Here is a 72,089-nt window from a genome sequence, read left to right as displayed (position 1 = left end):
GCTGTGAGCTGCCTCTCAGGAGGAGGATGGCACGGTCATTTCATACCTGAACTAACTGGCAGGTAGAAAGAGACCAGAGAGGATCTTCCCAGACTCTCTTCGGGACAGACTGTAAAGGCTCCCGGCACCTTTTCTGCCAACATCATGTACTTGTCCTTGAACCCAAGTTTTTTTTGAGACAGTCGCTGCATATACTTACATCTGTATTATAAAACACATGTATTGTTTTAGTTATTAAATACTATCATCACAAACCTGCTGCAGAAATAAATAAAACTACTTTGGAATAGTAATATGGGGGGAAGGAGGGCAAATGATTTGAAAAGCAGTGAATGTCTCGAGCCCTAATTATTTAAAATGTGGTCCTCAGACCAACTACACCGGCACCCCGTGGCGCTTGTTAGAAACGAGGAGCCTCAGAATCTGCATCTTTAACGGTCCCCGCCTGGTACATCCACACGGTGGAAGCCATGGCCATGAGCAGTATCACTGGCATCACTTCTTCCATTGTGTGGCTTTAGGAACATCTATTTTATCCTCTTTCCCCCATGAATTTCTCCCATACGTGTAAGTTTTCGTTCTTTCTGTTAGAGCGCGGTTGCATTTCTCCCTGCCGCTTTTAAAGCACAGGAAGCCAAGATGAGCAGAGAATGCAAGCCTTTTGTCAGTGCTCCTCTATGGCTCCAGGGGCCCTGGCTCAGCTGCTGATATTTGGTTCGGTTCTGCACCAGCAATCTTAGCATTTGGGAAGTGAAATTCATTTTTATCTCTCTGGCTTATGAAAGCCTGGGGCAGAGGAGGTGAAGACAGGGGAACTCACAGGAAATGGGGATTGGAAGTATCAGGTGCAGCAGTGAGGTCAGACTGTTTTCTTTGTACGTTCTGGCATTTTATTTGGACCTTGGCAATCTATTCCTTTAAGTGGAGATGGGAGAATATCTTTAATAAGGCCATGAACAAAGGTGTGTAGTTTTAAAGGGCTCAGCATTTGACTCACAAGTCTTTATATTGAGTCACGCCCTGAACAGGGGTTAGGTTCTGCTGTTTGGTATAATTACTCTCGGAAACGTTCAGTGAAATCCTCTACAGCATGATCTTCAGACTCCTGCAATATTCATTGTTTCATTTAATAAGGGAATTAAGCTCACATAAATGTATCATTTTCACTCAGTCAAGCAATAAAATGAGTGACTGCTTAGATCCTGGATCTACCTGTTTAACAAACCTGCTCTGCTCCTCATTTTAGCATAAAAAATAAAGCCCTACCTTGGTTACTGAGCAGATTCTAAAACAAAACCTACTCGAGGAATAACTGCTTGGGAAACCCTTGGGCATTGAAGGATGCGGGTGACTTTGAAACAAACTACTATTCTTGCAAAGTTGCAGAATTATGCTATTATACTGTTTGCCTTTGGGAAAATTAATTATGAGCCTAAGTCATGGGTTAGAAATAGAATGAAACTGATTAGTGTCATAGGATAAAAATAAAAAGGGAGGCCCGTGACAGCTTCCTGCGTTCCTCCCACTCCCCAGAAAGGCTCTTAAAGGAACATTTAAAACACAAGCCTTTGTTCCCTCCATCTGTGGTGCTCAGGTCAGGTGGACCCTGTGGTGTGGCTGCAATATTTCAAACAGTCACTCACAAATGTGTCATTTGACCTGCTGTTCTTCCAAAGAGGTATGAAAAGTGTGTTTCTTGCTGAGATAACTTGAAATCAAATAAACATAATCTCTTTAATTCTTTCTAAATAGTTCTATATTTTAAGTCTAAACACAATAGAACACAAAGCTTATGGCTTTTTTTTTTTTAAAGAAAAGTTGTTTTATGTGTGTTGTTGAATTTTTTTTTCTTCCAGTTTGTGTTAGATTTTAAGAGTATAATTTCCACGTTGAACCAAGTGCATACGTTTCCTTTACTTTAGAAACACACACACACACACACACACACACGAGTCTGTGCAATGTTGCTACTTGGTTAAACAGATATGTGTGTTTTTATAAGAGCCCTTGCTATCTGTAACCAAAGACAAGTTTCTTGTGTACATTAAGCATCACTTGATAGAGCAGAGAAAATTCTTCACCAAGGCTTATAACACATTGCACAATATTTCCTTATGCAAAATTGGTTTTGGTCCATTGTTTTTATTTATCTGCAATAACGGTACTCACTCGAGTTTGTAATAACCCCGTCACGGCTGAAGGAAGTTTGTTTTAGGTATTATATCTATTATCGGCTTCCTCTGCCTTCTTCAAACCTCATCTCCAAGGAGAAAGTCTGGATGTAGCTCGGATTTAAGAAGAAAACAGAACACAAAAGCTTTCCTAAAATCTCACGGGGTTGGTTGTTATTTTAGATTGTTTTAAGATGTTTAATAATTTTTGTTTGTTTGCCCTTGGCGTTGAGCATTGAACAAAACAAACTGCCTTATTCTTAGAGAATTATCGGCTTGGGGTCGCCATATAACATTCTATTAATTTATCTCGCTCTTTTGAGGAAGCCTCCCTAACCTTTCGCCCGAACAAGTGTGCGCTTTGCCTCACCACCACTAGAGTGTGCTCTAGTGCCATGAGAGTCGGAGTTTCTGTAAATGGTTGGCGAAGGAGAGGGATGAAATACCTAGAAAAATTATCTCCCGTGACCCAGGGCCTTTTGCTTTCGGGCCTTGAAGCAGCTTCAGGAGGAATGTAACTTTCTTCTCTGGGTATGAGTCACTGTTGCTCCAGCAAAGTCTGAGAGCAAAGGTCCTTGTGGCTGGAACACTTGTCTTCCCAGATCTCTAAAGCCCTCTGTCTGCTCAGGGCTGGGAGACCATAACCATAACCTCTGAGGCTCAGGAGATATCCCAAGACCACGTTCACAGAAGTGTGGAGCTGCCTGGAGGCAATGTGGGGGCCCAGCTCAGGTCCTGCTCTAGGGATCCCCCTGCAGCAGATGGTCAAGACAGGAAGAGGTAGCTCAGGAGATTTCAGGACCGCCCCCCTCCCCCCAATAATCTCCACCTAGCCCCTTTCAAAGCCACCTCAGATGAAAGTAGAAACTAAACAAAAGCAGTGCCTTTGGTATGTAAGTACAGCTTTATGCCAGGTGATGTGTCCCTCTCCAGCTTCCAAGCAGAGCTCCATCAGTAGGGACACCTGGAGCCAAGGCTCATCTGCAGTGCCCCTGCGAGACTCTGCGCCTCCTGGGGCAAAGGAGCCCCATCTGTCCTCCTCCTGGTTCAGGGATTCTGGTCCGGACAGGAGCCCTGAGAATGCCAGACTCTGAGGCAGCACCTGAGAGGCTCTGATAACCCCACAAAGGTGGTGTGTGATAGCCAAGCCCCCAAGCTGAGCCCGGCTCTCTTCTTGCTCTAACAGTCTTTCAGCCTCGGTGCTTGTGTGATTTGCAGATGCTCTTTGAAGAGCAGAACCAAAACACAACAACCCAAACCCCGATATCGGCTCCTCACTCGGGCAGAGTGTGATCCTATAAGGAGCACAGGTCGCCAATTCCTCAGCTTGTCAGGTATGTCACCAAGGAGGGTTACTCAGACTTTCTGGGCTCAGTTTCCTTTATTATACAAGAGAGGTGATGTGAGAATCAGGTTTCCTGTGGCATCCTGCTACCCGGAAAGGGAGAATCGGGGCTCTCAGGGAGGGGATTCTTAGGCCAGTGTACTCATTCACTCACCAATTGGTCCACCTGAGGGGGTAACTCAGTCCCATTGGTCACAGCTGCCTTCAAAAAGGAACTCGTGTGTTGTTCATCTTGGGTTTATATTATTTACCAAGCAAGCTGTCATTTCAGAGCAACAGAGGTTTGACAGACTTGAAAAGAAAAAAAAAAAAGTCTTAGACACAAATAAAGGTTTTCCTACCACAATATTGACTTTCACCACTAAACATGTTCTATAATACTAAAGGCCCAGTGCATGAAATTTGTGCACTGGTAGGGTCCCTAGAGGCTGCCGGCCTCAGGCTAGGGCCAGGGCCTCCCTCCCTTTCCCCCGCCGGCCCCACCCCCTGGTCAAACTCCTGGATGAACTTGTAGTGGAGGGAACAATTTGCATACTTACACTTTTATTGTATAGGATGTGAGTTTTTCAAATTCATTGCAGTTATTTAACTGTCATTTAGAAGTATACTGTGGTAGAAGGTAGAGAGATGGAGATATAAAAATGAAAAGATATATATGGTTCCTACTTCTGAGCCACTTACATCCCTCCTGGGAATAGAATCCATACTTAGGCATTGTCAACGGAGATTGTTCCACAGAATTTTTTGTTTTTGTTAATCTTCACCTGAGGATATTTTTTCCATTGATTTTTTTTTTTTTTTTTTTGAGAGAGAGAGAGTGGAAGGAAGGAATGGAGGAATAGAGAAAAAGAGAAAGAGAGAAAAAGAGAGAGAGAGAACATAGAGGTGAGAGATACATACAGTGGTGCCTCACACAACGAACTTAATTCGTTCCAGGAGCAAGTTTGTTATGCGAAAAGTTCGTTATGTGAAACGTGTTTTCCCATAACAATACATGTTAAAAAAAATAATTCGTTCTGTAGTATAAAATATGCTAAGATGACATAAAAAAAGATAATTTTTTTGTTATTATTTTTATTTAGATACATCATGATATAAAAAAATATTGAGTTTAACTTAAAAGGACGACTGCCACGATATGTGCGTGATTTAATTCGTAATGAAGAACGATTGCCGCGATATGTGCTTAAGTTAAGCGCAGTGACTAACGACTGCCTGCAGTGCCTGCGCGGAAGGATGCAATACATCGGCAGCGATCGTGGAAGCTCGGGCAAAGCGGTCATGGAAGCTCGGGCGACTTCGTTGTGTGAAACGAAGTTCGTTGTATGAATCATGAAATGAAGTTCGTTGTGTGCAGCGTTCGCTGTGCGAGGCGTTCTTTATGCGAGGCACCACTGTATTCATTAGTTGCTTCCTGCAAGTGCCCTGAAGGGGTCAGGGATAGAGCCTACAACCCAGGTACATGTCCTTGACTGGGAATCAAACCCAGGAAGTTCGGGTGTGTGGGGGCAATGCTCTAACCACTTGGCAACACTGGTCAGGAATAGAATTTATTGTGCATAATTACTGTTACTCACAGTTTATAGTGTGAGCACTATTCAGTAATCTCATGCCAGCATATAAATTTGGGAGTATTTCCCCCTGAAGCAGCTTTCTCATCCAATATAGTGACAGGAATATAGAATAGTATGGAAAGAGCATTCCCCCTAGCTGGTTTAGCTCAGTGGATAGAGTGTCAGCCTGCCGACTGAAGGGTCCTGGGTTCGATTCTGGACAAGGGCACATGCCTGGGTTGTGGGCTCAATCCCCAGTGGGGGGCATATAGGAGGTAGCCAATCAATGATTCTCTCTCATCAATGATGTTTCTATCTCTCTCTCCCCTTCCCTTCCTCTCTGAAACAAATTTTTAAAAAAATACATTTTTAAAAAGAGCATTGGACTGAAGCCCAGTTCCAAGTCTGCCCTCAACCAGCTGTGTGGCTCCAGTGAGACACTTAAGCTCCCTGGTATCTGCTTCCTTATCTGCACAATGAAGGGCTGCAGCTCTAGACCCATCAGCGGGCCCCAGACCAAGCTAATCAACAGGGTCACCTGGGAAGCTTTGAAAACGTGCAGCTATCCAGAATCTACCTGAAACTACTAATTAGAATCTCCAAGGGAGGGCCCAGGAATCCACAGTTTAAAAAGTCTGCCACATGTTTCTGATTATCTTGCTGATATTTCCGGGTTCAGGAAATAGCACGTTGGACAATAGCCACCCTTGGTCTTTCTTTAACATGCCTTTTCGTTCCTCCTTTGCAAAATCTCTCACACCCACCTCTGGTCTCTTGCTCACCTTTCTGCTCCTTGCTGAGAGATTTCCCAGCATGCTGCTGTGCCTCTGTGGCCTTAGGAACACACCTCTGCTTCTCCATGGTCGTTCCATTCTGTTCTGACTGCTCGGGTTCCTGCCCCGACAGCGCACTAATCCTCGCAAGTGAAGACACTTCTCAGGATGAACCCAGTCTCTCCCATCTAGACATCCGCACTCAGGCTCTGGGGCCCACCTTAGCCCAAGACAAAGGCACTTCCAAAATGAACTCCAGGCCTCAGTGAAACATCACGGGGTACAGAGGAGATAGCTGTACCCCTTGATGCCCACGTGGTTACTGTGTGGGCGCTGAGGTAAAATGCGCGGATCTGAATTCCTGCACTACTACCCCTCTCTGGCTGTGTGACCTGGGCAAGTTACCTGACTTCTCCAGAGCTCCCTTTCCTCGTCTGTAAAACGGGAATTAAATGTTTTCTAGCTCACGGGCTGCTGGGGGTGTAAAAGGAGATCACATGTAGCATTTTTATGAGTGTTTACTGATGCAGCAGGCAGTGTTTTAAGCATTGTGCAGGAATTAACACATTTCACTGTTGGGGGAAGGTCTCCAACCCAGCCACTACTCCATAACTTCCTTGATGAAGTGCCTGGCATACAGTAGGAGTTTCTCAAATATTCATTTAAAGAAAATCTGTGTTCATCCTGATTCTGACTCAGCTTATATTTAGGGCCCGAAATCTGGGCTCTTACTTTCTACATTGGGACCAGTCCTTTATCTCATAGTCCAATTGCAGCTGTACTCTCTACTGTTCTCTGAGACTCTGCCTTCCTACCTGTGTGCTTGGCCAGTTCCCTCTGACTCCGTCTACTCCTAAGAGCTCTTTTGTGAGGCCTTTCTTTACCATCACAGTCTTTTTGTTCTTCTGCCATCACCATGAGAAGGACATGACTGTGCTAACTTGATGGAAGATGGGAGACACGTGGAGAGTCATGTCCTCCCAAACAAGGATGTCCTAGACCAGCTGGCAGCCAGCCCATCCTCAGACATGTGAGCAAGGTCAGACAAGACCAGCAGAGTCACCATGACAGTTTCCCCAGAAGCATGGGCACTAATAAACCCTATTGTTATGTGCCACTGAGTGTCTTGTTTTATAGCCTTATTATTTTTTATATATGTTTTTATTGATATCATAGAGGAAGGGGGAGAGAGGGAGAGATAGAAACATCAATGATGAGAGAGAATTGTTGATTGGCTGACTCCTGCCCACCCCCTACTGGGGATCAAGCCCACAACCCAGGTATGTGCCCTTGACCAGAATCAAACCCTGGACCCTTGAGTCCACAGGCCAATGCTCTATTCACTAAGCAAAACTAGCTAGGGCTCATAGCATCAATGAAGCAATAGATGACTGGTGCATAAATGTTTAAGCGATATCACATGAACACTATAACAAAAACACAGAATTTAAAAAACCCTGGAGAATGAATAATCCAGTTTCTTTTTTGTCCTGTAGAATTCCCCACATTCTGGAGGGAGAAATGTTATTGATTAAAAGATACTTCAGAGACATATGAGTCAAAAGCAATGTCTGGATCTTATATGAACTAAAAAGGTGAAGGAAAACTCATGAGCTGTCTCATGCTAACTAAGGATAATATTCTGGTTATCATTCAGTATAAATATGTTCATTAGATATTAGATAAATGTTCCATAATCTTCCTTCCTTCCTTCCTTCCTTCCTTCCTTCCTTCCTTCCTTCCAGTCTACATATTTTTCATGAAATACTTTTTGTAACATATTATACAGATAGAGAATGCATAAAAGATTTATAAATAGTTTCAAGATCAATTATAAGGGAAATACCCATGTAGCCACAGCCCAGGTTAAGAACAGAAACACTGCCAAAACCGGTTTGGCTCAGTGGATAGAGTGTTGGCCTGCAGACTGAAAGGTCCCAGGTTTGATTCTGGTCAAGGGCCTGTATCTTGGTGGTGGGCACATCCGCAGTAGGAGGTGTGCAGGAGGCAGCTGATTGATGTTTCTCTTTCATTGAGGTTTCTAACTCTCTAGCCCTCTTCTTTCCTTTCTGTAAAAAAAAAAAAAATCAATAAAATATATATATTTTTTAAAAGAACAGAAACACTGACAACACCCTAAAACTCACATGTACCCCTCCCCAGTCACAGCCCCCACTCAGCCCAGAGGTAACTACCATTATCCCAACATCCGTGATGATGATTTTCTTTCTGATTTTCTTCACAGCTTTAAACTCTATGGATATATCTCTAAACAATATAGTTCAGTTTCACAACAGTCTTTCAACTTTAAATAGGAATTTTTGAGTGAGGGTCGCCCATATTATTCAATGACAGTGTGCTGTAGCTTGTTCATTCTCTTTGTTGTGTTTCACTGTATAGACATTCCAGGAATGGCATACTCTCTATTCCATGGAGGGTGGTGTTTGAGGTTGTCTCTGTTTGTCACTGTTACGAACAATACTGCTGTGAACATCTTATATCAGGCCTCGGGCTTCTCCAGGTACAGCCTGAAGTGGAATTGCCGGGTTACAGGCTCTGCACATGTTTGTCTCCACTAGAAAAATGCCTGTTTCTGAAATGGTTTTATACCAATTTATATTCCTGCTAACATTTTCGCTGTTCCACACAGTTGCTAACATTGCATGTAGACTCTCATTTTTGCTAACCTGGTAGGTATGTAGTATCCCACTGTGGTTTTCATTTGCATTCCTCTGATTATTAATAAAGTTGAACACATTTTCATAAGTCCACTGACAATTTAGGTCAAATTTTATGGTAGCAGCAGGTTCTCTGTTACTAGTTCCTAAGCGTGATCCCTAATGGATACGCCACCAATGGCCTATTGTTGTTATTTTATTCATTCATTACATAAATATTTGTTGAGTACTATTTTGTTCCAGGTACCACTTTTGACACAGGTATACGGTAGAAATAAGATAGACAGAGTCTTCTGGGTTTGAAATGTTGTTTAGACGTGGAAATCAGCAGGCAGTTGGGTCTTTTAAAAAAAAGTTGTCCCTTAAAGGCGTGGTTGGTGGTATGTAGCTTTCAGAGTGATCATCCTGTAGTTACTAATTACAGTTTTGGTAAAACACTTGCGGGAAAGAAAGCGGAAAGAGAGATAAGTCTACAGCTCAGCCCCGGTGCACTCTCTAAGGGGAGGTCTGACAGAAGCAGAGCCAGGGTGGAGAGGCCGGGGGCAAAGGGAAGCCACAGGAGCAGGCTGTCAGTGAAGCTGGAGGAGGAAGCGCTTCTGGGAGGAGCGGAGAGTCATCATGCTCTCTGAGAGGCAGAGCTAGACAGAGCTGGCCACTCTTCACCCTCAAAGGAAACTAAACTAATGAAGCTTAAGTTTCACAGATGGTCACTAGCACAGGCTCCTTCCAGTGCCTGTACCTAATTTTGTACCTGCAGTTTTATATTTTTTTGCTTAGATGACTATCCAAATTGTATAAACTCAAGCCCCACAAAACCCAGATGTGCTGTCCTTCCTCATCCTCCTCCACCTCTCCATGACAACACACATTTCATTGACAGTATTTCCTCCTTCGCTTCTTCTGGCACAGCCCTCTCTTCCCCTCCTCTCTCCTCTCACCATTCCCTAAATGGAGATATGGGCTAACAGTTGGCCTCAACCTTGTTCTCTCTACACTAAGCCGCTGTGAAATTATTCATTCATGTCACCCTGACATGGATAATTCCCAAACTCATACTTCCGGCACTGCTCGCTACCTCCCAAACATAGACAAATAATGATGTCTTTTTAAAAGTAATTTGCCTTGATAAACATTTATCATTTTAGAAAGCTCATAAACAAAACAAAAAAAATGAATTTTTAAAAAAGGAAAGAATTATATACTTGGCTCAGCTAGTATTACTCATTGGCATATTTTTTGTAGGGAAAAAAAACAAACAAACCAGAATGGAGCCTGTCTTAGTAACCTGTTGCTGAATAACAAATTACCCCACAATTTAGTGGACTGAAACAACAACAGTGACCATCTCCCAGTTTCTGTAGGACAGCAATCTGTGTGAGGACTAACCAGGTCCTCTGTCTCTGGGATTCTCACCAGCTGCAATCAAGGCATTGGGAGGAGTTATCATCACCTCAAGGCTTATTTGGGAAAGGATCCATTTCCTGTCTCCTTCAAATGGCATGGCCCAGATTTGGTTCCTTGTAGGTTGGTGCACTTAGGGCTTGAGATCCCTGCTGGCTGTGCGTTGGAGGCGGCCCTCAGTTCCGTGCCATGTGGACCTCAAGCAGCTCACAACACAGCAGATGACTTCATCAGAGTCAGCAAGGGAGGTAGTGACCTCAAGAGAACACTCAAGCCAGATGAAAGTCAGTCACCTGTTGTTTTATTCTATTGCTAGAAGGGAGTCACTAGATCCAGCCCACATACAGTGAAAGGTGATTACACAGAGTGAATACAGGCAGACCTTGGGTTACGTCAGACCACTGACAGGACTTACCATGGTTGATCTTTGTGGTTAAGTCGCCATCTTCCGTTTATTTATTTATTTATTTATTTATTTATTTTTTTAAGTTCCATCATTTTGACATATGTACATATGTGCTTTATGTATTTTATTGTTTATTTACCACAGTAAAGGTCAGGAATTATCCTTTCTTTCTTTCTCGCTTTCTCGCTTTCTTGCTTTTTTCTTCCTTTCTCTCTTTCTTTTTTACTGTTTCACTTCATTACTGCTGTGTATGTGCTCCATTTGAGTGATGTAGGTGGGTTCCAACTACGACAAAAATAAAGTTACCTTGCACCATAGGAATGGATTTCCAACGTAACCTGAGGATCTACTGTACCAGGAGTCAGGGATCATTGGAAGACATTTTAGAAGCAGCCTATCACACAGCTCCTGCCCTCCAGGGACTCACAATATAAGTGAGAAAGCATTATGTAGGTAACTGAGAAAGACTAAGGTGTGCTGGCTCAATCAATGCCAATCAGTGTAGATGTATGTTGCCCTATAGCTGAGTCCCTGTGTTCCTGTCAGATTGCTTGTAACAAATTTTAGATGGTCATTGATCCTCACTGTACTTTGAGACATATTTCACAGAGACTGCCCTCCTCGCCTCCCATTCCAGAAGAACTGCTATAATGATGTAAAATGTGAGCTTAAAAATCTTACTAAGAGTGTGCTATGTGCTTGGGCAAGAATCCCCATTCGTTTATGCAATGCTGCTAGTAGGGAAGGACAGTGTCTATTTCTCGCTTGGTAGTCAAAACTCCATCCAAATACTCCTCTTCCTTAAAAAAAAAAAAAATAGGAGACAACACTACAGTATTTGGATATGAATTATTTGCATTAATTCAGAAACTCAAGTTTCTCAGCTCATCTGCTGAGTTTTCCTCTTGCCATAAGAAAAGAAAAAAAAAGAACAATTGCTTATTTTAATCTCTCTGAAAATTACTCAGCGATTTAATGACTAGCACACGGGCTTATAGTCAATCGTAGGAAACACACGCGATCAAAGTAATTATGGAGTTACTTGCACATGCTGTAAGCACACTTCCCCTGGCTTTATAGCATGTGGCTCTGGGCTCCTAACCTTGGTCCAAATGTGTAGTTCCACCCCACACCAGATGGGGCAGAAGCAGCCTTTCCTTACTCCGGTTTCCGCTCTCCCTCCCTCCCCCCAGCTTCGGTCTCTGTCAGACCCTACCAAGTCAGTGAGAAAGGGGGGACGGCCGTGGACACTGCAGACTTGTGCTCAGGATTGCCTTCTCAAGAGGACTGCATTCCAGACTATGAGATTTGTACAAACATATTCTAATTGTATAAGCTCTTGTGCGTGATAAAACTCCTAGGGCCTGGCCTTTCAAGGCCCAGCATTTTCCTGCCCCCCCCCCCGCTCTGGCAGTGGAAGGTTCGGTCCGGCTTGTGAAGGGCCAACCCGGAAGTCGCCCCGCGGCGCGCGCGGCGCTCTTCTCCCCGCAGCGGGAAGTGGAGCGCTCTGCTGCCCGGGATCCTTGGGCTCCCCGGTTCTCCTCCTGGGTCCCCCCCTTTCTGGGTCCCCCCTGGCCTATGGGCCTCCACAGCGACGGCGGGGGCCCGGCCCCGGGGCGGGCAGCCCGAGCGCGGCCACGGAGCTCCGCGGGCCTGTGCGGCGGGGCCGCCGTGTTCGCCGCCGTGGCCGCAGTGTTCACCCTCACGCTGCCGCCCTCGGTGCCCGGGGGAGACGCGGGTAAAGTACTCCCAGGCCGCCCCTCCGCCCCGCTCCCCGGGTCTGCACTCCTCCCGCCGCGGCTGGGCACTCGCGCCCTGCTCCCTCCTCCCTGCTGTCATTCCTTTGGTCCTCCGGCTTTGGGGGGCTTGTCAAGTTTCCTCTGCTGGGACGGACCGCCCTCTCCCCTTCCCCAGGCCATGTTTCTGGACCCGTTTTGCGTTCCACTCCCGTCCAGCCCACATGCCTTCCCGCTGCGTGTGGTGCTCCGGGCCGAAGGAATGGACAGGAGAGGTGACAGGTATCGCGGAGAGGACGCTAGTGCCGGGAGATAGGCCAACCGCGGATACAGAGCTGCCCGTTACGTGGGGATGATGTTGACAGCGAGAGGGAAGTGTGATGGAGAAGGGGTGGCTAGTAGCTCTTTAAAAAAAAATAATAATAATTCTCTTTCGATTGAGTCTATTGGGGTGACATGGGTTAATAAAGGGATACAGGTTTCTGGTGTACGATTCTATAACCCATCATCTGTGTACTGTACTGTCACTCACCACCCCACGTGACGCCTCCTTCCATCGCCCCTTATTACCTCTTTACCCTCTTCTACCTCCCCCCACCCCACAGCACCCCTTTCCCTCAGCAGTCACCCTACTGTTGTCCTTGTCCAGGGGTTTTTGTTTTGTTTAATCCCTTTACCCTTTTCGCCCAGCTCCTCAAATCCCCTCCCCTCTGACAGCTGTCAGTCTGTTGTCCAAGGAGCCTGTTTTCTATTTTGTTTGATTTATTTTGTGCATTATGTTTCACACATGAGTGAGATCACATGGTGTGTCTCCTGCTCTGGCTTATTTCACTTTGCATGATGCTCACCTGGTCCATCCATGCTCCATGATGTTGCAAAGGGTAGTAAGGTGTCCTTTTGTTTACCGCGGGGTAATAGTATTCCATCGGGTAAATGCACTACACACAGCTTTTCTTTCTTTCTTTTTTTTTAATCTAGTGGCTCCTGAATGGCTGGTCAGGAAAGGCCATGGAAGAGGTGGAATTTTCGTGAATATTGAATAGGAACCAGCCTTGCAGAATATTTGGGGGAGAATACTTAGAGTACTTAAAACAGTGGAAGAAGTCAGGTTGCAGTTTAAAGCAAGCTGTTTCTATTAAAAAGCAATCCATGACTCATGTGCCATTTAAATCACGAGAATTCTTGTTTTGTATTTGGTCCGAGGAGAAACAAGAAGTAGGTTTAGTTTTGCTCCCAATTTGAGTGACCATGCAATAATGGCCAGTAATTTTGTCAGTGCCCTAAATTCAGATAGTAAGTCTGTGGTTAACTTTGCTGCATAACAAGGTACTTGCTTAAAACAACGAGTATTTTTTAGCTCCTATTTCATGTTTATCGGGAATTTGGGTGCTCTTCTTCAGGACAAGGTTGCGGTCATGGTGTAGGCTGGACTGCAGGCCTGTGCAGGCTCAGCTTGGGGAGGACTCGCCTCAGAGCTAAATCCAGTTCTTTGCCACGTGGGTCTGGTTGAGCTAACCTCTGTCGGGAGGAAGAGATGGCCCCTTTGCCATTTTGTAGCTTAATCTTGGAAGTGATATACCATTGCCCTGTTTTAATCGTGGAAGTTCATAACTCAAGCCCCCTCTCGGGGGAGGATCATACAGTGAGAATACCAGGAGGTGGACATCCTCAGGGCTGCCTACCACACACGAGGATCCTTGATGTTCCACTTTCAAGTCATTACCTTTATTCTTTCGGGTCCCATTGCACTTACAGGGGGATGGTTTCATGAGTACAGTGGGGAATGGAGTTACCATGCTTCCAAGGTTTATATTAAACAAGAGAACATGCTTCCAAGGTTTATATTAAACAAGAGAAATAACTTTATTTTTGTGAGAATTTTGACATTGGAGAGCATTAGTCAGGGGGTGGATAGTTCTATACCTTTCCCAAAAGAAAACCACTCACAGGACTTATCATGGTTGACTGAGATTGAAATATTGAGGAGGGGGTGATGAATAATAATAATTAATACTTACTGAGCACTTGCTATGTGCAGGTACAATGCTAAGTGCTTTACATGGATTGTTATTTTAGTCCTCCCAGCTACTAGGGGTAGTAGCTATCAATATGGTAGCTACTTTCAATAACTATAAGGTAGTTACTATCAATATCTTTATAGCCCTGTCAGGTTGCTCAGTGGTTAGAGCATTGGCCAGTGGACCAAAGGGTCTCAGGTTTGATTCCTGGTCAAGGGCACTTACCTCTGTTGCAGGTTCCACAGCCCCGGTTGGGTAGGGTTCAGGAGGCAACCAATTCATGTGTCTCATGTAGATGTTTCTCTCTCTCCCCCCCACCTTCCCTCTAGAAATCAGTGGGAAAAAATAAATATCTTTATAAATGAGAAAACTAAAGCTAAGCGATGTCCAGAGTTACCCAGCTAGAAAGTAGGGGCAGTTAAGGAAATAATCCAAAAAGGTTGACTTTAAGACATGCTCTCTTACCCTTTACTCTCTGTCAGTTTATAATTTTATAAATTGTTTGTTAAATGCGTCATCACATATATAGTGATATTTAGAGTATTTAAAATCTCATTGTTGCCTTGTCTTTATTAATGTTTTTTTTTTTTTAATTTTCCCCCAAAGAATAAAGTTATCTATTCACTTTGAGTTACCAAAAAACTTTTTAGGTGCTCTTATTTGTTTAGTTTGACACTAAATAGTTGTCACTTCTAGTACTGTTGTTCATTTCGGGGAACGATAAATTGTATAATCATATCTTTGATAATTTTATGTTGAATGGACTGTTCTCCTTGAATGTTTGTGTTTATGAAATATATTTTATATCAATAAACAACCCATCTCAAAACTAATAAAGAGCATGTATTATTATTATTCCTGATAAGTCTTAAATACTCCATCAATCCATCCTACTGTGTGGCTTTGCCAATCTCTTGTACCACCTGATACGCAGAGTTGATTTATGGGTAGGAGTGCTCAGTCCTTTGGAGGACAGGGTGAGAATCTAGCCTTCAGGTCAGTTTGTTATTCTTGGGGGAAACGAGTTCACATTCAAATACCATCTTGAACAGACTTGGTGTTTGACAATATAATTACTATAAAATGTATAATATAAAGAAACTCATTTTTAATGATTAAGCATCTGCTAACAATTCTGAGCTGCTACCCATTTATGTGCCAGACAAGTGATAAGAAGTATGAAGGAGGATCATCACGAAAAACAAAAAGCTGTGGTTCTCAAACTTGAATATACTTCAGAATTGCCTGGGAAAATTCAGCCCCAGTGTCAGATTGTCTTAGCGTAGATAGATTTGGGGTATGATCAAGAAATCTTCATTTTTATAAAACACCCAGATAATTTTGATCGCAGATAGTATTAGGACTTAAATTTCAGTGGCGTAAAAGGTTGGGTGGAAGCAAGGACCCAGGAGGATCTTTGTTGTTTTTGACTGTTCATGTTTTTTCCTTTCATTATCATACATAATTTTAAGAGTAATATTTCCCACCCTAGCCGGTTTGGCTCAGTGGATAGAGCATCAGCCTGCAGACTGAAGGGTCCAGGTTCGATTCTGGTCAAGGGCACCTATCTTGGTTGCAGGTCCCCCAGCCCTGGTCATGGTTCTTGCATGAGGCAACCAATTGATATGTCTCTCTCATCGATATTTCTGTCTCTTCCCTCTCCTACTCTCTTGAAAAATCAATGGAAAAATATCCTTTGGTGAGGATTAACAACAAAAAAAGTAATATTTCCTTTTAGCTCTTTATCACAAATAAAGTTATAGGCTTTGATTTGAATGGTAGCATCTTCTTTGTATAGATTTTAGTTTAACTTTTGATAAGAGTTGTTGGAAGTTTTTCATATTCCAGAATTATCCTTATACTAACAGAACACCAGCAAAGAAGAACAGCACATAGGCTTTCTAATGATAAGTAGTTAGAGAAAATGGGCTATATTTGTTAATGTTAACATTTTAAATGGAAGGGAATGACTAGTGGCCTTGAAATTTTGAACTGCATTGCACTTCATTACACCTACAGAAGTTTAAGAACAAAAAATTTGGTTAACATAGTTTTGGAATAAAGACATTAGAACTATCTTATTCTAGAACAAAACTATATACTTGACAATAGTTACAAAGGGAACAGTTATTCGAGACATTTTTAGATCATAAACAATTTCTTTGAAAAGTATGTGAGATACATAAATTACCTTTGGTTTCTAAGGTTTTCTTGACTATCTGCAGAAAACTTAAAATATGCCCTCAAGTAATTGACTTCAATAAGCAATATGGGTCTTTAGGTGCTTTTATGGAGGTTTTATGATGTAAGCAGTCATTTACCTAAGAGGTGTCTGAGGAGCAAGGATGACATATGATAGGTGTCAGTCAACCTCTATGTCTGGAGCTTGAATTAAGAGTCTGTGTGTGTGGCAAGAGGAGGAAGAGGTGGTGATGTCTTGACAAGATCCTGAAGTGGTTAGAACAATATTTGTAACTTAGTGGAAAAGACAAATGAAAGCAACTAATCAGAATAAAAGGCAATCTAAACAAATGCTACATATAGAGATTCAGGCAGGTTCTATAAGGAAGCAGTGATCAATTCTGCTGTGGAGGGAGTATGTGTAAGGAGACATGTCACCAAGAAGGTGACAACTGAGTGATAAGGATTTAGAAGAGGTGAGAAAATGAGCAATAAGAGACATGAAAGAGGACCATTCCAGAGGAACTGTGGGTAATCAGATTTGACCAAGGTGAGCATAGGTTTGTAAAGGGAACTTGAAGCCATAGAGGGCTTGCATGTCACGCTGAGGAATCTGAATTTCATTGAGTAGCCAGAGAGCAGCCATTGAGAAATTTTAGACGAGGGATCCGATCTAACCTTTTGGGTTTGGGGGAGTAGGTATGGGAGTGGCATTTAATAAGTGACTTCAGTATGAAGAGGAATTGAAATAGAAAATTGGTCGATACTATTGTAGTCCAAGCCAGAGTAGGTAAAGGTCTACACTGTGGCTAGGGCAATCAGTAAAAACTAAGAATATTGATATTCATTGAAGGACAGAAAATGGACATTAATACATTTACTAATAGATAATAAAACTTTCATAAATCATCAGTTAATGTTGATTTGATTTCTTACATTGTCCGGTATTACAATATACACGGATGAGTCAAAAATAGTCTGTGCTCTGGATGCTTAAAAAATATTAATAAAACAGTCTCTTCCTCTGCATTGCTGCATTGCCCATCTCCTACTGGGCACCATGGCGGCCCTCAGACCCCTGGTGAGACCCAAGAATGTCAAAAAGAGGACCAAGAAGTTCATCCAGCACCAATCAGACCGATATGTCAAAATTAAGTGGAACTGGCAGGAGCCCAGAGGCATTGACAATAGGGTGCGCAGAAGATTCCAGGGCCAGCTCCTGATGCCCAGCATTGGTTAGGGGGGCAACAGGAAAACAAAGCGCATGCTGCCCAGTGGCTTTCAGAACTTCTCGGTCCATACGTCAAGGAGCTTGAAGTGCTGCTGATGTGCAGCCGATCTCACTGTGCTGAGACTGCTCACGTCTCCTCAAAGAGCCCAAATCCACTGTGGAAAGAGCAGCCCAGCCGGCCATCACAATCACCATTCCCAATGCAAGGCTGCGCAGCAAAGAAAATGATCAGACAGATTATGTACACATTGTATTTGTGTTAATAAAATCACAAAATTCTGCCCAAAAGCAATGTTAACAAAACAGGCACTGAATTAATGCATTATCATTTTAAAAATAATTGCTAATGGCAAGGAACTGGAGAGGGCTATGTAAATAGTATAAGGATTTAATAGTTTGGGGAAAAAATATCACGGTAATTGGAGTTTACCAAAATAATCTGGAGCAAATAAACACGTGGAAATTGTTTAAAAGGTATGCAACCTAATGAATGTAGAGAAGGCATTTGAATGTCAGATGTAGGGCAATATGGCACACCCTTTGGATGTCTGCACTTTCTACATTTCATACGGTTACATCTTTATAGATAGTTTTGTACTATATTCTTGAGGGATAATATATTAATGCTCTCTAAGAGTTTTTAAAAATATTTTGCAAGTGTGTACAACTTTCAGGAGGGAAAATAAATGTTTTTGTAAAAATGAATTCACCTCCTTTTACTGACCAGTTACTAAAAACTACCCAAGATAGTTTATTCAATAAGACCTAAGGTGGAAAATATTCTTAGACTAGTCACGCTGTTAAATCTCTGCAGATTTAGTTTTATCCGGTCAAATTAATGCAAAACCCCAATGCAAGCATTTGGATTTTGAAAACTTTGGAGGAGTGTCATTTTCTAATAGTCATTTATTGGTTTTACATTATTTTTTCACAGGGGAACTGATCACAGCCGCACACGAGCTTGGAGTAAGTATTAGTTTTATTGTTTAATCAATGCTCTCATTAACAGTTTTAGGAATTAAGAAAGTTTAATTAAGCACGGACTAAAGTAGATTAATTTATTTTTAAACCCCAGTTTTTACTAACTTATAAGTTCAGTACGTGACAATTTACTTTAAGTTTTAAATCCAATTACACTAAATTATGAAGCAAAGTCTTTACTATATGTACAGTAGCCGGCTTATTATCACCCTAAAATTTGGTATAAGCTGTGGAGAATAAAATAAATCGGGTTAACAGTTTTTAATAAGTTTATTATTTAATAAACTTTATTATGGCGCATGATCCCTTTAGGCAAGACCTTCGGACTGTCAGCATGGTGGTAATCCGACGGCAGTGTGGTCTTTTCAACTTTCTCACCAATACAGTATTTCAGAAACTGCTTCTTCTTTCTTTTTTTTTTTTTTTTCAACAGCCTTTTTAAATGACCCTCATGTACTATGAACCCCGAGAACAAACTGCTTAAGAATTGACAATGAAATATGTCACCCTTTCTCTAGGTGACATACCATGTGATAGACCCTGCCAAATCCACTGAAGAAAATATTTATTTGTATTGGCACAGAAGGATTACAATAGAAAGCCACTATCAGCCAGCCATTCGCTCTTAATCTCTATACTTGCCCGAGGAAAGGGCTACTTGTTCGTGAAAGCCGGTGTGACCCTTCCTTTACCAGATGAGAACCTTCTAACCGTTGTGAATTTTCCCGCAGGTCGCCCATCCTCCTGGCTATCCTTTGTTCACTCTGGTGGCTAAACTGGCAATTATACTCTTTCCTTTTGGCTCCGTTGCCTACCGAGTCAATTTTCTGTGTGGTTTATTTGGAGCGGCAGCTGCGTCACTCCTTTTTTTCACCGTTTTCAGGTACAGTAGTTGACTAGTTAAAATCCATTTTGACTAACTGGAGATGTGATTTTCTTATAGCCCAAATACAGACATTAAAAATTGAGTTTCGTTATCGTTTGGATGGTTTTCCAATATCACTCATGCGACTCCACTTTCTTAATCTATAGACATTTCATATGCATTTGACCCCTAAATGATTACACAGTCAATTCTGCTTCATACAATGGCATGAAAGTATCACCAGTTCATTATCACAATTCTCTGGTTAGGCAGAACTAATAAGGTTTGTCGTTTTATGAAAATGCAGATGGGCTAGTTTAACTCAACCATAGGAAGTTCATCTTCGGGTAAATGATAAATGTCCTTTCATTACTCACGGTATTGCTGATGGGCAGCTGCCTATCAGGTTCAGAGCTAAGACCCAATCCTATTGTATTTAAATATGCACATGTTGTATACCTTTTGAAATGAGGCTATTAACTAAAGAAATCATTTGGGATGTGGTTTTAGTAAGGTTTCACTTTGTTCCATTATAGCTGTAGGGAAAATAGGCAAATTAGACCCCACTTATTTCATTGATGGAAGGCTTTCTTAGTTTTGAGGGCTACAGCGCTGCTTTTAAAAAACAGGTCATTAGTTTAGGATATTGGTGAACTCATTTGTCTTTGCTATTTCTGTTTCCTTCATTCTTAACTCAGTGTAACCTATGCCTAAGAGGATTAAAGTGAAAAATACAAATTATACTTCCTGCAAAGGGAACGCCAAATTAAAACACTTCTTTCAAAAACTATTGTAGGTTTGATTATAAAACAAATAACTTTTGTATGTAAATATAGTAGAATTTGAACAAACATAATTTCAAATGTCATTTTGGAGGCCAATATTTTCATTTTGGTTAGTCATAATATTGCCCCTAAACTAAATTACATTCTAAATTCTCTTTTAATTATTTATAGTAAGGTAAAAGTTAACATAATTATGACTTTATACTTTTAAATCTATTTGTAGAAAGCTTTCAAATTCAGATGTTATAATTGTTGATCATTCACTAAATTTTTATTTATATTATTTAATTTGTTTATATTTCAGTCTTACAGGTTTTCAGTGATAGCCAATTTTTTAAGTATGAAATGTTTAATATCTCTGCTTGAATTTATTTGTATTATGAATATTATTATATTTTCTTTTTCTAAATGATTAGAATAATCTTTATTAGATTGCTCCTTCTGAGTCTTTTATAATTAAGAATCTATCATTATTTCTGTTGATAGGAAAACTGATTTTTTTTATTTTTAAGTATTCAGGTTGAAATTTAGACTTACCTTTTCTGTATTGAAAGTGTGAGTTATTAATTTCCACAAGACACTTAAGACAGACGTTTAAAGAAAAGTAATACTTGTATTTAGGTTGTTCATCTGTATTTTAGAAGATTATTTCTATAACATATACATATGTTTAAATGCTGTGTGGCTATAAATAGCTTTTATACAAATAAAGAGCTTTGCTTTCTAAAACTTTTCCATATTTTTCAGTATATGAATTGTTGATGCTATTCTATATGAAAACCCCTATAAAAATCCTTATCTTTATAGAATCCAAATAGTTTTTAACAATAATTTCCCTTTGAGTTTTCCTTTTGAGATTTTAAAATAGCTTTTCTTAATTATTATGCTTGTCTATAATGGGTTTTGGATTAGCACACTAGTCTGTAACCCTTTTCTTTTAATATATAGTTTTAGTGATAAATTTATGTACTCGCTGTTACACGTTTTAAACCAAAAACTCTTAATATGATAAACTGAATATTTAAGTTGCTTTAGTAATATAGTACTTTGAAAAAGTTGCTTTCTTTCAGAAAAGGGATCTAACAATATTATCTCTTACATTCATTTTCATATGAAAATACTTCATTATTTTGAGTACAAATAATTGACAAGGTACACGTCCTTTGGGAGCAACCTAGTTCAAGTGGCAAATCTGTTTTGTCAAACAATAGACACCCTTCAGGAGAGAGCAAGCCATCTCTATGGTAATAGGACTAACAGTAGCCTATTGATTGAGTGGAAGAAGACATTATACAATGTCAGCTGGCTTGTTACAATTTCATTTGTTGTATGACCTGAACTTAACCTTTAAAACCTTTCTTCTGTGAATATAAACCCAACCGCAGGATGCAGTTTTTGTACAGCCATTACAGTGACAGCTTTTTTCCAGCCCTACCATACAGTAAATGTATTCCGTTACAGGTTGATTCCTTTATCAGAATTCATTGAGGAGACATTTCACCACTTTATTCATTTATACACCAAATCATCATTCTGTTTTGTTGTTACATGTTGAGGAGTTTTGATCCAGGAAGCTGTTTTATTCTTTTTTTTTTTCCTGCCACTTAAGAGAACATTACTGTACATATGGGATTAATGCTGACTGGTGTGCAGTAAATTAATTCTTTTAACAGGTTTGGGTTTTTTTCAGGTAATTGTTCACATAGCATTCACTATATTTAGCTCTTGTGTGGACATAAAGACCTCTGTACCTTTTAAACAAAGATTGTATTTCAAAAGCAAATTTCTGTTTAAATGTGTTGATGTAAAAAGCTTCACTTTTTTTCAGTAAATATGACTTGATTGAGAGACCGATTTATTCGTTGTTTCCAATTACTATGTAATTTTTGCCTTTCTCTTGCTTTTAAAAGCAGTAAGATGTCATTAACACTGCATTTTTTGGTCAATCTTTTCCAGTGGTTGGCAAGAACTCATTTATTTGCTTTGCACTAATGTGGAAAGCATATGAGTAAAACAGCACATTGAAAGCTATCTGTATCACTGTAGTTTATTGAATTAAACATAGTAAGACTATGCCAGTTGTTTCTGTATGTATTTATGTATTGTCCCCTTCTGGGGAATTTTTAAGCATGCCTAATGTTAAGGGAGTTTAATGTAATACATTTAATTTATATAACATAGAATTCATTTTATTAATGTGTGCACCTATGCATTTAAGACTGTAATACAGTTAATGTTTAATAGTAATTGAGATTTTCTGTTTTTTAAGGCCACTAAAGTAAATGATTTTTGAGTTTGATTGTATGATATTTAAAGTGTTAAATTTGAAATTCACAAATCCCAGTAATACAACCTAAAAAAAAGTTAAAGAAAATGTGAACCACTTATATGAACACCACTTAGTATTGCCTTGTACTTGAATCTCAAATTTATTTCCTAAGAACATGAGACTAGGTCCTATATACTAATAAGGAAGGAATACTGAAATCACTATCATTAATCATCAATGTGCTTACAATTCATATATCCTGGTATCACTAAAAGAGAATGGATAGTATTGCATAAAAACTCTTTACCTCAGGAAAAATTTAAATCGCTTATGATCTCAGATGAGGGCATATCTTGCATCATTTACTTTGGTTGCTACAAGGCAGGGAGTAGAGTCTCAACAGGTTTGAGAGTCAGCATACCCTTTTCAAACTGTTAGGGGCCAGAAGGAGCATTAGGATTGATTCAGCAGTATTTGTTGAGCACTCAGGTGAGTCGAAAGTAAACTTGTTTTAGTTTTTATAATAAAAATTCAGCGCTTATTTTAAAGAAAGACAAAATTACCAACCTTTAAACAGGCAGTTTTTAAAATATTTTCTCTAAAAGGCACTGTTTCAGGAAGCTCACTCTAAAAAACTTTCTGAGGCCATTAATAGTACACAGTAAGAAATCAGATCGTTTAATGCTAAGCAGGTTACCTAGACTATATGAATATTAATAATAATTACAGGTATATGGAAACTATGCCTGTTTACTATAAAGAACCTACAACCAACTTCAGGAATATTTAAATATCTTCGGGAAATTGTTTTGTTCCATTATTTTATTTATAGGGTATTTAATTTTTTATGAGTTGTATGTTTCTAAACATTATGCTGCTGCTAAAAAGAATTTGATTAGGAAAAAGAACACTTGATTCTGAGCACTGTGTCTGCTGTTCGTACAGCTTCAGCTAAAATTCCCTTCAATAAAGAATAGAAAAAAGGCACACCTTAGAAAATATAGAATCTTCTGTTTAAGGGACATTTGGATTTTCCAACTCAAAGAGTATTCTAGATGATTGCGGTAGAAAATAATGTGAAACTCTGCCTAATTTCAGAGGTAACTATGCATAAGTAACAAATAGTCACCAAAATTTTGTAGTTGAAGAAGAATGAAAAGTACTTAATTTCCATTCACGAGAATATCTGTTTTGATCCCTGGTTAATTGATCATATATTTCTCTCATACTTGTATTAAAATTGCATTGACTCAGACTGGGTAAGCACCTTAAGAGCTTGGTTCATTTGCATTTTCTTATAAGTAGAAGGACATATTAGGCTCAAATAACAGCACTTCATTTTGAAGGGGGGAAAAAGCAGGGCAAAAACTCTTTTTTAAGACTGTAGAGTCTTTTCTGACAGCTAGTCAGAGTTAGAATTAGTTCAAGGAAATGTTAATAATGCACCGCCTGGCCTAATCCCTTTGATATCACCAGGTATCCTCCTGTTCATGGGTTAATTGCTTTAAAAGCGAAGGCAATATTCTGAGCGGTGGGCCGCTTCACCTTTTCACAGCTGTTACCATTGAGTGACAACTAAATCCCATGTGTAAGATGAGGAAGAGCTCAATCTCCAATTGGGAGAAAATTTATGTAAACCACAATCCCTTCAGAATGTACGGAAGTCATAGACTTTCTTGATTTACTCTGCTTTTCCCAGAAAGCTCTATTGTTCACTTTCCTAAGTCCCATCAACCCTTTGTAGCAGAATATCACAGCGGCAGCAGATAGCTTGAAATATATAAATGCTATCATAGCTCTGATTAATAGCAGTGCTTATGAGTCAAGTCTGATAACAGTGCAGCTCTCCACTCAATTTCAGATACTGCTAATGGAATCTGTCTTCTCCAATTGTAATATGAGAAGGCCTAATTTGCCATGGAGCTTGGAGCTGTCACCAGTAGGGGATTGTGGGGTCAGATGGGAGCTGCCAGGTTTTTGCCCTGCAGCTTGTATCTCTCACTTTGAATAGAGCAGCCCCCTGCCTGCCAGTTAGCTGATAGGCCGCCGTGGGGTTTATGCCACTATATACAATAGGAAAGGGCTACATAGGCTGACTTTATAATTGTGAAGCTAGCTCATATTTCCACAGCTACTGTGCTGCATAATTTCTAATAAGTGGTTTTAACAAATGTCAGATTATGAAAAGTTTCCTCAATTACAAAAACTTATAAAACATTTAAATTGCTAAATCTGTTTCCTGCCGAGATTTTGCCACTGGAACTAGTCATCAGTCATTATGGCTATAATAATAAATGCATATATTTCTTAAAACTACAAATAAAATCACAGATCATAACTCCTATAGGTTTGCTGCTTTTCAAAGCCAGAGCAATAGAAAACAGGCTTGACGATTTCAGATGTTAAGATGTACTTGTAACTTTGCATAACAAGACTACCGAATGCTAATTTTCTATTGTTTATTAAGTTGGTTAGTGTTGCTAGTGAACGTAGTTCAATACCCTCATTTGGTTGATTTTATTATTTCAATCTTTTAAGTTTACTCATACACCTTTAGGATCTGAACAGTTTAAAAGTTATGCAGCATTTTCTAAGTTTTGACTTAAAAAGGACTTACTATGATGCGTTGACCCATGCCTTTGAGACTGATATGCTGGAATATGCTTTCAACCATTTCAATTTTGTTACCGAATACAAAACACACTATCAAAATTGAGTAACAAGCTAATATTGAGGTCATGTGTGTTTTTAAACATTTCAAACAATATTGACAAAAATCTGTAATTTGGGAGTTATTTTAAACTAGGTTGTGCTTAAGAAGATAATGCCTCCCGGTGTGCAGGTTATTTGGCATACCATGAACACTTAGTAAAATGTAAAGTAAATGATGGTGATTTCTATAAAGCCCAGTCCAGTGTTTTTCTTTTAGATATTCAAGTATAAGTTGATGGGATATAATAAAGTGAATTGTTCTAAGCTGTGAATAGCTTTCTCGTTTACTGGTTAATGCATAAATCTCACTTGTAATGGAAATTGTGTGATTGCATTTTATTTATGGAAGCTATTCATAATCTTATTCCTTCCATTTCAGTGGTGCTTTTTCCTCTTTTTGTTTTGAAAGCGTTTACATTTTTTACCTCCAGTTTTACTCAGTGGTTTAAAACCAGGGCTAATACTTTGTACTTTTCCTTTTTGTGTGCTGGTGGTTGATATTCATGTAGCTGAAAATTCAGGGTAAAACAGTTCTTTTCCTTTTGATTGAGTCTCATGAAATAAAACAAACCGTGGTAGGATTTTATCTGGAGGAAAAGTAAATTTTTATGAAATTTGGAAAAAAGGACTTATTTGCAAATTTATTTTAAAGATGGAAATGTCTGGCATTTTTTAGGTGCCATGGTGGTGGCTTTGGAGGTAGATATAACTTTAATACACCATGTCCTAAAGTATTGATGTATGTTCATTAAATCTAAACTTGAAAATGAAAGGAAAAAATTTAGATTGTACTGCTCTCTAAATGGCCACTGGCTATAATCTGCCTATAGACTGCCTGGCACATAGTAGATGCTCAGTGTGTACTTGCTGGGTGCTGAGTTAACTGCCACAGAAAGAGAAAGGTTCAGCAGTGCACCTTTTTCCAGTAGCTTAGCTTCCCAATTGGACCATTCTCCGGGTACACTGAAGATTTAAATAAATGGGTGTTGATTATGTGAATGAGCCAGAAGGTAACATTTATATAATTTTCATGAATAAGGCCCAGAAAGATAAGAGCTTGGGAGGATGGAGGTGGTAGACTTGCTATTAATTGTACCTTGTTTTACCACACTGTAATCCAATGCATTTTTTAGTCATTGATATGAGTTGACACTAAGAGTAATTTACTTACTAATAGTGCCCAAATCCTGCATTGTGGACTTTCTACTCGACTCCACTTACTTCAAGGAATTTTCCATGTAAAAGGAAGGTAGTGTACTCTCCATGTTGGATTCTTTGCATGCAAGTAACGTTGCAGACAAATACATTTGTGGATTTTTATGAAGCACGTCAAATATGTGTTCTGAAAGAATCTCAGGTTTCTGTTATTTGCCTTTTGATGGAAGGTTAGTGGAAAGAAAAATGTATTTATCATCAATAACAACTTGTGTCAGTGTGTAAATTGTAACTTCCTGATTTATCCACTGTGTCAATAGATGAATAGTTTTCCATCAGTGAGAAAACTATTGCACAATCAGTACCTCTCTAAGGCATCTTATCTAGGTCTCATGGATTTTGTGGACTGAAGAGAAGGCAGTTACGTTTTAACCATGGAATTCTGAGCGTCACATTTGTTAGGATGCTCTTAGTAGCATCAAGTGTACCTTACCCCATCTCCACCCCCCCAGTGGAGAATCTCTGTCTTTTGCATTATCTGAATGAAATTTTAAATACTTGATCACCCTTCCCACACAACTATCATACTCTCAGTGTATCTCTTCTCATTGACTAATCGGTTGCTATCTTAGAATGTGAGCTGCATGATTTTAGTGTCAACCCAAGTAAAGCACAGTTAGGTAGATGCACTTACTGCACATATACTGCAAAATAGATTTTATATTTAAAAATAAATATGTAATAAATACAATATGTAACAAAATATCCTATATAATAGAAGAGTAATATGCAAATTGACCATCACTCCAACACACAAGATGGCCAACCCCTATGGACATAAGATGACTTCTACAAGATGGCTAGCAGAGGAGGGCAGTTGTGGATGATCAGGCCAGCAGGGGAGGGCAGTTGGGAGGGATCAGGTCTGCAAGGGAGGGCAGTAGGGGGCCACCAAGCCTGAAGGAGAAGGCAGTTGGGGAGAATCAGGCCTGCAGGGGAGGGCAGTTGGGGGCGACCAGGCCAGCAGGGGAGGGCAGTTAGGGGTGACCGGGCCTGCAGGGGAGAACAGTTAGGGATGACTGGGTTGGCAGGGGAGCAGTTAGGTGTCGATCAGGCTTTCAGGGGAGTGTTTAGGGGGTGTTCAGGCTGTCAGAGAGAAGCGGTTAAGAGCAATCAGGCAGGCAGGCAGGTGAGCGGGTGGGAGCCAGAAGTCCTGGATTATGAGAGGGATCCCAGATTGGAGAGGGTGCAGGCTGGGCCAAGGGACACACACATACCTATGAATTTCATGCACTGGGCCTCTAGTATTTATATAAAATAAAATATACTTCAATACATTTTGGATTATTAGCTATTTTGAATCATCCATATAATTGATTTACTCTATTAGTATGAGACCTTGAAAATTGAAAATACCTCTGTAACAATGTAAAAATTTGCTTTTGATTGTTAGTATTAATGTGTCTTTTACAATACAATATTGCATTACTAAAATAATTATAGTAATGGTGTATAAAGTGTGATCTTTATAGCCTCATTAGATGTTTGTAAGTCAGGTTAGATTCTAAAAATACATATTTCATTTGAAGAAATGTCTCCCTTAAACTTCTTCTGTGAGGCTCTATGAGAATTAGGTTGAGAATAGAAAACATTTTTTTCTCATCTTATATCTAATTTATCACAAGGTGTTCTTAAGTTAACATGGAAAATAGTTTAGACTGTTTGGCAATTTAGAGGTGAGTTCTGGTGAAAAGACTTTATTCATAATCTTGTTTGAATTCTTTTTCTTTCTCCAGTTTACTATTAGTTTTGTTGAATTATTTTATCAATTTCAGTAGAAAAATGTATCTTTTAATTTTCAGATGCCACTCTACACACTAAGTGTAGATAAATAAACTTATTTCTTGGTTGCCTTTTAAAAAATAACTATTAAGCATATTTACTTAAAACAATAAAAAGAACATTGAAAGTAGGGCTCCCAGATTGCCAAGTGAAAACACAAAGATGCTTCTGATTATGTCATTTTTAATTTAAAAAAACAATATTTGATTTGGTCTCTGGGTAGATCACAAGTGGAACACATACATATATAGTCTGTCTGTACATTTGACTTTATGGATGGACCAAACAGCTCATTTTGTGGACTCAGAACAGCAATTTTATTTAAAATTCATCTATATAAGTGACTGTTAAAAGCCTAAGCGACTGTTACGACTCATCGACTGGAGCGAGCAGAACGACTGGAACAATTGGTCGGCCAATCGCTATGGTGCGCATTTAATGGCAGGGGCAGACAACGCAGGAGCTGTCTCCTGGTGGTCAGTGTACTTCCACTGCCAACCTCCTGCGCGCCCCCCCCAAGCTGGCTGCCTCCCCCCGCCCCCCGCCTCCCCCTCCCCGCAATCGGCCCTGATTTTTTTTTTTTGGAGGGGGGCCGACAGGCCAACCTCCCATGGTCCCTCTCCCCTGCCAGCTGCACCCCTTCATAGACCTTGATCACTGACCAGGCCAAGCTATCCCTGTCCCATACATGAATTCGTGCACTGGGCCTCTAGTGTTTAAATAATAATGTGAGATTGGACATTCCTTCTATATATTTCTAAAAAAAAAAAAATTACTTTACCAGAAATTTGTACTACCAATTAATTTAACAGTATGATATGCAAATTTATGAATAGTATTTTACTCTATTTATACAATTTAACTTTCCCAAAGAATGTTATAAGTACATGTTGCCTTTGCAGGAAAATAAAAATTCTATAAAGCGTGTGTTCTGGTTAGAATTACTCCCCCAAAGAGTGAGGTTACAGCTAACTTCTTTAATCATTCACTCCTCGGCACCCTTCATTGAGAGGGATTCTAATTGGCTTGTAGGGTAACAAAGGCCCCAGCAAACAAAGCAGGTAATTGATTAATTGCAGGCTCTAAGAATTCTGTAGATGCATAGGATTTATACCTTTCTTTTAAAACTCATAAATAAATAGATAATAAAAGTGCTTATTCCATCACATCATTTTCTCCACATCTAGTTTAAGACTAGATTAGCCTCAGACATTTTTATCAAAGAGATTTTTACAGCATCACTTAGCATCACTTTTACTACACATTTAATATCTTCTTTTATCTCAAAGTCACATGGCTTACCAATAGGGAAAGTTCATTGATATTTGGTTCAATAAGGTGTAAGACGGAAATTCTGAGGTATTTTGTTTAACATAAAAAAATTTGAGAAAAATGTAAAGGCTTCCTTTACATAGCAGTGGGTGAAAGGCAATATGAGTAATGTGAACCTTCTGTATTTTATTTATCATTCTCTGAAATATTTATGTTATAGACAAGGAATAAATCGCAATATGAAAAAATGCTTTTTAAGTAAATTATAATTTCTATACTCTTGCTGAAAGAATATTTAAATTTGAATTAAAGTACAGAATGCTGAAATGATTATTCCTTAGTATCTGTAAGATATATCCATATGGAAGTCACTTAATTAAAAAAAATAAAGTAAAAAAATAAAAATGAATCCTTCAATTTCCCCTTAATTTTGTTACTAAGACACCACTTTTATAACAGTAAAGGATAGCAATGATATAGGACGTAGCTCTTAAAAGAAACAAAATTTACCCCAATATTATAATATCTTTCCTTTTCTTTTCCACTTTTTACAATTGAAAAAAGTTGAATTTCTAGATAATGGCAGAAGTAATTTTATAAAGCATTATTTGGAAATGAATTGGCTTAGGTTGAAGTAAACAGAAACTCTTGCTATTTAAAGAGCATTGAAAATTAAAGATAAAGTACGACTGAAGTGTATATATATAGGAAAACATTTAGTTTCAAAAATCAAATAGCTTTTCTAGGACCCACAGAAATATCCCATATATATATTTTTTTTTCAGTCATACTTTTAATCTTAAAAATACACTAATATGTTGACATGGCTGTTCTGGTATCAGTGTTCCAAAAATAATTCTGTTGGCTCTGTGATATACTATTTAGAGAATCTTAAGTTCATCAAATCTGGTTTCCTTACTATGTTTTCATTAGGTTACAGTTAAACATTTTTATTCTTCAGGACTTTATTTATTTAGAAATATAGAAAAATATCTATCCAGTACCTATTTAATACACTTAATGTGAATCTGGAAAAAGGGCAACAACCGTGGTCTTCAAAAGCAGGGAACACTCCTTGGAAAGGTGATACTGATGCTGAGTTGTAAACAACCAGTGGGAATTGCCCAAGTGAAGGCAAAACTATTCTGGATACAGGGAACCTCGTGTGCAAAGAAACCCAGAGATGGAGAGAGAGAGAGCTCATAGGTACAGAGACTTACAAGCCATTTAGTGTTGCTGAGACACAAAGTGTGAGATGGGCTTTATCAAAAAATGGAGCTATGGGTGACTGAGATCCAATCATAAAAGATCTTGTGTATCATGATGAGGAGCTTATAGTGTCTTACAAAGAAGACTTATTAAAGGGTTGGAGGCAGAAAAGTACAAGACTAGATAAGGTTTAGATCCCTCCCTCTGGTGGCAATGGTGGGCTTAGGACTGGAGGCAGACAGTGTACAAAGCTGTTGCACTGGTGTGAGCCCGAGGTGATGGTAATAGCTGAAATAGGGCAGTGGTGATATGGATGGAGACGAGAGGATGAGTTTTTAAAAATGTTTATGAAGTAAAATTGTCAGAGTGTGAAGTGTTCAACAGGCAGAGAGAGGGAGGAGAGCTTTGATAGTGACTCCTAGGTTTCTTATTTTAGATAACTAGGTAGATAATGAAAATCACTAAAAGAACGTAAGAGCAGGAGCCATTTCAGGGAAGAGGATGAGAAATTAGTTTTGCACATGTTGACAATGAAATTCTCCAGGACATCCAGAGCTGGAGTGGCTTTGTGGTGAGAGGTGCAGCAGTCAGTCAGAGATATGTAAGTCCTAACTTAAGGGAGAGGCCGTGCTAGAGAAAGGTTTGGTTTCTCCAGTTTATAGTGGGCAATTGACATCCAGAGAGTAGATAAAGCCACCCAGGCAGAGTAAGTCGAGTGAGAAGAACAATTGCCTGGTAATGAAATCTTGGGGAACACTGACTTTAAAGGAGTTCATGCAAGAATAGGAGCCATTCAGAGAAAATGCAGGAGGCAGATCAAAGCTGTAAAAGGAAAACCAGAGGGATGTGAGGTCCCAGATGTCAGCTCAGTAGAGTGTGGCTGGGGGAGTAATCAAGACAGCAGAGAGATCCCAAAAGCCTATTATACGAGGCAGTTAGCTGGTCATTGGGGACCTTGGGAGAGCAATATCCACAGAGTGCAAGCTAGGGTGAGAACGGAGGGTAGAGGCTGCAGATGTGGACCCTGTGAGGCTAACACTGTGCCTAGCCACGGCCCTGAAACTTCGCTTTGTGAAAGCATCCTGACATCAGCTTGCTCTTTAGTCCGTTATCTCTGTCCAGGAAGGTGAAAGGAAGCATGCTCAGATTATGCAATATGCCTTGAGCAATATAAGGGGACCTCTACCTATGGAGTCAGTGAATAAAATGAAGACCTTCTCCAAAGTCTTCAGAAATTCCTCATGCTTACCGTTGCTGACATCATTGTTTGATTTGTCAGCAGGGCTCAGCTTGCTGTGCATTACATGTCCTTGTTAGCACGCATGCGATGCTATGGCAGTGGGCCTCACACCTGTCTTCTACACTGTACTCACCCTGCAGACTTACCCATGTGTGGCTTGTCCTTCAGGACCAATACTTAGTTTTAATGAAAATGTTAAGATTTTGAGAACAGCTTCACATTAAACTTCCATTTCGCTATTTTAAACAGTAGAGTCCGGTCTTAAATATTTAACAGGTGGTTGCATCCTTCCAACAATTTGATGTCTCCTTCCCCAGCCTACTTTTCACTCCAGAGACTTCAGCTTTCAGTCTGCTCATTTCCTTGATGCACTTATACTTGCCTCCCATTTCTCTGAGACTGAGAACCCTTTGCTCCTCCTTTTGTCTCCTCCATCTGCCACCTGTGGCTTTACCTCCTTCCCTGTCTAATGCAGGCCCCGTGGTTCATTACTTTAACTCTCTTTCCATCTTGCCATTCTGACTGACCTACCTAGTGAAGCCCCTAACCCTGGCTCATCCACAGTCTGCAGTCTCTAGCCGCTGCTGAGCATAGAGTGTTACCAACAAGTCCTCATTATATATCCCTATGCAGCTTGTGGAGTTTTCCCACAACAGATACCTCAAGTATCTCCATTTTTCTAACCCACTCATCTGTACATGTTATGTGGTCAATAAGTGTTGACGAATTCTGAAACTAAGCAAAAACTTTTTTAAAGGCAGTGTGTTCAAGTGTGTGCATTTTAGGGGACATTCACAGTTTGATTTAGAACATTACTAAAAACCTTTTATTGTCACTTTAAATTGATTATCTCTATAAAGCTGTGTTTTTTACAAAAGGAAATATTCAAATCTAGAATTGAAAAAAAATAAAATAAACAAGAAAAAAAAGGAAGTTGGAGAGCCCAGGGAATTTCTAGGCAGGTATGTTCTAGTGAAACCACCATTGGCCGTCATCTCTGGGCACCAGACACCCAAGCTCACACTACCAACTGACCTGGATTCTCAACATTGCCCCTCAAAGTGCTGCCATCAGTTTCTATGGAAATTATGTAGAAATGCCACCAGCTATGTCGGAACGTATTTGCATCACCAGCTTCCAAGTAAAGAATGGAATGGGTGCTTCTGATAGGTGCTCTAGTAGGGGTGTCGAACTCAATCAGAGAAGGGGCCAAAATCTAAAATCCAGCCTGAATCGCGGGCCGAATGGTTTACTGAACAGTCATAAACTGTCATTGTGATGGAAACGCAGCTGAGTGCAGTGATGACAGCGCGGTGCGGGCCACATTGCAAGGCCTGGCGGGGCGGATTTGGCCCGCGGGCCTTGTGTTTGACACATGTGCTCTAGAGTCTAGCTGCAAGGGAGGCTGGAAAAGTATTTTGTATTTTCAGCATGTATAATAGGAGAGGACTATGCCTCATTAGCTGGGAAGGGATTTTAGATTACCCCTTTGTTTTCATTTTATCGATATATTGGGACTACAACTCAAATTCCTGTAAGACAGTTTGATTTCTAAGCAAGCTCATTGAGATACTAAAAAAGATCAAGATTATAGGTTTGATTTCCATTACTGGTTTTATGATGCTACCTCTCTTCTTTAACCATATTCAGTAGTCTAATAAATCATTTCTCTGATACCAAGGAAAATTGGGTGTTAAGAATCTATTGATTATTATTTGCAAAACCATCCTGGCCTTGGTATGGGGCGGGGGGGGGGAGGGGTAGAGATTCAGATATAGACCTTGTTGATGTATGCTTAGTCTTCAGTAAAATGCTAGAGTATGCAAGTAACTGTAATAAACAGTCTAAGGTAACTGGATAAATTTTGTCACTGAAGTTTATCATTTTATCTTCTCTTCAATTTTTAAAACTGTATGAAATAGATGAAAAGGCAGTTATTCCAATAATTAATGGCAAGAATCCAAACACTTTAGGATGTCTTCCTGAGCATAATAATGTGTTAAAAATCATGATAGATTAATGAGTCTTGAGTTTTCTTCCTGAGGATGCAGACATATCTAGACTGTCATCTCTTCAGTTCTCTTTAATTAACTGATGGTTTTAAACTTTGACTAATTGCCCTTTCCAGGGGGCGGAGGGTGAGATGGAGTGTTAAAACCAGTCTTGAGAGATGCAGAACACCATTCAAGCTGCTAGTGTGTTGTTTTGATGAAAGAGAAGTAAATACAATTCTAATAACTGATAAAACTTTTACTCTATTCTTCACACCAAATAAAGTACATTTTATCATTAATATAGAATGAATTATTTGGCATTAAAACTAAAATAACCACCTTATATCCCATAATGTAATGGCACTAAATAGCTAAACGAACAGTTTAAATTCTGGTTCTGCTGCTTAATTGCCATTGGCCTTGGAAGAATCACTTTGCTTTTGTTCGCCTCAGTTTCTTCATTTGAAAAGAAATAAATAGTATCTATTTAAATGAATTTTTGGTCTTTTAAGACCTTGAAATTTTTTGATACATACAAGCCAGTTCTTTTGTAGAATGTTCTTCAATTTGAGTTTGTTTAGACTCAGGTGTTGAATTTTTTGTAGGAATGTCGTAGATATACTGTGTTTGTCCCATTACTGGGCTGTTGATCATGTGGCTAAGATGGGTTCTGCCATATAGTTACCCCTTCTCCCCCATGTAATTAATCTATGTAAAGGGAGATACGGTTAGACTGTGCACATATTTCTGTTACTCATAAATCTTTACCCATTAGTTTAATACCCATTGATTATTGTTGTTATGGTGATTTCTGATTCTATCATTTCTTATACAGTTATTAGTTGGCATTCTATGGACTTTTCCTTCTCTCCCATTTACAGACAGTCCTCGGATTACGTCCAACTCGATGTACTTTGTTTCATGGTTACATTGCCATCTCCCTTTTACAGTATTTATATTTAAAAAAGTTCTGCCCTAGCTGGTTTGATTCAATGGCCAGGAGTGTCTGCCTGTGGACTAAAAGGTCCCATGTTCGTTTCTAGGCAAGGGCACATGCCTGGGTTGCTGGTTTGATTCCCAGTAGGGGATGTGCAGGAGGCAGCCAGTCAATGATTCTCTCTCATCATTGATGCTCTCTCTCTCTCTCTCTCCCTCTCCCTTCCTCTCTGAAATCAATAAAGATACATCATTTTGATGTATGTACATATGTGTTTTATGTTTTTTATTTATTTACCACAAATAAAGGTCAGGAATTGTTATCTTTATTTTAAAACTTTTTGACTGTTTCACTTCTTTACATGTGTGCTCCATGTGAGTGACATAGGTGTTTATGTAGATGGGTTCTGACTTATGGCGAAAAATCGTGTTACGACATGCCATAGAAATGGATCTCCGACGTAACCTGAGGACCTACTGTGTTTGTAATACTACTTATTCATAGATTCTTACTTACTCATTGGGTTACAATCTAATCATTGGGTTAAATAAGAACCATATATTGATAATTACTCCATAATTTGTATACAAAACAAGATAGTTAAAAAGTAATGATGTGGGGTCATATAAATCAAAATTATTAGGTACAGAAGAGCCTGCTGAATTTTATAACTCTTGCTAGACATAGACATTTGTAATAACTTTAATTTTCATAGCTTTAGATTTATAGTGAAATAGGACGTTGTTTTGGTTTGATAAACACTAATAGTATTTTCAACCATATTACCAGTCTCGAGTCATGTCTCAATTGAGATCCAGATTCCTGACCGATTTGGAATACATGGCTCTTGTTGGCATTTGGGGAGTGAGGAATTTGTTTCTAAGTGCAGCATTTAATTCTTTCTGCATTATTAAAATTCCCATACCTTTTCCTCTCTTTAAAAATACATTGTTTTTAGCTTCACCTCTGTGTAAAGAAGAAATCATGAGAATCTAAGCACTTAGCTAACAAGGTCTTAAAACCACCAAATACTGTGACCAAGAGATGCTTCACCATATGTTGGGAGATGGGTATAGATAATACCCGGACCCAGACATTCCCAGGAAGTGTGAATGAGGATTCCTGAATAGATATTTTGCCATTTCCTTAATTTTTACAATTTAGCATATTCCAGTCTTAACTAGACCATCATGCTTTGTAGATAGAGGAAGAGAAATGACGCAGGTTATCTCCCTAGCTACTAACTCTTCAGGCTTTCTGAACTGGCTTGAACCCTAGAGGTTACGTCTGAGAACTAAACGTCATGTCACCCAAGGATACCACGCAGGTTTGTTCATTGGTGTGTTACTAGGTTAACATACGGGCTTCCTAATTAAAATATTGATATGTTGGAGAATATTATTACGTGGAGGGATGTACTAACCATGTAGCATGTTGGGATGGTGTCGGGTGACTGTCATGATTTCCACTGCTACAGTTATAAAAAAAGGAGAATAAAGTCGGTTCTTTCTGTTGGGAAAGAAGATTTCATGTTATCTGTATTTGCAGGCTTTCTGGCTCACATGCTGGAGGAATCCTTGCTGCGGGGGTGTTTTCATTCTCTCGTCTAACATGGCAGTGGTCCATCTCGGCGGAGGTTTTTAGCTTGAACAATCTGTTTGTGGGGCTGCTTATGGCTCTTACTGTACATTTTGAGGAGGCAGCAACCGCAAAAGAAAGATCAAAGGTAACCTATTTTGAGCACAGTGAAATCACTTTGTGTTTTTATTTTTAGATAGATGCCATGTTTCTTTTAAACTTTGGTTTAGATATTGTTTACTTATCCTGATTACTGTCAAAGTAATGTAGGCATGTGGAGAGAGAAAATATTCTCAGGTCTTTTACTGTGGACCATGAGAGTCTTTCTAAAAGATGGAATTTCCCCAGTCCCCCCACCACCCCCCGTCCATGGAGTTCAAAAGTTTTTTGGAGAAGGAGGGGATTCTGAAATTCCCTTTGAGTCCTATGGGAAAGATAGGCTTATTGGTTAATTCCACCATCGTGTGTGTGTGTGTGTGTGTGTGTGTGTGTGTGTGTGTGCATGTGCGCAAGACAAAGACATCCGTAATATGCCAAGCTCTAGATTGATCACTTTAAATTATATACCATTATGGTACAGTGACTTATTCCCCAATTCCAAAAAAAGGGATCAAATTTGTACTTCTTTAAAAATTTAAATTCTTGATTGTTGAAAGTATTACATATGTCTCCTTTTTTCCCTGTTGACCTCTCCCCAAATTTGTACTTTTTAAGAGGAGAGCACCAAATGTAGGAATGATGTAGTTCAGAAGAGATTACAATGAATTCTAAGGTAGGCACTATCATCAAGATAATTTGAAGCTCGAAGGAAGCCTGTCTCCTTAGAACTTACAGTCTACACATTGGAAAATACCAAATCATCTCTGATAGGCAGAATTGTGTTGTTAGGGAATATAGAACCAAAAAACCATTGTGGTTATCTGTGGTTTCCGTAAACAGATCTGTGATGATGCTATTAGAGTTTTTTGTTGTTTAAGATAAACTTTTTTCTGAATCTGAACATAATGCATTAAAAAAAAAAGTAATTACACTATAATAATTACTTTTCATTTATTTCATTTATTTAATTTAATGGGGGGAAAAAGTAAAGCAAATAATTGCTGAATTTTAGTTACAGATTTTACTCAAATAAGAATTATATATCTGATTACTGTTAGGACTTATATCTAGTCCACATACTGGACTTTTTGAAATTTAGTTTGAAAAAAGTTATTTAAGGTCAAACTGCAATGCTTTGATGAGAATGAAAAATATTAATAAAAATAGTGGTAATAAATATTAATGACTGGTAAAAAAATGACTTCTTGTGTCTAAGCAATTGGTTTTTAATCTGACCTGTGTTATGCCTAGTTTTAGTATAAAGAATAGCTTTTTACTATTGTGCTTACTTAGCGTTTTAGGTGAATATTTAACTTGTTTTTTGTTTTCGTTTTATTTTCAGATAGCTAAAATTGGTGCTTTCTGCTGTGGCCTTAGCGTATGTAATCAGCACACAATCGTACTCTATGTTTTGTGCATAATACCATGGATTCTCTTTCGACTTTTCAACGAGAAGGTAGGTTTTGACTTTTGTAAAAATTAAAGTTCATAATATTTTATTTAGGCCCAATATAACATATGCCACCGTGACTTTACTTTTTTTTTTTTTTTTTTTTTTTTTTTTTTTTTTTTTTTTTTTTTAGTTTTATATGTTGTTTAAATTACCTTAAGTCCTAACAACATTGAAGAAACAGGGTTTTTGACAAAAATTCTGCAGTATTGATTACAGTGGCATCTGGCCTATTTCATAATTTTCTTATGGATTCTGAATGGTTGGAATCTCTGCTCAGGCAGCAGGAATGCAGTTTGCCAAGATCTGAGCACTGGTTGCTTTGTCAGCCCGGCTTCCCTTCTCCACCTGTATCTGGTCCTAAGTGGTTGAGCCCTGCAAATGCCCCCAGTGGTTCCCATGAGGTGAGACCCCAGTGAGCTTCCTGGAAAGCGTCCCACAATGCTGGAGGAGCTGGATGTCCACTGGGACTATTTCCCCCTGGGAAACTGCAGCCCCAGGGTGTCCTCTCCATGCAGTGTGAGCTGGCCCGCCGGAGGGATGGTGCTTCCAATGCAGTCCTTCTCAGTCGCTGTGTTCCCGGGACACAGATTCGGGTACTTGCAAATGGTGTTTTGTCTAGGGATAGCAGTTGGTTGATCTTTTTGTGAGGAAACTGAAGTCAGGAATGATCTATGTTATGGACTTAATGGTGTCACTCTTAGCCAGGTTTCATTGAGAAGTCTGAGAGGTGGGAAGACCAAGTGTTAGATCAATAGTCAGCAAACTCATTAGTCAACAGAGCCAAATATCAACAGTACAACAATTGAAATTTCTTTTGAGAGTCAAAATTTTTAAACTTAAACTTCTTCTAACGCCACTTCTTCAAAATAGACTTGCCCAGACCGTGGTGTTTTGTGGAAGAGCCACACTATAAGGACCAAAGAGCTGCATGTGGCTCGCGAGCCTCAGTTCGCTGACCACGGTGTTAGATGATTGAGAGGGGAGGCCATGCTTTGTGTAAAACATGCAGGACTCGGAGTTGACATGTTAGGAGGCTGGTTTGAGAGCCTCTTGGCCCTGTACTGAAGCCAGATACTGATGAAGGATGACATTTTGGGAAGAATGACTCTTCAAAGGACCTGCCATTTCCATCATTTAAATAACAGAGGCTAGAAAATAAGGTCTACCAGTGGAATGGCAGGGTAGTTGGATTTGAGGCAGAGTAAGAAGTCTTGAGTCACTTGGTTGCAATTCTGGCTGCTCACTTGAATGATCTGGGAAGCTTTGAAAGAGTAAGTATGTGTTTATATGTGTGTACATATAGGGTGTCCCAAAAATGCGAACACACTGAATAATTATAAAGCAGTATTTATTAAAATACATTTCATTTTCAGAATTGAGCTATCAGCTATTAAAGTATATATACATTTTTGGGACACCCTATATATTAATGTATGTATCTGTGTGTGTATAGTGTGTGTGTGTGTGTGTGTGTGTGTGTGTGTGTGTGTGTATATATATATATAGTATGTGTATATATATATACATATAGGGTGAGGCTTATTTTTTAAAAGCTCTCCAGGTGATCTAATGTATGCACAGCTAGGACATGGAACCACTCTCCTGGGCCCTGTGGATAGCTTTCATGTAACTGCCTCCTGTTCTTTCCTGCACAAAAGGAAAATTCTGCAGCAGTTGCATCTTGACATTCTGTAATATGCAGAAACTGCCACAATGCAAGCATTTATTTTCTTTAAGACTACTTTTAAGAATAGCAAAGCACGTTGTTCAGTTAGTTATTTCTTACATTCTTTTCATGCTGTCATTTTTTATGTATCTCATTGCCCCTGTAGGAATAGCAAATGAAATCAGTACTATAATAAAAACACTCCAGAATCAATTAAGAATGTTTATTTGAAAATATTAATATAAGTCAGCTACTTGTTAAACATCTGGTGAATGTGAATCTTGATTCTTATATCCATTATCACATATGAATTTCCCCTTTTTGTAAAGAAAAATTGGCAATTTCCAATGATGATATTTGTAAGAGACTCTCTTTCCCAACCAGTATTTGAATCTTTGTAGTAATACACCAGAATTCTTTTGGGCTTAATCTATATGAGACTTTGTCACTATTATTCTTCATTTTAGAGGTGTGCCAATGAGAAATATATTCTCTATAGAGGCAACCTTGTTATATAGAACAACACATTTGCTTTAGTACTTCATTCTATATGTAAATTGAGGATAGATAGCATTTGGGTGAGCTGGGAGGTTATTTAAAAGCTAGCTTCATTTGTGCCAAATATTTCCATGATATGACCCAAATTCTTGCAGAAAGTTTTATATTATAATGTATAGTCATAAGAGAGTGTATAGCAAAACTCTACTCCTGATGAAGGTGATGAAATGAGTTTGTATTAGGACAATATTTGGGGGCATATCCAAAATCAACTGAACAACCTAATCTCTTCCAATTGAGTTATCTCTGCAATGCTGCATGTCATGACATGGTTTTAATTTTAAAAGATGCAATAAAAATGGTACTTAAGGGTCTTCGCTAATATTATTTGCTTCACTCAGATTTCACCTGCCATGCAAAGGAGTTCAGGCTGATGCAATTTTCTAGTAATCCCTGGCAATCAGAAGGTTTAACATAGTATTCTGTGGCGACTTCATATAAATTGAGAGATCAGAGCTGAGTAAACATAGTTGATGTTTTCCGTGATGTGTTCTTGAAGTTCCAGGACGAATCTTCTAGGATAAACATTGTCATATGACACACTGTGCTCTGATGCAGGAACTCTCCTGGGGCTCTGTGTGGAAGTTGAGCCTGTGTTTCTCTGCTGGTTTGCTGCCCTACATCTATCTTCCTATCTCATCCTACCTCAATCAAGCCCGCTGGACCTGGGGAGACCAGACAACGGTGCTGGGATTTTTGACTCATTTTCTCAGGGAAGAATATGGAACATTCAATCTGGTAAATTTATACTTAAAGCTCTTATAAGGAATAAGTGGCAAAACTTCTGTGTTCTGCCTGGACCTCCATTGAAAAAAAAAACAACAAAAACAATGTTTGTCAATGGCAGTATGTAGAATTTTTATTTCAGTTATTTATGGAACAAAGTTGCCCATTGAAATGTGACCTTTAACATATGTAAGGGGGAAAAATGGAATCCCTTAACCTGATGTTGTACCGTTATATATATTTCCTGAATGTATTTTAGGGTAGCAAGTATTCAAAAGGCTCTGCTGCCAGCACTTGGAAGCATTTCCGTAGTACTGGGTGTCACTTTGGGCTCTTGGTCTGAGATTTAAAATATCTGGAAAAGATTGAAGGAAAAATTAAACTCGAAATTTTTAATTTACTTTGACCCAAACTTTTTTTTATATATATTTGATGAATAGTATTCATATTAGTATTTAGTGTAATGCCTATGTGTAAAGTCTTTATAAAATATAATTTCACTAAGCGTGTAAATTTTACTGTGTCCTAAAGAAGTTCAAAAGTGCTTGTTTTTCTTAAAACGTATTAGGGGAAAACACTGAAGTGGTTACTGTATCAGTTATCTGAAAAATAAAAGTATAAACAGATGGGTTTTTATTTTAATACTAGAGGCCTGGTGCACAAAATTCATGCACAGGGGTGTGTGTCCCTCAGCCCAGCATATACCCTCTCCAATTTGGGACCTCTCCAGTGATGTCCAACCGCCCGTTTAGACCTGATCCTTCTGGATCAGTCAGGCATTCCTCTCACAATCCAGGACTACTGGCACCCAACTGCTCACCTTCCTGCCTTCCTGATTGTCCCTAACTGCTTCTGCCTGCCAGCCTGATCACCCCCTTACTACTCCCCTGCCAGCCTGATTGATGCCAAACTGCTCCCCTGCCAGCCTGACTGCCCCTAACTGCCCCTTCAGGCCTGGTCACCCCTAAATGCCCTCCCCTGTAGGACTGGGTCCCCCCCAACTGCCCTCCCCTGCAGGCTTGATTGTCCCCAACTGTCCTCACCTACTGGCCTGATTGCCTACAACTGTCCTCCCTTGCAGGCCTGGTTTCCCCCACCTGTCCTCCCCTGCTAGCCATCTTGTGTGTGGAAGTGACAGTCAATTTGCATATTACTCTTTTATTAGGATAGATACATACAAAAGTAATAAACCTACATATTTTTAAAAGTTTATGGGAGATGAGGAAGGTCAGGCTGTGTGAGATACCTTATGTACTCATGCAGTTCTATTTCTTAAGTGAATGGTGGATCTATAAATTTGTTTTAAACTTTCACTTAAATATACATTATTCTAGAGACTCAGTGCATGAATTTTTTACAAATTGGTGCATGGATAGTGTCCCTCTGCCCGGCCGGCAATCGGGGCAGATTGGGGCCATCTCTCTGAGTCCTGATCGGGGATGATAGAGGCTGGCTGACGGGAGAGGGGAAGGGGAAGAGAGGCGACGGGAGGGGTGGGGTGGAGGAAGGAACCCCAGGAGGCCCAGGAGGTTGTCTGGTCACGGGAGGTTGGTTGTGGGAGTGCACTATCACCAGGGGGCAACTCCTGTGTTGAGCATCTGCCCCCTGGTGGTGAGTGCAAATCATAGCAACCGTCCACTGGTTGGTTGATGCCTTTAGCTTTTATATATATTTTATAGATATTTAATAATAAAAGCATAATTATTATTTTTTGACTTGAGAATTTGACACTCCTGGTTTACTTATATTGATCATTCCATTAAAATATTGTTTGAGGACCATTCCAGATTTGAAATTTGTATAATTCAAAGGCAATTGTGAAATTATAGACTAACAGATGATAATGAGCTCTAATCAAAGTGCCTCAAAAAAGAGCTTAAAGAGATTCTAAGTGTAAAGACTATTAATTTATTAATGTACTAGACATTTCTGCTGGACTAGTTTGACTGATTTTTAGCCAACTATTATTTCTGAAATTTTTCCTAAACGATATTCATGTTTAATTTCACTGGTTTTGCTTTAAAAATTCAGTAAGGCTCTGAAGTAAAGAATTGGAATGAAGAGAAATGTTGCATTGTATATTTAAAGCGTGTATCTTTTAAATGGAGATAGTTAAATAAGATAGCTTAGCAGAATTTTAGTTTAATGCTTGTGTAAATGAAAACTTTTCTCTCTTATGTTTAGGCTAAATCTGAAATAGGATCCAGTATGTCTGAAATTTTACTGTGAGTATGAAATATTTGTAACTGTTTTAAAATGAATTCTCTATTTGTTCCTTTGAGTGGTTTGAGGGACTTCTGAGTTTCTCTCTTTGTGAAGTGGTATGTCTGTGAGTACTTGTCACCCACGTAGTTGGCAGTTGTTTTGCATATTGTCAAGTATCCTACCATCTCCTTCAGTAAGAGAAAACTGAAAATGAGCAATAAATCCAACAATGAATGCGGCTATTAGGAGACTACATAGAACCTATAAAACTAAATGCTTCAAATGTAGTGTTTCTTTATTTAAAGTTCATGCTTTGTTCTGATTTTGACTATCTTCTTTCTCCCAGACATTTTAAAACATAGTATTTATCAACATGAACAATTATTTTCTTGTTATCTTGAAGTGAGCTATGCTTTTTTAATTCTTTGGAGCTTAGTATATCTAATGTTTCTTAAGACTTTTCCTCTAGTCTAGACTGTCCTTAAGCTCTTTTTCTGAGACACATTTTTTAACATTCAATCTTATTAAAGTCAGCTCAAGCAAATATATTTTATCTATTAGCTTTTGTGAAAAAAAATGGATTAATGTTTGCTTTAAAACTTACACAAATTAAGACAACTTGGAAAATACCCATACAAATTCTGTAATTTTTTTTAATATTTTCAATATGAAATGAGGGAAGAATAGTTTTCTATAACACTCAAGTTATCTCTAATTATTAATTTTCGATTCCAATTATTAATTTGAAAACCATTTGAAAAATATGGGGAGGTTATGGCCAGTTTGGCTTACTTGGTTGGAGCACCATCCCATATCCCAAAAAGAGGGGGGTTCAACTCTGGATCAGGGCATATGCCTAGGTTGTAGGTTTGATCCCTGGTCAGGGTACATGCGGGAGACAATTGATGTTTCTCTCTTATATCGATGTTTCTCTCTCTTTCTCTCTCCCCGCTTCTTCTCTCTAAAAATCAACTTAAAAATTTTTATATAAATTGTCAGGAGAATATTTCAACTCTATATATAAATCAGTTCATAGTTTCTCTTACTTGCTAGCTTTTTTTTCTTTCATCCTTCCTTCTTTTCTTTTTTTTAAAAAGGACACAAAATTATTATGAAAAATTCAGAAAATGCAGTTAAGCAAAAATACGAAAATGCAAATTACTATAATTCTAGCGTGTAGAGGTAACCACTATTATTAACCCATAATGTTTTTATCTATTTTTCCAATATTTTTAACATATTTGTTTTTTTAATGGGCTTATAATATACAGGGGTAGTCAAAAGTATGCTTATAGTTTTTATATGGAAAAATAATAACACAAAAATAAACTTTTGCATGCTAATAAGTATAAATCTACTTTTGCCCACCTCTGTACACACTGATTTATTAGCCTCCTGTTTTTAATTTTGTGCTGTACTTTGAAAACATTTTCCTGCTATCAAATCTTTGATGGTTTTCACAGCTGATTTTAAATATTTCTCTTTATGTCTAAGACTTTTACAGCCCACTCTCCTGTTTTGCTGGGGAGACAGCAAAGAGGCTCAGTTTCCCTTTTAAGGATAAAGACAGCTTTGCCAGTGTCTTGACACTTTTACTTTCTCCTTTTTTGCTCAGCGTCAAAGACTCACTGCCTGCTCTTTTTTTACCTACCTTTCGGGGCTGCTATCACACTCAGGATTACCGGTGTATTTGCTTTAACAAATCTCACATGAACTCCAAAGAACTCTCAAGAGCAACCCTAGACTAGACATCTAACTTTCATAAGTAACATATAAAAGTCATCTGTTAGGTAGTTATAGGCCCCCTTTACATTGAAATAACAACAGTTTGGCTGTACCCCCACGGGGAAAAAAAAAACTGACAAAAGTGATGACCACTTACACTATTTGTTCGGACAAGATTATAATGTAAAAATGGAAGCATAATCCTTATACTCTCTGATTAAGAGAATTTCTAGTGTTTAATTGTTTCAGGTGGACAAGAGTGTTGAGAAAGGGAACTCATAATTAACTTACTAGAAAATCCTTCAAAATGATGGAACCTAATCATCAACCCTTTGCCAGTCGAGCAAATTAAATTCTTTCCCCCACGCATATCTCTAAATTGCAATCCTGTACAAGGAAATTATTGAATCTAACCCTAGGCAGTGACCATGTTTTAGAGCTTACATTTAAGCAACAGATCTCCAAGAATTAATTTTGAGGCTGACTTCATTCCTTTTGAAGAATGGCTTGAAATGGGCCTCATGCTGGAATCAATTTTTTCAAGTGTATTTGAAAATGAGTCAGGATATCTTCCCATAGTTGATGAGTCTCCATTAGTAAAATACACATTGTGTGGTTTCTATAATTATGGCATCACATTTTCTCCAGTAAAATTGCCAGCAGGGAGAAGAAAGTTCTTTGAGATGGAATATAGAATCATTTCTTTTTCAAAAAATGGACACTGCGAGAGCTCAGATGCCACTTGGAAAATGCTTGTTAATTAGTTTATGAGGCAATGGAAGAATTTAGTATAATTATAAGGAAAAATTATGCATTTTTTCAGAGATTCCTTGAACATTTTTTGAAGCAAATATTATAGAAAACAAGGAAACCTTTTTAAGGAAAAAAGTAACCCAGAAATGAATGGTTGGAGATCATTTCTCTTGTCCTTTTTTAAATTCATGATTGGATCTTCAAAAACATGCTTTGAATTAATTTTGTTTTTAATTGCAAAGTACTGGAGGCCAGGAATAAGTTCAGAAACCCATTTCAGATGACTTCTTACAAAGCCAATTAGAAATACAAATTGTTTTTACAATATCAATACAGTATACTAGTATCACAAACACTGAAAATTATTTGTTCTGATGCTATCCCAAATAATATAAATTGATAACCATATGTTACCATTGGAAAAATATCTTAAAACTGTATAACTCTTTCTTGAAGTACTTCTCCCCCGAATTTGAAAGAAAAAAAATAATTTTCAATCTGACTTCATCCCTTAAAATTATTCAATACATAATCCAATGTATTTTACAAAGAATGTTTTATTTGGAATTAACCAAATTTGTTTTCTGTCAACAATAAGTTCGATCATCTTTTACAGTTCTCAAGTAACAAACATGAGGATTGAACTCTCATTCAACATCCAAGCCCTTGCAATTTGGGCTAATCTATGTTTAGTAAGAAGGTGAGTGATATAATTTTTCCCATGTTTATTAATTAAATTAATATTTTTAATATGTCATTGTAGAACATGGCCACTAGTACTTTATATTTCAAATAAATTGCTCTAACCACTTCTATTAAGGCAAATATGTATTATTCATAGTTTCTGTTCTGATTATAAATTAGTGGTTTTGAAAGATTGAGCAGTGTATTATAGTCTAACTAGGCGAGTCGTTTAATGTCTTAAACTTTGGTTTGATACCTTACTCTGCCCATAGCCAATTATTATTGCTTTACAAAAGAAGCAAACAACTATTTGAATTCCTCTAAAGATAAAAGTAACCTCCAATGATTAAAGATAAAAACCTAAAAAAATAGAACTATTAACCACTAATTTCTAACCCATCAAATATTTTTTTATTTAAATGTATATGTACTATGTACATTTATAGTTTTGTTTCCTTAATATCTAACATTATATTGTCAGGATTTCTCTATACTATGGGGTGTCGAACTCAATCAGAGAAGGGACCAAAATCTAAAATCCAGCCTAAATCGCGGGCCGAATGGTTTACTGAACAGTCATAAACTGTCATTGTGATGGAAACGCAGCAGAGTGCAGTGATGACAGCGCGGTGCGGGCCACATTGCAAGGCCTGGCGGGACGGATTTGGCCCACGGGCCTTGTGTTTGACACATGTGTTCTATACCATAAGAATATTTAAAATCATTTAAATGTCTATATAATTAAATATTCTCCTATTAGAGGATCTTTAGAAAGTTTCCAGTTTTTCCACTATTATAAGTAATACCAAAGCATTTTCAGAGATTAAGCTCTATCCACATTTCTAGTTATTGCTTAAAGATTTATTTATACATGTCAAATTACAGGGTCAAAATGTGAATATTTTAAGAATCTTGATATATATTATCAAGTTAACTTTTCTTTAAGACCAATATACATTCTCAAGCAACCGCATTCTCGCCAGTACTATTGCGATTTGTCATTTTATTATTTTGGTGCATGAAATTATCCTTTTGTTTTGCATTTTTAAATTACATTTTAATTTAACAAGATTAATAATTTGTATTTTTTCTGCAAATTTTAACTTTGTATCTTTTGTTGCATATTTCCTAGCTGTCTAGAATATAGAGACAGTGTATTTTATGACTATGTTTTGGTTATCTATTCCAATTCAAATTTGAAACACTGAGATCCTTCTCTAGCCCTACTTAAAAATGGAACGTTCTAGAGTTCCAAATATTTTCCTATAGTTTAAAACTATGTAATAGTAGTATTGGTATTCATGTACACAAATAATTTTGGACCTATTTTAATTTTTTATAGGGATAGACAGAACCCATCATTAGTGTGGCTTTTTACTGGAATGTTTTGCATTTATTCATTGTTCTTTGCTTGGAGGGCAAACTTAGATATTTCAAAACCACTTTTCATGGGTGTGGTAAGTTTTATTTAAATATATCTTTTGACCAGAAAGTTTGTGAAGAATATATCAGTTTGTCTGTCATGAATCTTGTAGAAAAGCAGATCATCTCAGAAATAGTTAAAATTATATGTGCATTATTATAAATCAAAAGTTAAATTATTGAACTAGTAAGGCAAAGGCCTCTTTTTAGGGAAAATGCATTGTTTAATTAACACAATAGTTAAATAGAAAAATAAATGTAAGGTAGATTTGAGTTAGGCATTTTATGTGTGTAATAGATACTGGTACTACTGTATTTCTCCTGGATTTTTTTTCTAAATAGCAAAGAAATATGGGTTTATTTGGGGGCTCTTATCAAAACAGTTTATTATTTCTTATCCCACCTGTCCAGGCCTATGCAAAAGAGCAACCACATTTCTATTTTTCCCTGGCTGTCATTTCTGAGATTCCCCATAGTAGAAACTCTGTAAATATAGACAATTCTTTCTTAACAGCTGAAACAATTTTTTGTATGTTCAAGTGGTCCAATAGATAGTATCTTATTTAGTCACCTGAGTTCAGAATCAGTTGAGAAACAAGATAACAAGCAGTAGAATCACCTTTATCACTGACTAGAGGCCTGGTGGACGAAATTCGTGCATAGGGGAGAGGGGATAGGATCGGGCCTAAACGGGCAGTCTGATATCCCTCTTAAAACCCAGGACTGCTGGCACCCAACTGCTCGCCTGCCTTCCATCCTGATTGTCCTTAACCATTTCTGCCTGCCAGCCTGATCACCCCCTAACAACTCCCCTACCAGCCTGATTGATGCCTAACTGCTCCCCTCCCAGCCTGATTGCCCCTAACTACCCTCCCCTGCAGGCCTGGTCCCCTCTACCCCCAAAACTGCTTTCCCCTGTAGGCCTGGGTCCCCTTCAACTGCCCTCCCCTGCAGGCCTGGTCACCCCTAACTTCCCTCCTCTGCCAGCCTGATCACCCCCAACTTCCCTCCCTTGCAGGCCTGGTTCCTCCTAACTGCCCTCCCCTGCTGGCCTGATTGCTCACAATTGCCCTCCCCAGCTGACCTGATCCCTCCCAACTTTTCCCCACCCCCGCTGGTCATCTTGTGGTGGCCATCTTGTGTCCAAATTGGGCAGCCATCTTGTATGTTGGTGTGATGGTCAATTTGCATATTACTCTTTTATTACATAGGATAATGCCCATGTTGAGGAATGTGGTTTATTCTGTGAGCAAGGGGGATTCCTCATTCTGCATCCACAATAGTAGAAGGCAGACCTACCTAGTCACAGGTTGTGCTGCATAGGCCAGGCCTTCTGCACCCCACTCCACTTCACTGTCCCACTGGTGCCAAAGGGACAGAGTCTGCCACTGGGCAATGCACGTCCAGTCCCAGCTCCCAAATTTCCCAGTCAGCTCAGTCCATACAGTCCCGCAGGAAGAAATAAGTGAGAGGGCAGCGAGTGTTAAACTAATGGCACTTCTGCGCATGGAAGGGAATGTCAGGAGTGAGGCAAATGCCTTTCTCCACCTCTTCCACTTTCCATATTGCAGGAGGTCAACGCCAAGTCCATAGTATCGAAAAGAATGTGTGGGTCCCAAAAGGGAGCTTCACATGTCAAACTGGGAGGAAAGAATGTTTGAAAATTGAAAACTAAAGAAACTTGGAGTTGCATTGGGGAAGTCAGTAAGCAAGACCTGAATGACAGCAGGCATAAGCAATTAGGTGTAAGCAGTATATTTGTAAGATAGGTAAGTACCAGATTGATTGCAGATCAGTCACCTTGTGTGCCTCTTTGCAGGTGGAGCGATTCTGGATGCAGAGCAACGCTGTGGTGGCAGTCCTTGCTGGCATCGGGCTGGCCACACTGGTTTCCGAGAGTAACCGAGCGCTGAACACCAAAGGCCTTCAGTATCTGGAGTGGCTTTCAGCAGCTCTTTTTGTAACTTACCAAATATATTCTAATTACAGGTAGGAAGTGGTTCTTTTTATGACAGCACTCCAGCCAGAGATGTTTGGATTATTTAGATTCTAGAACTTTATTTCATCTTCACCTTCCACCATTTTTCAGAGTGAGACAGCTTGGTCTGAAAGCCATGGTCCTTAAACTTTTGAACCAGAATCTCAGCATGAGTGATATGTAGTTCAGGGCATTGCAAACAGGGTGGTGCATGTAAACCATTTGTGTATTTTCCTCTAAGGAACTCTAGAGAGAGTTAGTAGAGTCTGCAGTATGTGTAAAATTCCATGATGTAAAAAACCACTTAGAGAGTAAAGACATTTGGGCATTGCCGCATGCCCTAAAATAATTCACACTAGGCTTCAAAGATTTCATTTTTTGAGTAATGCCTGGCCCTTACCTAGTTCATACTGTAGAAGTGAATATTAATTATCTATAATAATAAAAGCTTACTATGCTAATTAGACCAGACGACCTTCTGGAGGAAGCCAGGGCGCTGGGGGAAGCCCAGGTTCTGGGTGCCAGAGGGAACCTGGTGCCAGCAGCCAGGGAAAGGAAGGCCTACTCTTGCATGATTTTTGTGCATTAGGCCTCTAGTTTAAAAAAAAAAAAGGTCTAAAACAAGCATGTCAAACTTGTGGCTCATGGGCCACAGATGAATATTTTTGTCCACAATGAATATTTTTGTGGCCCAGCCAGTATAACGGTATGTAAGAAACATTTCAATAAAAACTTCATAACTTAATTTTTACAATATCCTGTTATACATAATTATTAATAACGAACTACAGCATTTGCTAATGACTAATTACTATAATCGTCTTGCATTCATTTCCCTTAATGCGCCTTACACGCAGGTGCACCATTTCTCTCCACTTGTACTAGTAGTGAATATTTTAGCAGCTGATTGCCACATCATTAGTCTTTAAATTACTTGTTTGGTGTGCACAACAAGAAATATTTTGCTCTTGGAGAACAAGAAAAACAGGTTTATTTGCATTACACTTATTAATTTGTGCAGTTATTCAGTGTCTGGTAACTTAATGTTAAAGAAAAATATTATTTTTTATTAAAATGTTCTGTTATTTTATGTTAACGATTACTCATTTATTTCAGCCCTTTGTATTCAGCATGTCTCTATCTAAATAAACCTACGTTTCTATGACAGTTGAAGCTTTTGTTTTTTTTGCTGCCCACACAAACTTAAACCTTGTTTATTTGGCCCATGTTATCCTTAGAGTTTGATATGCTTGGTCTAAAAGCTTCTTTAACCCATATATTAGTATTATATGTATTTTTCAAAATCTTTTAAATAATCATTCTAATGAAAATCTCAGTCTAACCTAAAAGATGTCCAAGTTTTAGGTGATAATTCATTTATTTCCAGCAGTATTGAGTAAACATTACAGAAGTGGAAGAGTCCATGGGAGTTTTGTTATAAGATGATTTGATTGGTATTTTACAAAGTTTAATTTCCTCTGTCTCCTTAACTTGAAAAACCGGTGTTCTTTAGAATTCCTGGGTAGAGCCAGTGTTAGGAAGGCTGCATCACCAGGACACCTGGTGGGATTCCATACCCAACTCCACAGCTCGCTCCGAAGGGCTTGCCAAGCCCACAGTGAGTGTTTACCCAACCTTGCTTTTATCCCAGTCTTCTGGCTCAGGTCTTTGGCAATCCAGGTTCAACACCAGGGATGTCGGCACAGGCTGGGTGGTTTTATTCTGTTTTGATTATTTTATTTGCCCCAGGCCGATGGGATAGGTAGCAACACTGCTGGGTGGTAAATGTGAAGCATCATCCTGCAGAGCAGGGGGTCATAGGAGGCAAGAGTTGCATCCATTACAAAGGCAGGGATAATATTTTGTTTCTGGTAAGGCTTATTTGCTTTGTGACACTAGCCTGCCAATTCAAGTTTCGGCTGTTTCTCAGTATCATTAAATGCAATAGACCTGAGGAGACGAGGAAGGACCTTGCTTGCTCAGTTTTTTGATGCTTTTACTCTTGTAGGCTTTTTCTTATTTTATGGGAAATGCTCAGAATTCATGCCAGTTTTTCTTTGAAGTTAGAACGTTCACTTCATCATTGAAGGGAGTAGTGTTGCTTTTGCTATAATGCTTGGAGAGAAGTAACAACTCAACCCTCTGTTCCTTCCCTCTCTTCTCATGGGCCCCATTCTCTAATGATTGCTTAGTCTGGAGGGAGAGAGAAACACAGGGAGCCTGTGGCTCAAGGTGTAGAGAGTGCCTGGGAAGGCACATGAGCATTTCTTTACATTGTCAGCTGAATCCAGGGTGGTCAGCAAAGCCACGTATTGGAAACACGTTCTGCCAAAAGGCAGAAGTGTTATCAGCTTGACCTTCATTTCAGCCCAGGTGCCAGGGGGTGAGGTTTATTATGTAAATCCAGCCAAGCACCAGGAATGAATAGGAAAACTTCCTGGTATTTGGGGTATAAAATAAACATGCCTCATGGGCTCTGGGTCACTGTCTCTCCATCGGAAGAGGGCAGCGGTCCCACCTGGTCCCAGCTTTTTCCTTCTATCTCTGTGTCTTGTTTCTTTCTTTTATTTTTCTCTCCCCAGCCGCCCCTACTCAGGAACTGGACCCGCTCTCTAGCCGTGCTGGACACAGAAAAGAGAAATATTTACATCAAGGAAGTGGTGCAAAGGGTCACTCTGGCATGCAAGAGTCAGACAAAGGGCATCCCAGTTTATGCTGCAAACTGGCAGATTTCTTTTTGCATTTCTGGGTATTCCTTTGCACTACGTGGAATTAACATGAAATTAACATGAATCAGAAACCTTACTTCTTTTTAGTAAAATTGGACATGATTTTAGGAAAAAGGAAAGGTCTTATTCTTAGCCCTAACTGATTCTTTTTTTATGAAAATGATTATAATTCTAGACGTGAAATAATATATTGATTTTTTTCAATTGCACAATTAGTTCCTTTTTTTCTTCAGATGATAATGTTCACTTTCAAGTATAAGCATGTTGTTGGAAAATATAAATTTGAATACTTTGAAGCAGTAAATATAAATTGTGTGATGGGAAAGGAATGATGTAGGAAATAAGCCCAGTCTTATTAAATCTGAAGCAATATGCTGCTATTTTAATGTGTTTTTTTTATTCTTTTATTTAGCATTTGTGACCAAAAGACCAACTATGTGATTGATAAATTTGCAAAGAACCTTCTAGCCTCTATGCCTCATGATGCAATTATCTTACTCAGAGGAGATTTGCCAGGAAATTCTCTCCGTTATATGCATTATTGTGAGGGACTGAGGCCAGACATTTCATTAGTGGATCAGGAAGTGAGTATATGGAAAATATACTGGGAATATAGTAATTGTAATGATTTAAAAACATGTTTTTTAAAAAAGCTCTATTTTAACAGTGTATGGGTACAGATATCATGATCACTTTTAGAATATGTATCATATTTTTTTTTTTTTCTTAAATAATGGTGTAAGTCCTATGAATTGCCTCTGTGTTATTTAAACTGAGTGTTGAATGTTAAACCACATTTTAAGAATGTGTTTCATGTTGGATTCAAATAATATCCTAGGTCTCTAGTTCACATGACAAACCATGGGAATATTTTATTGTAAATTTATTTTTAAATTGTTCTTTTATATACAAATTAACACTACCCACTGGTCTAGGGATTAGAATAAATTAGGTTGAATATAAAATAAGTCATGCTGCAGGTAAGTAAACATTTCACTCAAAATAGAAATTATTAACCATAATTCTGCTATAGAATTTTTTGTAAACTTAATGATTATATGCAAAATATATGGTCAGAATGGACTTGTGAAACATCCTGGAGCTGAAACTTCTAGAACTGAAGAAATATATTTAAATTATAAGATTTATTATTTAAACTATAAATTCTTAAAAGGAAATAAATCTATCTATTTTTAGAGCAGTCATAGGAAAAGAGAAATTCTTAATCTTAAAAAAATACTATGATTACTTTGGTTGAGAAAATTATTAGACGCATTACTAATTTAACAAATTTTGTTGAGTTAGTGAATAACTAAAACTTTTTTGGAGAAAACTTTATAAACAGATTTGCAAATATAGAGAAACTTACAAATGATACATTTAAAAAAAAACAAAAACAACTATATTTTATTGATTTTTTTTTACAGAGAGGAAGGGAGAGGGACAGAGAGTCAGAAACATCAATGGGAGAGAAACATTGATCAGCTGCCTCCTGCACACCTTCTACTGGGGAAGTGCCCGCAACCAAGGTACATGCCCTTGACTGAAATTGAACCTGGAACCTTTTAGTCTGCAGGTCAACGCTCCATCCAAACCAGTTAAAACACAGATGATACATTTTTATAAGCAGTTTGAATTTATACCTAGTATGCCGATTAATTTTATCTTTAGTCTAGCTTCTGACAAATTATTTATTGATAATACGGTATCACAGTATGGTTTTAAATACTGTTTGAGTTGGCAACTACTGTAGTTGAGAAGTATGGATTTCAATGTTAATGAGACCTAAATTTAAGTCCTCATCACTTCTTGAATATATGACATGGAACTAATGACTTTTTTCTCTCAGAGCCTGTTTCCTTGTTTATAAAATGGAAATGATCATCATATAGACAGAATGCTTTTGAATTTGCAAGAAGCAAAATATCTGACTAAGATAGTTTAAACTATGGAGTTTTTAATTTTACATGACAAGTAGTCTGGAGATAGTTGGTTTTAGGTTTCTGTAAGCAATTCAGTGATGCCCATGTTCTGGGGCAGCTTCTCTGCAGGTACCTTGACCTGATGGATGCCCTCTTCCAAACATCACATCATGAAACCAGGCCACAGACTTCTTCTGGGGCCTGCCCCATCCCCTTTCTCTATTGGGAGTAACATGTATCCCAGAAGCCCCAAGCGGACCTCCATTCGGGCCACACTAACCAGAATTGTCATATGCCCACTCCTAACTTGTCACCAACAAAGGGGAATGACTAGACCCAAGCATATTGCTGCCCTGGTTACCTGATCAAAGTCAGGATTGTGTTCATGAGAAAGAAGAAGGTACTAGCTATTCAGTGGGCATTCAATAGTATCAGATATAATTGTTCTCACATATAAGATTATTATGAGAATTAAATGAGAAACAATGTCATAGCACACCATGGGTATTTAATTAATGTTAATATCCCAAGAACAAACTATTGGGTAATAAAATCAAATTCAATAAGTTTTTATGCCCTAGCTGGTTTGGCTCAGTGGGTAGAACGTCAGCTAGTGGACTGAAGGGTCCCAGGTTTGATTCTGGTCGAGGGCACATGCCCGGGTTGCCAGCTCGATACCCAGTAAGGGGCATGCAGGAGGCAACCAATCAATGATTCTTTTTCATCATTGATGTTTATATCTCTCTCTCCCCTCTCCCTTCCTCTCTGAAATCAATAAAAAAAATAAGTATTTTGTGAATATTTGCCATATACACTTACATTAAAAATACTCATTTTTAATTAAATGACTTAGGTATATAAAGCAAGTAAAACATAAGCATAATTGTTCAAACAATGATATTCAAACTTTAACAAAGTTTTGAAAGTATAAATAGGAGTATTTTTTAAGTTAAATTTTAAAAAATTTTTATTTCAGAGAGGAAGGGAGAGGGAGAGAAAGATAGAAACATCAGTGATGAGAGAGAATCATGGATTAGCTGCCTCCTGCACACCCTCTATTGCGGTTCGAGCTGGCAACCCAGGCATGTGCCCCGACCAGGAATCAAACTGTTTCCTCCAGGTTCATAGGTTGTTCTTCAGCCACTGAGTCATGCTGGCTGGACTAGAAGTATTTTCTTAAAAAAAAAAAAAAAAAAAAAAGAAAACCGATACAAATAAAAATATATCTAAGTATATATTAACTACAGAATTAAGAAAAATGACTTTTCTAATATTAATGATTTGTTTTAAATGTCAGCATATGTATTAATTTGGAGATACTAATAAATTCAGATAATTTAGCCAAAAGGTTTTTATCTTTGAAGCCTAGATGATTATATGATCAAGCTTCTCCAAGGCAGGGATTATGGATAGCTTCTTCATTATAGGTGAGCAATACCTTTTTTTTTTGAGTGGATGAAAGAACATAGTAATGGCACATTTTATTTTGTCTAGATTATCTAGTCTGGCCATCAAAGACATTTCAACTTCAGCAAACATAATTTGAGAATTGTTTTATGCCAGGCAGTGTGCTAGGAGCAGAGCACAAAGGAGAGAGAGGATACAGTCCTTTCCCTCTAGGACACATGTGTCAAACACAAGGCCCGCGGGCCAAATCCGTCCCGCCAGGCCTTGCAATATGGCCCGCACCGCGCTGTCATCACTGCACTCTGCTGCGTTTCCATCACAATGACAGTTTATGACTGTTCAGTAAACCATTCGGCCCGCGATTTAGGCTGGATTTTAGATTTTGGCCCCTTCTCTGATTGAGTTCGACACCCCTACTCTAGGAGTTCATAGTCTAAAAGCTATGCTAGAGGAAAGTGCAAGTGCTGCTGGAGCACGTCATTCTGCTGTGGAAACGGGGAAGGGTATCCTAGAGGAAGTGATATGTAAGCTGGTTTTGAAAGTTGAGTACACATTCTCCAGAATGGGGGACGGTCATGCTGGATAGTCCCTCAAATGCATGAAAGCAAAGTGAAACTAGATGCTGACCTTACCCAAGAGAGTCATAACTTAAGACATGACATCCTAGGTTTAAGTCATTACAAGACTGGTCAATGCCACATACCTCAGTTATGCTTGTATGTATTTTTTCAATTATGTTTATTTTTTTAAGTTTTTTTTTTTTTTTATACATTGATTTCAGAGAGAGGAAGGGAGAGGGACAGAGATAGAAACACCATTGATAAGAATCATCCATCGGCTGCCTCCTCCATGGCCCCTAGTGGGAATTGAGCTTGATACCTGGTCATGTGCCTTGACTGGGAATAGATCCATGACCTCCTGGTTCACAAGTCAATGCTCAACCACTGAGCCACCCTGGCCAGACCAATTATGTTTATATTCGATGAGCATATACCCACATTTTAGAACTTCTTTTGTACTTGCTAAATTTGATCTTTCTTAAAGAGGTCTAATAAATGCATGACATCATATGTTATTTTTCTGGCAGATGATGACTTATGAGTGGTATTTACCCAAGATGGCAAAGCATTTACCAGGTGTCAACTTTCCTGGGGACCGCTGGAATCCTGTGGAAGGAGTATTACCCAGTGGAATGGTCACATTTAATCTTTATCACTTTCTTGAAATAAATAAACAGTAAGCATTCTTTTAATATAATGGCTTTCCTAAAATCTTAAGCTGTTCTAAAATTGTTTATGTAGCAGCTGTGCTTCATCCAAAAGACCAATTTTCTACACCTATTTTCCTGTCACCGGTGAGATTATCTTTGTAATTAAATTGAATATCTGTGCATAAATGAGACCAGGCAGAAATAAACGTTATTGTTCTGGGTAAAGGAAAAATAAAGACAGATTAGCAAGAATAGCAAATAAGATCTTAGTACAATTCAGAGAAATTGGAGATGTGCCTCCTACTTGAAATCATTTCAGGTGAATCGCAAGCAATTATAGTTTCCCCCTGATCAACGCCATGGCTTCCTTTTAAGTGTAAAGGAAATGGTTTCCAGGAATAATCACATCACTACATAAAAATAGCTTAAGAATTTTTTATAAAGGATAAGGCATTTTTATAAATAAGGAAAACATCTACGGTTGTATTGGCTAAGATAACATGAGAATTATGAATTCCATACTTGAGAACATAAAATTATTCATAGTTAAGGTCAAGAATCAATAACTCCTCCAATAGTATAGTATTGAACATTTCTCCTGCCTGTGAAGTGCGTGCGATTGTCCAGAGTGCGAAGAAGAAAAACTTATTTCATAATTTTTAATCTCTTCTAAGGGGGACTTCAGAAATACTTTGTAAATTGCAAAGTTAAATTATCCCTTACTAAGAACATAATAATATACTTTTGGTGTTCAAAACCTGGAGTTTACTCTGGCTCATGAAGTAATATGAAGGTAATGGATATAAACATGCTGTGACAATAGCATTTAATTGTTCTATTTTGGATTAAAATTCTAAGCACCATTAACATCACCAAATAGGTATGTGTGTTTGGTATTTATTGGACATTTATTGACTATGCCATGTTCTAGCTTCTATTAGGCCCTGGCAATATAATGAGACCAGTTCCAAATTTAAGTAGACCACAGCCCAGTTGTATATAAACATGGGTACAAATACAACTGGCCATAATATGATAGGATAAGCTCTGTTCTAACAAAGCTTTCTCAAGTGTGAGACCCAGTAAGTGTTCAGCATGTGTCTCCTGAATGGGTGATTTAACTGACAGTATAAGCCAAGTGTTCTGGGAGCATGCTTGAGGAAGCAGTTAATTCTGCCTCGGGGCATTCGTTCAACATTTAATAAATATTGTGTGTCCAGCATGTCCAAACAACTGTACTAGGCATAGCTGCATGGATATGATCCCTGCTATTACAGTGTTTTCCGATACGGTTGCAGGATCAATCTTTACTATGAAACAGATATGCGAGAGCAAGAATACAAGAGTTGTTTTCCCTGTCAGCTTTCAAGAGTATTTGTCTTTCATTTTCAGGAGTTTGAGTATGGTGTACGTGGCTATGGATTTCTTTGAATTTAACTTGTTTAGGGTTTATTGAGTTTCTTGAATCAGTAAGGTGTGTCTTTTCCAAAATTTAGGATCTGACAGTCATTATTTTTTAAACATTTTTCTCTTCTTTTAGAATTATGATGATATGAATGTTTTTGCCCCACAGGCAGTTTCTTATAATGTTACAAACAGATAGGTTTTATCACTTATGTTGTTCACTTCTCCCGAGCCCTCCAAACAGCTTTTTTCACACTAATGTAAATTTCCAACAATCTGTTTGGGAAAGATGTAAATAAACTGAAATGGTTGCAACTGGCTTATTGGTGACTAGGGTTTAAGGAGTCAAAAACTATGCATCATGAGTTACATTTATTTAACAGTTAGAACTTTAAGGTAAAAATATTTTTTTTTTCTGTTTTCTATAGAAAAGAAACTTTTGTTTGCATAGGAATTCATGAAGGTGACCCAACCTGGCAAAAGAACTATTCACTTTGGCCATGGGGCTCTTGTGACAAATTGGTTCCTTCAGAGATTGTATTCAACCCTGAGGAGTGGATTAAACTTACAAGAAATATCTATAACTGGACTGAAAAATATGGACGGTACGAATAAAGTTATATATATTTTTCCAAGTATAGCAATTTGTGTGCCTGAAAGAACACTGTTTTGAGATGACTTTAAATTTTTCGGATACTTTTTATTTTTATTAGTTATTAAAATAGTCATTTGCTACCCACAAAGTATCATTATAGAGAAAAAAAACATGTATTTCTTGTCCTCATATTTGAAGAACAATGGGACAGTTGAAGGGAAAGGGAGGTTGTAGCTGAGTGGACATAATAGTTAGAGGCATGAAACTCCTGTAATGCATATTGTCTGCCAGCCTGTATCTCATATCCTTAAGGTGGAAGAGATTCATTAACTACGGCTAAGCTTTAAAAGCCACTCTGGGCCCTGGCCTGTGTTGCTCAATGGTTATAGAATTGGCCGTCTCGGGTTGTGGGTTCCATTCCCAGTCAAGGGTGTGTACCTGGGTTGCAGGTTCAATTCCTAGTCCTGGCTGGGGTAGGTGCAAGAGGCAACCAATTGATGTGTCTTTCTCACATTAATATTTCTCTCCCTCCCTCCCTCTCTCCCTCCCTCTTTCCCTTCTACTCTCTCAAAAAAAGTATGGGAAAAATATCCTTGGGTGAGGATTAACAAAAAGAAAGTCACTCTGTAGCATGTGATAGTTTCTACATCATACACTTGTCATATTTTCCTTTCTTCTAGAATGGCAGCTAACTTCTCTATAGGGAAGACTGGGCCTTGAAATTTTCCTCACAATTGTTTGTCATCAGCCTGGTTATGTTATTTTGGCATGCCTACTCTTTCTTGAAGCAACTTTCTCCCATTTGGAACCTGAGTCTCCATCTAAAGAAAGGCGCCTCCATTGCCTATGTTTAAAATACGAATTATTTAAAGATTAGATAATTATTGCTTGTAATTCAAGGACAATAGGCAAGATCATATGAAAAATGCTCTAAAGGATTTTTTAATCAAATTGAGCAAATGGACTACATTGCTATGCTCCAACCATTGCTATGCTCCAACCAGGTCGGTCTACATCAGAGCACTCTGAGACCACCGTGAGGAGAAGATAGAAAATAACCTCTTCTGTAAAGGACAGTACAAGGACACAATAGTGTTCAGTCAAAATGGATACATCAGAGAATGTTGAATTAAGAGAAGGAAGAAAATTAGTAAATAGTTTAGCCAGTGTTCCTTGAGCAGCATCTAGTTCCAGCAGTGAAGTGGCAAAGCCAGGAGTCCCTCCTCTTCAGGCCTGTCCCCTTACTTACCAGCTCGTTGGCTCTTAGCTGTGTCCATAGCGTGACTGAGGCCTCAGCCCTGCCCCTTCACCTGACGGTGACAGTTCTTAGAACAGCTGGCTCCCTAAATGCCTCCAGCCTCTTTCCACCAATCTTTTGTTTGCTCCCATGAGGCACTGGGGCTCATTATACAAGTTAAGAACACATTTACCAAAATTTCAAATTGCTAACAATCCAACTTTTCTAGGAGAATAAGTTTTTTATTTCAGTCTCTATTGGTACATCAAGATCCAGTCTATATATTTTTACCCTCCCCCAAGGATATTTTTTCCATTGATTTTTTTTTAGAGACTGAAAGGGAGGGTAGAGGAGGGGAGAGAGAGAAATATCGATGTGAGAGAGACACCTACTGATTGCCTCCTGCACAAGCCCCTATTGGGGGTGGGGTGCAAAGCTGAAACCAGGATATGTGCCCTTGACTGGAATCGAACCTGCGACCTTTTGGGCCACAGGCCAACACTCTAAACCACTGAGCAAACCCATCTAAGGCAAGATCCAGTCTATTTCATTTGCCTTGGAAGATTCTAAAAGACTAGAGGTCCGGTGCACGGAGAGAGGGTGGGAGACAGGGAGGGAGTCCCCTCAGCCCAGCCTGCACCCTCTCCAATTTGGGACCCCTCGGGCTGCTGGACATCCCTCTCACAATCCGGGACCACTGGCTCCTAACTGCTCACCTACCTGCCTGCCTAATCGCCCCTAACTGCCCCCCTCTGCTGGCCTGGTCACCCCCAACTGCCCCTGCTGTTCGGTCATTTGGTCATCACTCACTAATCCCCCTGCAGGCCTGGTCGGCCCACTCAGCCTGTTTGGCCGTCCATTTGGTTGCAATGTTCGCTTGGGCTTTTATATATTGTATATAGATTATATGTCCATAGCAATAAATGTGGCTGGCAGAAAAATGTTACTGTTTTCTTGTAACTACAGGTTTGATCCATCTTCTTGGGAATCTGTGGCCAATGAGGAGATGTGGCAAGCAAGGTGACTAATCTGCACGCCTGTGTTTGCGGCTCATTGTTAACATGGCAGAGAAGTAGCCTGTGGCACTTTTCATTGAGGAAACAGGGGTGGGTGGTGATCATAAAAATGACATTTATGGCAGTCATTTTGTTTGAGGCATTATACTAGTTTCATCCTCACAACAACCTATCTGAAAGTTCTTATTATCTCCATTTTACAAAAGATCACACTGGAGGTGGAGAGGGTGCTTGTCTGAGGCCCCTTAGCTGCTGCCAGTGCTGGATCTGACTCAAACCCGCACAACTCCTGTCCTCTCCCGCCTCAGCTAAGCCAGAGTGAGTGTGATTGAGGAGAAGTTGATAATGACCGTGCCCACGTATAAGGTTCTAGTTAGTTACTTAGGCACATATTGCATACTTCCTAGAGGCCAGGCATTATGCCAGACACAGAGATTGCACACGTGAATACAACATAGTTCCTACCCTCACACTGCTCAGACTATGGAGCAATCAGATATGTTAAAAGATCTGACTATGAATGTGCTTGATTCTGTACATTTCCGTTGTTCCTGTATGGAACGCTTCACTATGATGCTATTAATTCTCTTGGTTCCTGTCACTTAAAAATAATTCAAAGTACCTAATGCTAACAGACTTTGGCCTAAATATTAATGTAAAAGTTGTAAATGATGCAGATGGGGGTTGGAGGGTCCCACATACATAGGATGTACTTCCTGCTGCAAAGGAAGAAGCCCACTCCGGGCCAGGGACTGAGCTTTGCCCTGAGGCTTGACTGATGGTGTATAAAGGGTTTACTTATAAGTTTAAAGAAGTTTAAAAAAAATTGTCAAGAAATCCAGCTCCAAATTAACAATTATAAAAATAGATGTACTATAGTTTATGCAATAGTGTTTATGAAAATGTCAGAAAATGGCATATTTCAAGTTATCAGCCTAGTTATAGGGACAAATACTTTGCTCTGAAGAACTGAACAAAGATTAGTCATACATTTGCACAATTCTTCCCTATGATTGAGTGCGGGAAAGCTGGGGGAGCGGTCACATAAGAGAAGAAAGCAGGTTATTATCCGAGAGGGTGTTGATTTAATTGGTGTGCAGAATGCCATTTGGATGAGTTCGCCTGGTCAAAGAGTGCAGCCACCTCTGAGGAGCTGGGTACACACAGCCTGAGCCATTGCAACGGGCACCGAACTCAGCAAGTCCTCCGCTCCCCTCTTCTCTTGCGTAACAATAGTGCACATCTGGAGGGGAAATGATGTATAATAGTGGCGATGAACACAGCTTTTTTTCTAAAAGATCCGGCAATCAGTGTGAAAGCAGTGTCTTGGCAGTTGGGGAAAGAAGGGGTTACTGTTGGTTCAGAGTAAGCGTTTGAATCTGAGAGAAGTAGAAATGATGCAATAAAGGGTTTTGTATGTTCTCTATCAGTGGAAAAGTCTGGCAGATAAATTTGAAGTTGATGGCATGATTTTAATGAAGTGTTTTTCCTCCACCCTTCCAGGATGAAAACACCGTTCTTCATTTTTAACCTGGCAGAAACTGTGAATGTGCCTTCAAATGTGAAAGCTCAACTCTACACTCACGCATATGACGTATGATATACTTCTACATAGATCAGTATACTAGCGGCCTGGTGCACAAAATTCATATGCTCAGGGGAGAGGGGTCCCTCAGCCTGGCTTGTGTCTGTCCTCTCGCAGTATGGGAGCCCGTGGGGAGCAGGCCTAAGCCGTCAGTTGGACATCCTTAGCCCTTCTGCAGAGGCAGGAGAGTCTCCTGCCACCACCGCTGCACTTGCCAGTTATCAGCCCGGCTTTTGGCTGAGCGGCACCCCCCCTGTCCTCAGATGCTCAGTGCAGGAGCTGCCCCCTGGTGGTCAGTGTGCATTATAGCGACCAGTTGTTCTGTCGTTCGGTCTATTTGCATATTACCCTTTTATTATATAGGATTTGTTGTGAGGGTGGGAGTTGTTGGAATGGAGAGAGGGTGTGTCACAGAATTTTTACTTTTAGTTTCCAGCTTTATTTACCATTATAAAGCAGTGTAAATGGAAAAATATTCATGCATCACAAATAATATCTAAAGCAAATAGCTGTCATTGGCAAAATAATGGTCCCCCTAGAGATGTTCAAGTCTTAATATCCAGAACCTGTGACCCTTATATGGTGGTGGGACGTGGCAGAGGAAGATTAAGGATCTTGAGGTGGGGAGATTACCCTGGATCATATGCAGGTGGGCCCAGTATCCTCACAGGGGTCCTTAAGAAGAGGGAGGCAGGAGAGTCAGAGTCTGGGAAGGAGAAGGAAGTCAAAGAGGAAGATCTGAAGATGCTATGCGGGTGGCCTGGGAGATGAGGAAGGGACCACAGTTAGGGAGTACAGGCATCTGGAAAAGGCAAGAAATGGATTCTAGAGCCTGCTGATTTTACAGTACCCTTGATTTTATGACTTTTGACTTCCAGGAGTGTAAAATAATAAATTAATGTTGTTTTATGCCACTATATTGTGGTGATTTGTTACTACAGTAATGGGAAACTAACTTTATTTCTAAAAGGACTCTATTGCAGGAGTGATGACCCTGTGACACTTGAGATGACAGGGCCAGGGCTGGTGGAGAGTTCATGAGAAAGATGAAGGGGAGGAGCTTAGCTTTGTCTTCTGTGGTCCCAGGAAGCCAAACAAACGTTGAGACCCAACCACACTAAGGGTCTTAGTAGAACTTTGCAAACTTGATGAAGTGAAGAACAGGAACAGTTTCTGAGTACTTGCTCTGTACTGGGGAATGTGCCCCGCCCTTTCCACTTGTCCCTCATCAGAGAGAGGCTCAGGAAGAGAGAAAAGACTACGGGGAAAGGTAGAAAACATTGCCAAGTGAGGGCTGGCCCTGGCCAGGTAGCTCAGTTGGTTAGAGAGTTGTCCTGATACACCAAGGTTGTGGGTTGATTTGTAGTCACAGCACATACAAGAATCAACCAATCCTTACTAATAAAAGCCTTAGTGGTCATCACACTGTGATGCCCTCATGCCATTACAAGATGGCTGGGTGCACAGCGGGCCTGTGCAGGTGGGCAGGGCTGGGCTTGATGCTGCGAGCACGGCATAGAGCCTGCCTGGGAGCCCCGCTGCCTCCCAGCTCCAAATACAGAGCAGGGATGAGGCAGGACCCCTAACTCCCTAGGGGCCCCGCCCAGGGGTCCCACCTCCTCCCAGGTTGGTGAGGCCTGCCTGGAGGCAGACACCTGACTCTGGCCTACCTCTTTGAGGCAATCCACTGAAGACTCCTGGATGGGTGGGTGGGCCTACCTCTTTGGGGCGATTGATAGAAGGGCTCCCTCACTGTGACAGAGCACAGGCCTGGCTGGGGGACCCCACTCCCCACCCCCCAGTGCATGAATTTTGTGCACAGAGCCTCTAGTGAATTTATAAATAAGTGGAACAACAAATGTCTCTCAAATCAATAAATTACACAATTTTAATTTAAATGTTAAAAAAAAAAGCGAGGGTTAATTTCCTGCCTGGCTTTGGTGTATTTGAAAGTATATTTACAAGAGTGCAGGATGATTTTCCTGTTTTGTGAAGTGAAGGAAATTCAGGGGAAACTTGCTTTAAAAAGCAACTTAAACACTGAACATTATAAAATGTCAAAATGGCGTATCACGCATGGATTGCGGAAATTTTTATGTGGACACTACTTAAAAATAAATTAGAAATGCATTTGTCTGCTCTGGAGTAGGCATTGGGGAAATAGATAATATATTGGGTTCCTTTCAAGTGAGTGCTATGTTGAATAGAGTCGTTAATTCAGAAAGCACTTGTCCCTAAAGAAAACATAGTTGCTGTTCTGTGCTCTCATGGAGTCTGTAAACTCAAGTTCCTGTGGATCCCACTCCAACTTGACAATCCCAGGAAGGCTGAAATTCCCATGCAACAAGTGTAACCTTCCATTTTGCAGACACATACCTACTTTTGTTAAATTTTCATGTTTTCCCACCAGAAAACTGTATCAAAAATAAATAAATTCCAACTCTGTTTAATTAATACTACCTCTGGTGTTGAGAAATAAAATGTCTAATTCCTGTGGACAAAGCTTTCACTATCAAAATTGCAATTATAGGATACTAAGAAGACTTTTAATGTTTCACTCTAAAGATATCTCTTCAATTCTTATCATGCTTGGCCTTTTTGATGCTGGGTTTGTTTTAATATTGCTATTGTTATTACTCTTGTTTTAAAAGTACAGAGACATTTATGTAAGAATAAGGGACAAAATTGAAATTCCTTCAAGTTCTTTTCCCATGCAGTTTTCTAAAGAAAGTTTTTTTTTTTTCCTCCTCCAACAGCTAAATTTAGAGTTTCAAGCTTTTTGCCTAGTGAGTAAATAGCTTTCCATGAATTAGAACTAAATCTCTTTCCCGGAACATCTTTCTGCGGGAAGAGCATTTGTCCTGACGCAGTGCGTCCTAGGTTTCCTCTGCAACATCTGAAAAAGCCCAGAAGCAGTTTTAGACGGAGCACATTTGCCTCCTGCCACTGCAGTAATTACAGTGGCATCCTTGCATTTTCTGCATGGCCTGGCAATGATTAGATTCCTACCGCAGGCTGTTCGGATTTCTTTTTTCCTTGTGTTATTAATTCTTCTGTGTTTTCTGGTATTTTGTGGGGTAAAAAGTAAAGGGATAAGAATGAAATGCCATCATTTTTGCTATCTTCCAGCTTTATAAGGAGATTGTCTACTTGCAAAAGGAACACCCAGTGAACTGGCACAAGAACTATGCCATCGCCTGCGAGCGGATGCTGCGCCTTCGGGAGGGAGGCGCGGACCCTGAAGTCTTGTTATCGGAAACCATCAGGCATTTCCGCCTCTACACCCAGAGAGCGCAGAATGACCCGCAGCTGGCTGATATTTCAGCCGCTCTGAAGCACCTCAGAAAAGAACTGCAGAGTCTGAGAAACAGGAAAAATGCCTGAGACAGCACAATGTGGGAAACCTGCTTGTCATCCTGCTTCCAAAATGTTGAGGTCCAAAACTTTTCCTTCAGAGAAAAGAAACTGTATGAAAAATTGAAGACTTAAGTCACTTCCCAGATAGAAGTAATTAGGGGGTTGGGGGTAAGTAGGGTGATTATGACTGAATTATGTTGTTTATGCAAAATCTGTTTATCCCCTGTCCTCAAGTTAGCATTTCAGGGAGAAGCTTCTGAACATCCTTCCCACTTCCTCAACCTTTCACCTGATGATGTTGCTCCATTAGATTCTAAAAGAGAACGCACTCTCTTCATATACTTAAAATATTGACTGTGAATCTTCTAAGGGCCCTGCTTATTGGGATCAGTTTTGAAGGTTATATTCTTCAAACATTAATACCATACCAAAGACATTTTCTGTTTCCCAAAAGTGGCTTAAAAAAAAAAAATGGATCTTGTTATGCTGCAAGTCAGAATTCTTTTATTTTTTTGTTAGCTGTGGTTGTTACATAATTTCTTGTTTCAAGCTAAACACCAACCAGTGATATTTTGAAAAAAGTTGGGGTTTTATTCTCCGAAAGCACTGAAAAATAAAGTTAATTCATTGTTTGCTTTTTTTAGTCATGTAAACTGGTTGGTCAGTAAAAAGATTTTTTTTAGTTCCTTAATTTTATATTTATGCTTTGCTTCTGTTTGTGCTCATGAATCTGGGCCCAATAATTAGTAGGCTCCTGCTGCCAAAATGCAAAAAAAAAAAAAAAAGGCGGGGATTCGAGGGGGTGGAAGGGGAAATGGTTCAAGAAATTCATTTCTGTTACCAGCATCTTTTATACATATTACTAAAGAGAACATAGTAAGAAATGCAAATAATAGTTCTTTATTTTATTATGACAGTTAATTAATAGCAACCTGTTTTAATGAATAAAGTCACTCAGAGTCCTTCAGCACTTCCTAAGTAGAGGCCCGGATCCGTAGGGATTCTTTTCCCCCCGATTGTATAGCTCCGAGACTCCGAGCACTATATAGGCCCCTGTATAGAAATGCTCACTAATGAAGAGGGAGGGCTAGAGGCTTGTCTGCATTCAAAGATCACTGGTGAGTCATTCAGCGAGAAAAGGCCCCTTACCAGGAATAGTCACAGTTCCGTGGCATTGTACTAGCAAAAGGGTCTGATCAAAGGTCTCCCGTGGAGCTTGCATGGTTCCCTTTCATACGACGACCATAATTAAAACCACTAATTCTCTTTTAAAATGCTGCAGGATGCCATGTAGGCATCTGTCTGGAGTGTCCTTTGTGATGTCATAAGCTGTTAAGGACCAGCGCCGAGGGCTTTTGAGTGAAATGCCAGTCATGAAGGTGCTTCAAGACAAGGGTGCCTCTAAAAGCTTGACAGGGCCTTGACTGCACAATTCGAGCTGAATTTGCCCCTTGTCAGCTGCCAGTAAATAAATCCCAAAGGGGGAAAAGCTGAAGTTTCATTACCTGATCCGTGGGGCTTTGTCGGTTTTGGCACCACACAGAGGAAGCTCTTGCCCCTCCATTCTCTGGGTTTGAAGATGTCCATTGGAGCCTGCAGTGCCTGGACAGGGTTCAGAGCGGAACCTTTTGAAGAGTGTCAATAGTTGTAACAGTTCAGCTGTTAGGAAGACAAATAAATGGAGGAGCTCATTAATCCGCTTTTGGCTCTCGGTGCCTTTTGCCCTTTTATCACAGCCTTATTAGGCTCCTACTCATCTTGAACCAGAAAAAAATGAATTGAAGTTGTTGAGTACTAATTGGCAAAGACTTTTAATCATGGGCCAAGAACTTTCACTGACTTGAAAGTAACTTCTCCACGGGGAGGAACCGAAAAACCTGGTTTACCTTAAAACAAAAACCTGTTGGAGTTCAGCGTGGTGTGAAAATTGAAGGAAGCCTTGGCAAATGGTCTACGTTGACCCATTTGAAGGAAATTGTGTAAGATTATGATTTCCACTTTTCCAAAATCAAGTATAATAAAAATCATATAAATGTTCCCTGGAAATGCATTGTCTTTATTGGTTCAGAAAAGAGATTGCATGCATGAGATGTTCATGTTTGTTTCTGAACATCTATATGTACATGGTTGTAAATCTTTGAGCATCTACACATATATGTGGTGTTGAAGGAACTTTATTAAAAGTAGTATTTCCTACTTAGATCCTTAAGAATGGCTAATGAAGACATTTTCCTTCATATCTGCTTTTTCAATTTGTTTATATGCCGTATGTATATATACACACACATATATATGTCTATGTATATGTCTATGTCTATGTATATATACACACACATCTGACTGTGCTTTGTGTATTAACCATTGTCAAATGGTGCCCAGATTTTTCTGTAATTGTCCAACAAAGACTTTGGACCATTCCCTCTTTGAGAAAGCAATGATATAATGGCCCAATGTAGATAGGATCATAATTTTTTCAATTTTTGAAAGCCATCAGTAAGTGAAAAAAGAGCAAGCTGAGCTGAGATTTGGGCATGTTGGGCCTCATTCCCAGATCAACTACCTTGGAGAATCCTTTCTCTCCATTGCACGAGGTTAAACAAGTTGCTTTCTTTTTTTCTCTTTCTCTCACTTTTCCTTGGCTGGTGCACAAACACCATAACATCTGACAGAAGGGGTTTCCTTCGGTCCAACCCCTGACGTGGAAGACAATGTGAAGAGGTGACTTCTCATGCGGATTTGGCTGGCATTTTCCTCGCAGTGTCCCCGGAGTGCCAGGGGTTGGCAGGGCGACAGAAACCCCACAAGGCCAACTTCTGCCTGGACTTTGGCCTGAGAAGCCAGTGGGAGCGCGCAAAACTGTCTGCCTGTCCACATGCTGCCGTGCTCTGCTGCCCGGCCCGGGGTTGTCACTCACCAGGGCGAGTGGAGAAGGGGCTGTTCGGCCCATGTTCAACCAACCTCCTCCCTGCCCTGTTCCTGCTGACGGGAGGTGTGCTTGGTTCTTGATATTGACTTTGGTTCCTTATTAAAGGACCCAGTTTAAAAACAAACAAACAAACAAACAAACAAACAAAAAACTCTTTTATTCTATTATAATGCAGCCAATATAGAAGGGAATCAATTATTAGTGTGCTCTTTTGGAATCCTCAAATAAAAATTAGGAAGTGTTATTTCTGTCTATATTCTTAGTATTTTCTGGTGATAGAACCATGATGGTTAGCCTTTATGATAATGAAATACAGCCCATTTTGAGTGCCAGGGTGTGTTTGATACCTTAACAATAAGATATAAAAAGGGGTGGTTTTTTTTAATTTTATTTAGATTTTAAAAGTTAAATAATGAGTTCTTAATCATAGTTCCCACCAGTATTTCTCAGAATTTACAAATGTTAGTACTTTTAATACTAAGGAAAACAATAGAAAAGATTGGGGGCAGAAGGGATAGAACCTGTTACAGCAAATCCTTTTCCTCTGTTTTAATTCTGGTGTGTTTTACAAATGCATCACGATGGGTTATTACTTAAAATTCTGTTCTAACTGGCTCCAAGCTGTATGGCAGATAAAGAAAAATATTCCCACCCAATAAGAGATCACACTGCTTTTATTCATTCTCATATTTTGTTGTGGAGGCAAAACCATTCTAAGGCTTATACTCACAAACAAATAAGTGATGTTTCCAGGGGTTCTGGAAACATCTAAAGGCCAGGATCTTGGCACAGCATTACAGAGCAAACAGGGAGCCAAAGCTCTGAGCAGCGATCATATTCGATGAAGACGTCATTGTCAGTACCGTCGAAAGGTCTGTTTGGTTTGGATTAGCATGGATGGTGTAAAAAGGCCTTGGGAAAAGCAGTGTGCTTACCTGGATATAGGAAAGTAAATGAGTAGGACTATAGCTTGAGAAAGGAATTTTTCCGGGAAAAAAAAAATCTGATTGCTTTTCAATGATGTAACATATATTTGATGGAAATTGTATGTACTGGGAAAATTACTTTATGTCACGTAGGAAAAAAAACAGAAAGGTGGGGAGGATGGGTAGAAGTTCCCAAACCATAACCATGAAACCCACAATTATTGGCCTTTCTATACACAGTGATCTGGGTCTTTTTCGCAATCCTACATATGACTGGCGAGGCTTTTCGGTAGTATAAATATTGTGGCTTTAAAAAAGTCAAGTTGGTAAGGTTGAGAAAGTTTCAAGATACAGCTAGAAAACACACAGGCAAATAACTGCTTCACATTCCCATCCCAGTGACCCAACTTCACAGAGCACCCACTTGATATCATGTCTTTTTGTTCATAGCTGTCATCACAGGAGGATAATGTCAGATAAGGTTGAATGAAAGAGAAGTAGAAATAAGCCAGATCTCAGGTTTAATAATTTTGTTTAGATTTTTAAAAATCCTCACCCTAGGATATGTTTATTGATTTTAGAGGGAGGGAGGGAAGAAGGGGGAGAACGAGAGAGAGAAAGAGAGAGATTGAGAGAGAAAGATGTATGAGAGAAACATTGATCAGTTGCCTCCCATATGCTCCTGACTCAAACCAGCAACCTAGGTATGTGCCCTGACCAGATGAGGTAAACTTTTTGGTGTGTGGGATGATGCTCCAACCAACTGAGCCACCTGGCAGGGCTAGAATTTCTTATAAATCTGTATAAATAGTATTGGAGGGAAAAGTATGATTGATGGAGTACAATCTTTATATTGTTAAGTTCATTAAATATTATAAATTTGTAAATGGAGATTATGTCCTGTTTTTTAAAACATACACACAAACCACAATTATTTTCTACTTAGAAGTATTACTAGGAAATGAGTTATTTTGTAACATAACCTTTTATTTATTTTATTTTTTTTTTGTTATATTTTATTGATTTTTTACAGAGAGGAAGGGAGAGGGACAGAGAGTTAGAAACATAGATGAGAGAGAAACATTGATCAGCCGCCTCCTGCACACCTCGCACTGGGAATGTGCCCGCAGCCAAGGTATTATACAAGCCCATGACTGGAATCGAACCTGGGACTTTTCAGTCCGCTGGCTGACACTATCCATTGAGCCAAACCAGTTAGGGCTGTAAGGTAACCTTTTAAAGAAGATATTTTGAGATTTCTCTGATCTACATGAAATAGTCCCAACGGCTGAACCATGGAAAATATCCCTAACCCTTGTGGCTGTTGCTTATATACAAAAGTGCGTGTGATTAAAGAGAGGGAACCCTGCTTGAAAAATCAGACCCAGCTTTTTCTTCCTTGGATTATGGTCCGATGGGACCTACGAGAAGCACCTATTACTTAGACCCTTGAGTATCATCTAAGACAGAAGAGATCCCGGTAACACCCTGGCATGCCAAGACTTAACTCAGAAAGTGCCACAGAGGCCCATCAAAGATTTGAGGACAGAGTGAAGGATTTGAGGACTACAGTCTTCTTACAGTATCTTCCATCAAAACAGAGGGAGGAAACATTATATAATTTTGTATTCATAATACATGTGTAATTAATAATTGTATTATTACCGGTGCTCTTAAAGGTTAATATTTTAAAAATCAAGGATTCTTTCGAAATACTCTAACAAAAATTTTTAAATGGGTGGTTTAAAAACAAGATAATCCACTTAGCACAAACACTAGGGTCCCTTTGATTAGAGAATACTTATACTGAGAGGTTATTTTTATTTAATGCATCATAATTTTTCTCTAAAATTATAGCATATTTCTTCAATATGTGTGTGGACTAGCATCTACACCATTTTTATAACTTTTTTTGGTGATCAGAATTTTGACCATGAACCTATGTGATCACTCACTTGGCAGCAGGCCCTCAAAGTGCAGGATTGTGCCCGGCTGAGGTGACTGTGAAATGGGTTCAATTTAGTGGAAATTGAACAGATTTTCTTAGTGAACTAAAATAATACAATAATGCATCTGAAATAATAAGGCTAAGTATTGCTTCATGAAACTCATTCACATATTAATATGAATGTGTGTGTGTGTGTGTGTGTGTGTGTGTGTGGTTGTATGTATTA

General features: G+C 39.1%; 1 protein-coding gene and 1 pseudogene across 5 annotated transcripts; both read left to right on the top strand.

Moving 5' to 3' along the window:
* The first annotated feature begins 11,780 nt into the window (after positions 1–11,780).
* TMEM260 (transmembrane protein 260) lies at positions 11,781–68,104 on the top strand. 5 transcript variants are annotated; one of them, XM_036435781.2, is made up of 16 exons: positions 11,781–12,065; positions 18,428–18,459; positions 19,206–19,357; positions 36,303–36,480; positions 37,774–37,887; positions 40,667–40,846; positions 43,019–43,059; positions 46,134–46,217; positions 47,544–47,658; positions 49,443–49,612; positions 52,743–52,914; positions 56,747–56,895; positions 58,702–58,878; positions 61,072–61,125; positions 62,625–62,715; positions 65,836–68,104. In XM_036435781.2, exons 1-16 carry the CDS (start codon positions 11,906–11,908, stop codon positions 66,088–66,090), a joined length of 2,124 nt encoding a protein of 707 aa, XP_036291674.1. In that variant the 5' UTR covers positions 11,781–11,905; the 3' UTR covers positions 66,091–68,104. The 5 variants fall into 5 exon arrangements, 4 of the variants coding, with proteins under 4 accessions (XP_036291674.1, XP_045436254.1, XP_036291683.1 ...); XR_006741335.1 differs by lacking the exon at positions 65,836–68,104 and having other exon boundaries at positions 61,072–61,211; positions 62,625–62,712; XM_045580298.1 differs by lacking the exon at positions 37,774–37,887.
* LOC118730183 lies at positions 15,715–17,893 on the top strand (annotated as a pseudogene).
* Positions 68,105–72,089: the final 3,985 nt, after the last annotated feature.

The sequence above is a fragment of the Pipistrellus kuhlii genome, unplaced genomic scaffold (genome assembly GCF_014108245.1).
Source record: "Pipistrellus kuhlii isolate mPipKuh1 unplaced genomic scaffold, mPipKuh1.p scaffold_m20_p_1, whole genome shotgun sequence".
Classification (NCBI taxonomy): Eukaryota; Metazoa; Chordata; class Mammalia; order Chiroptera; family Vespertilionidae; genus Pipistrellus; species Pipistrellus kuhlii.
This window is presented reverse-complemented; position numbering and strand designations above follow the sequence as displayed.

What these genes read in the sequence shown, in the direction of transcription:
- TMEM260 (XM_036435781.2), top strand. Translation starts at nt 11,906, where the DNA reads ATGGGCCTCCACAGCGACGGCGGGGGCCCGGCCCCGGGGCGGGCAGCC. An exon ending in AATATGGAACATTCAATCTG is followed by an intron (nt 40,847 to 43,018) that starts GTAAATTTATAC and finishes TCTTATGTTTAG; the next exon opens with GCTAAATCTGAAATAGGATC. An exon ending in TCTACACTCACGCATATGAC is followed by an intron (nt 62,716 to 65,835) that starts GTATGATATACT and finishes GCTATCTTCCAG; the next exon opens with CTTTATAAGGAGATTGTCTA.